The sequence below is a fragment of the Ixodes scapularis genome, unplaced genomic scaffold, assembly GCF_016920785.2.
Source record: "Ixodes scapularis isolate PalLabHiFi unplaced genomic scaffold, ASM1692078v2 PGA_scaffold2__306_contigs__length_199485367, whole genome shotgun sequence".
Taxonomy (NCBI): domain Eukaryota; kingdom Metazoa; phylum Arthropoda; class Arachnida; order Ixodida; family Ixodidae; genus Ixodes; species Ixodes scapularis.
In genome coordinates this window covers 96,223,804-96,293,904 of record NW_024609857.1, presented here as the reverse complement: position 1 = coordinate 96,293,904, position 70,101 = coordinate 96,223,804, and the positions used below count along the sequence as shown (strand labels likewise).

General features: G+C 44.3%; 1 protein-coding gene across 1 annotated transcript; it reads left to right on the top strand.

Moving 5' to 3' along the window:
• Positions 1 to 32,187: 32,187 nt before the first annotated feature.
• On the top strand, positions 32,188 to 37,730 carry LOC115323732. Its single transcript, XM_029984096.4, has 4 exons — positions 32,188 to 32,285; positions 33,873 to 33,964; positions 36,477 to 36,558; positions 37,613 to 37,730. Exons 1-4 carry the CDS (start codon positions 32,240 to 32,242, stop codon positions 37,624 to 37,626), a joined length of 234 nt encoding a protein of 77 aa, XP_029839956.2. The 5' UTR covers positions 32,188 to 32,239; the 3' UTR covers positions 37,627 to 37,730.
• The last annotated feature ends 32,371 nt before the right edge of the window (positions 37,731 to 70,101 follow it).

Sequence of the window (70,101 nt, the reverse complement as noted above, 5' to 3'; positions counted from 1 at the left end):
ACGGCACCTCGTGTGTAGGCGAATAACGCAGATGGCTGCGTGTAAAACGAACACGTTTCGACGTGTCCGCTATGGGACAACGGTTTACACGTCTGGGCGTGTTATTTTTGCTAACAGTGTGAGTGCATGCAAGGCCTACATTCGTTAGGTGGTGGCGATGAATTTATCCGAGAGTTTACTAGCGCGTCTTTGAGGTTACGCGATCGTCTGTGGACTACCCAGGGGCGGATGGACACGCGCGTTTAAGGCGCTCGCTTTGTTCGAAAATGTTATAATGTCGTCTTAAGAAATTATTTACATTAGGATGGTTTATGCTTTAACTTGGATATAGATTTTTGCGTTGTGTGTCGCTTTGCGTGGGGCGCGGGCTGATAAGGTCTGCTCGGTTCAGTTGCTTGGCTTTTCTGATTTCATCGTCAATTATACGGGGTGGATACTTTTGTTTCTCTAGCACTGGCCTTAAATTTTGGCTGCTCGCACCAAAATCTGTCTCTTTGGAACAAATTCGTTTGAAACGATGAGGTTGGCTGTAGGGAATGCTGTTCTTGCTATGGTGTGGGTGGTCGCTTTGATAATGCAGGTACTGCTGTCGATCTATTGGCTTACGGTACAGGCTCGTGGTGAGTTTACCTTCGTCTATTTTAACGTTGACATCTAAGAAGTTTATTTCGGTTTGAGAGTACGAACCTGTAAAGCGCGTCTTTCGTCTATTGTACGCTATCGTCCAGATCACCCCTGCCCGCCCGGACACAAAGTCACCCTGCGCCCCCTCTCAAGAAGCTACAACCGTCATCCCACCGTCCTTGAAAAATGGCTTCGACCGTCAAGCTTCTTCACCCGGATACGAACTGCCCTACGCTTCCCTCTCACGAAAGGTGCAACCGTCACCCCGCCGAAATTTGGACCCGACCGTAGCATTGTATAAACGTTTGCCCATCTGGAACTCTTCTACGCTTCTTTGGAAACTCCAACCGTCATCCCATCGTTTTTGAAACTTGGACTCGACCGTAGCATTGTATAAATACCACCCGCGTTCATCTGTAAAAGTTGTGGAGTGAAAGCTTGCGCTGGGAACCTCCTGGGTTCGATCCCCATGCCCCCGCCCGTTTCGATCTGGATGAGTTTCGTACCGGCACGCGTTCGTGTGATCACTACTGCGTGATGCACGTTAAAAATCCCAGGTTAGCAGTTGTACTGCACGGGCAAAATTTCTCATCTACAGCTAAGAGACCGATTACCCGTTGAGGCGCATCTCCATCAAGGTAGTATAAACATTAAGAGCAAACCAAATTTTTTTTTCTGTAAAAGTTCTTCCTGACGAAGGCCGGACCCCGGCCGAAACGTCGAAGAATAAATCGTCCGTTGCTGTTTTCACCATAGAGTTATTATAATGTACGCTAGAGGTTCAACTGGCGCTAGTGTCTATGCGACTTCCGTAACGTAAGTTGAAGCAGACAGCAACCAGCCTATTTCTCTTCGTCAGAAAATAACACGGAACACTTCGGTTATTTTGGTCGTTCCGAATAGTATGTACCTTGATTAACACTGTAAAAGCGTAATTGCTTTAGTTAGCGCATTTTTCTTCATCAGTGAACGATGTCTAAATTCGCTACATTTCAGTCCCAAACGTGTGTTCCGCAGCAGGTGTGTAAAAACAAGCGACTATTCGAAGCAAAAGTACAATCAAAAGGAATGTAGACGATGTTTATAGCTCGCCAGCATTCCGGGGACGCTTACATATTGCCGCTCGCCAAGTAGGCAGCGCGGCCGTAGTCTAACGGTTATCGCGCTTGCCTCCCACGCGAAGAGCCAGGGTTCGATTCCCGGGAGTTATGCGTCCTTTTGTTTATTCCTGCAATTTAGTTTTCTGGTAAATTCGAGAATCGTGTGCTTGTTCGAGGTTCGAATATTCTACGCGTCGAACGTTCTACGCCGATTATTCCAGAAGCTCACGCATGTACAGTGCTAAACACAGTTGTCTATAACGCGCGAGCGTGCGGCTTTCTCCGGGGAGCGCTAGACTGGTGGCATTCGCGGAAACTAAGCTAGTCACGTGGCGCAACATGGAGCGGCCCGCTCGAGGGGTGTCCTGCCCACTCTATCAGCTTGATAAGCAATAAAAGTAAAGTGCTTTCTGAAATATTTTTGCTTTTTGATGACGACATCGTTGATACGCCTTCATACGCCTTGATACGCTCGAGGACACCCCTCGAGCGGGCCGTTCCATGTTGCGCCACGTGACTAGCTTAGTTCCCGCGAATACCACCAGTCTAGCGCTCCCGAGGGAAAGCCGCACGCTCGCGTGTTATAGAGAAGTGTGATTAGCACCGTACATGAGGAGCCCCCCGTGGCGAGCCGAAGTCAGTCTCGCCCCAGCACTCGATCCTGCGGTTTCGCCGACATCGACGCCCGCGACGCTCCCCTGCTTTCTTCTGTTTCCTTTTTCTTTTATTAATTTGGGCACAAGTTCGCCCCATTAAACGTTTAGTTTACTTCAGTTTCCGTCGCCTCATCACTTGTCATTCGTGACAATATTGATAATAGATGCCAGTCCCGTCACTATATGAAAATTACCCCGTCGCGCATGAGCGGATGAAAACATTCAAGACGTAAATTATAAAAGACTTAGGCTATGGAAGATGTCTCTTGGTGTTGCTTTCTCTGCCGGGCAGCTTTTGTCGGGCACTTGTTCTCAAAGATTTCGATCGTGCTGGTGATATTTTGAACGTAGAAGTTCGCACAGAGCAGAAAGAAAAAAGCGGTACTTACTTATTTAAAATTAGAATATATTACGTGGCCTTCAATTTATTTTGATCGCACATTCGCGGGTAGTTACTGATCCAGTGTTTCTGAGTAGTTCTTACCGTCTCCCTTAATTTCCAGACGTCCTTCATTCGTTTGGCACGTATATCCCTCACCGAGCACACTCCGTATATTTAAACATTTGGCACTCTGGACTGCTTTTCAAGAATTACGTGCACCGGTTTTTTTTTTTTTCGCATGAAAGCATTCCCAAATTTGGAAAGTAAATTTCTGAACATCTGTCAAGCGATCCTATTTTCCAGTTCTCTCTTCACGTGGTCGTGCGATACAGACCCGCATCAAGAGCCTCCATACCGGGGCTTATAAATGTGATGACTGCCTCCGAGCTTACCTGTCATAAAACATCTCGTCCTATTTTTTTTCCTTTTATTTATAATATTTCGTTCGTCTTAAAGTATGTCATACTAATATATAAAAAAGGAAGCGCTTTGAGTGTGCCTGCAAAGTGGTGTCTCAATCTTAGCTTCTTTCACCGCCAGCAATAAACAAAACCCGCTAAATTTAAAACATAAATAAGATAGTTGTGGCATTTTGGTTTCGATATATACGAGTCGTGAAACGAAGACCTTGACATCAGTACCAGATTCAGACCTAGATATGGCTCAGAAGCAAGTATGCACCGACCGGGTGAGAACCAACGGATATCAGGGCTCCTGACGACTTCACAACCGAAGGAAAGCAACTAATTTTCCGGCTCAATGTTTTGCTTTGTGGTTGCCAAAACCGGGATTCCCAGGTTGCATTCCCAGGACGTAACGTCATTCGAAGAGATAACGCGAAAGAAAACCAGTGTCCTGACTGTCCGTTTCCTCCGAGGTCAGGCACGTGCCGGGAGAGGGCTGTGAAGCGATTACAAGCGACGCTGACCACCGCCACAGAAGTCAGACTCCTGCTGCCTTCCAGTTGACCAGGTCCGCCGCTGCCCACTCGCCATGAACGCAAAGGTTGTGATCATTTTCTTCGCGCTTCTGTCCGTCGGTAAGTTCTGCGTGAAAAAGCAGGTCGAAGAATTTTCTGCATACTAAGAAACGGTGCTATTCTATGCCAATCAATTAATTCTAATTGCAATGCATTCGTTTGTGCCTTTTTAAGAAACTACACTCCGTAACCACTGACAGCTTATGAAGCGCAGGGCCTTTATGAATATTCTTGATTCGTCATTTCTTCTTCGACGTTCTTATCAGCTGATGTCGCAATATCATTGGCTGTGGAGTGATACTTACAATATACCGGGGACTCGCTATATACTATAGAGCTGTTTTTGTTTTTTCAGCGCATTGTCACCTACATATCATTTTCTATTTCCTGTTTACTGCAATATTATTTTCCTGCCTAAACGTTATGCAGTTCCTCCAACTAGCTGCATAAACACAGAATAGAGTTTCAGTTCAAAGTTAATGACACATCCAAAAGTCGCTAAAGATGGACCTATCTGAGGGAGGTTTCACGGCGTCAGAAACAAATCGCGACGCTTCAACATTTTAGAGTGTGCGGCTTTAACCGCTAACGATGGAAGAGAATGAAAGCTGATATGGCGATACCGTCAGAACTTGGAAATTAAGAAAATAATATCGGACGGAATTCTCGAGAACGTACAGACGAAAACTACTAACTTTGATGATGACTTTGGCCACGCGTCTACAGTGAGCATACGCACAATGAAAACACATGTTGGCTCACGCTTCCTGAGGCCTGTAACACGTTCTACAAGTATGGTTCGTCTGTACTGTCGCAGAAACTGTTTCGCTGACGTGCGCAGATAAAACGGTGAAGATACAAATAATCGGCCTTTCTTGTATCCATTGATTCCTCCATGCGCTTTTTCAACACAAAATTATGGACTAAAATTTATTCTTGGGTACTTCATACTCTCCAAAAACTTAAAAAATGCAAAGCGTGGCGAGTCCCGAGTATGGTATTATCATTCATCAGTCAATGAGCTTGTTGCATTACCCGTTAATAACAACGAAGAACGAATCACGAAGCAGGAAATATGACGCCACAGCCTGAATTTTTTAACCTGTCAGCGACTATAGCTTCGTAAATCTTCTCTCAATCAACGTGCATTCAATTCGAAAAGTATGCGAATGACTTTCAAGAGCTGAGTGGCTAATTGAGACGTCGTTGATCGCTTCGCCATTTGTCTCTAATTAATCTTACCAAGGTCACTATATTACCTCTTAGGCTGCGCTAGTTAGGAGAATGCAATAGGTGGCTGGTCATCTATAATGTGGTCAGTACAGCGCTGCGTCACAGTTCGGCAGGAGGGCACTCTAAGATTTGAGCTCGAGATCGTGCCCAATGATTGCGGCGGCGCGGGCCGTCTCAAAATTGCTAAAAACCAGCATAAGATGGCGCCACCTGCTTCATTGTACAGTGGACATAGTCGAGCTATAGGCCGTTCGTGATTCTTGAGTTTTTGCATTCGATGCAACGAGTCTTTTCCTTACAGCGCTGGTGGTCGACGCGCAGCGTGGACGCGTTCCTGGATTAGGCGGTCGCCGCTGTGGGGTATGCTTTGCTCGCTAAATATAAAAGCCAAGCTAAAAAAAAAGGTGTTTGTGAGTTAGTTCTTTTGTATAACACGAAACAACGAATCACAGCAAGCAACACCAGGATCCCAGTGATTGACGATGCTCGGAATACAATTAAGCCAGAAAAAATGCTCTTATGCTCAAAGACAATGAGCATACAGTCAGTGCATATTTCAGCTAGTGGAAGTTTGCAATGATGAATTTAACCAAAGAATGGGGCACAAGGAGGAAAAAAAAGTGAGTGGATAAAAAAACAAAAAACGAGAGAGAAAAAGAAACGGGGACAGACAACGTTTATAGACGTCGTCATTCCCTGTTTCTTTTTCTACCTCTGTAAATATATTTTCCTTCGACCCCAGTTTCGGTTTAAATTCCTTCAAGTTAAACAATGAGCAGCCTCGTTGTACTTGCTCATTGTCCTTGTGTACATCGTATTTTTGTTTTAAATCCAGTCGTAATACGATCTTCGCCATTCGCAGAGATCTTTCTATTTTCCGCTGGGATTCGCTTCCTCCGTATTTTGAGTGATATTGAACTCACGGGCGTTTTCCAGCACTGCATGCAGACGTATATATCGTTGGAGCGAGCATGTAAGTACATTTGGCGGCAGTCTCCGCTGGCACAGCCCAGTCTAAAAAAAAAAAAAAAAAAAAAAAGAGTCACATTTCATGGTTTAGTATATGCCCCCTCCCCGCTAAGCTGCAAAAGCAACTGCGACACTAAAATTTGCTACAGTCTATTCAAGTCTCTTTCTTAACGTATATATTAACGTACCCGGGGCTCTTCGCATTGACTTCGAGTCTCTTCGGCCTAAATGCCGCTGAGGCAGCTCATGTTGCGGCACCTTGCACCATAGTTTGCTTGAGTCAGTGTACTCAGACGATACTCCCGTCTTTCATTTTGCCATCACATACGGTCACCGGTAAAATTCGCTGTGTTGACTCTGAAGAGTGGCTTATTTATTGACACTATTTATGCCCTTGTCCAATGAGCTTGTACTACCTGGAGGGGTCATTATGTAAGCCCCGTGGGTTCCACAAACCACTTACCTTTGGATGCCTGCCTCTTCATTGTTCCCGCTAGTGCCACTAAATTAGCCACGCTTCAGAGCAACGACACTTGGTCCTATTGTGGCTTAAAATCAAGGTTGCCAGTTATCTGAAGCTTTATCTGAAATCACAGGAAACGCTTTTCCGTCCTCCACAGATGTTTAAACAGTTGGCGACAAAGCAAAGCAATATTACATAAGCTTTCTAACACCGAATCTAATGCTGAGGAAGTCGCACTTTTGAATTATTACGATCGGCAGTTGCGTCTGCTCTGCACAAGCACCAAAATTGCGGCGCCCACAACAATGCCGGAGAACGGAGTGCCGATACTCTAAGCGCAGCTCATTTAGTGGCTCTAGTTCCCGCGAACCCTCTTTCCCCTGAGTGAGACTGAAACTAAATATAAATATTACAGCATTATTATACCTAAGTTAGTTATAACCAACTACACATAATGAGAGGAGGAACCGGCCTCGTAAGGGAAACGCGAGTTTTGTGTGCGACCGTTCTAACCTTCTCAGAAGAGAGAACGCGCGAGCTTGCGCTGGTTTCTAAAATACGATCCAAAGAAAAGAGGCGGCACGTTGTGTTATTTGTGATTATGCGTCTAATTTATATACGGATATATTTGAAGATCGATGATGGACTTCGATCCTCTCGAGGTAATGTAATGTAATAACATTATACAAATACTAAACATCATGAAGGACTGAACCACTAATTTTTCAATTTTTGGATTGGAATATAACACTAGCCTATTGTACTCATTGTTGATGAAGAGCAGTATGAGTCGACGAGGTAATGATTAGATGATGAGGCTCTATAAGGACGACGACATTAGTGGGTGTCGAACCAGAATGTAAAGGGTCACATTCGTTTTAAGTATCGTGCAACCGAAGACTTTTCGGCAGTATGATACTTTAGACCCATGTTACGGATAAAAAAAAACAGGACGCGGAATGGCCAAAAAAACGCGTTTTTCGTTTAAGGCTCGTCAAATTATGAGGCGCTGGAGAAATGCAGCCTTCTGCGTTAAGTCCTTATTTCGAACTCTTTTTGTTCGCCTTCCGCCCATTGAAAAGCTTGCGGGAAGGGCCTTAGAACGCACCTGGTATCGCTGCGCCGCAGCGTTCTTCCGCATCAAAAAGTTCGTCTGCTTTCCTCGCCGTCACCATGGCAACGAACACCGAATGAATATAAGCACGCACGGTACCGCCGCGTGAAGCCTGCAACAGCTGACGCCATTTTACGAACGCCGTCTGCTAGCCAAAGCCGAACGCGGTGTGTAAGATCAACCACCTCCGCCGGTGCGGCGCTAGCAAAGACGACGAAGCTGAGACACGCCAACGGCGAATGGGCGAGCAACAACACCGCGGGACGACTCCAACGGCGGCATTTATTCGGATCAAAGGCCGGCTTCCCCGGTGCGCCGCTAGCAAAGACGACGAAGCTGAGACACGCCGACGGCGAATGGGCGAGCAACTGCACCGCGGGACGACGGCAACTGTGGCATTTATTGGGATCAAAGGCGCGAAATAAGAAAAGAACAATTTTTATTTGAATCATAACACGCGATATCCAAGTTGGGGACCACATACCTTTGCTGGGTCTTTCCTGCGAACTTTTTACAGAGACACGGGGTGCCGCATTCAAAACACAGCTCCGTTTGCAAAATATGGGGGCCCTGAAAAGGGCCGTTTAGACTGCTACCAGAACCTATAACTGGACGTAACGAGCACTTGACGAGCGGTTGGCGCATAAGTCGTCTTTATGCACGCAGGCGGGCGACGGGCTTAGCGCAGCGGATCACTCAAAGTCACCGGGGCCGTCAGAATCCTCGTCCTCCGCACAATAGGGAAGGTCCCTGTCTGCGTCGGGGCTGTAGATTTTGGCGGCCGCGGCGACGAACGACTGGAATCTATCAGTGTTTCTTCGCGCCTTCTCTCTCCTCCAAAACATTAACTTTGCAAGGTGACCAGTGAAATAGTGGCTCTCGCGCCGTCCAGATGGAAGAGAGTTTTTGACGTGGGCCTAGGTGCCCTCCACCGTATTGGTGTACGCACCAGTGTTCGGGTCGACAAAGCGCAGCTTGTGGTTAACGGTGAGGTGCGTGAAGCGAGCGTCATCTGCAAGCTAGCGATAGGCCGCCCAACAATCAGTGATTATTCTTGTTCCAGGGTTCATCCACTTGGCTATTAGCCCTAGCAGGGTTTTAGCGTCACGGGTTTCCACGGGAACAAGAAAGCAGCACCCGCTGCCACGCTCCACACCGCCGAAAACCCACTGGCCAGGCCTTAAATACCCGCGATGGTACTTTCGCCGCCCGAACATAGTCTCGTCTAGTTCTACAGTCACGCCTTTGCCGCCAATCATTTCTGAATACGTAAAGACGGCATTTACCACAACCTCCCGACAAAGGCTCGTCCAATCAGTTATTGTCTTACTTGCGACATCAGTCTCCCGCTGAATGACGGCGCACGGTAGGTTCTGGCATAAGAGGTAGATGATCTTCATGAAATGGGGAAGCGTCAGGTGCGATCTCTCGAAAAAGCAACCGCTCCGTACCGAGACCTGGCCCCGGCACTGAACCTTGACCGGCTTCCTCTTGGGCACCTCACGAGTCATCCACACACCGAACCTTCACGAATAACCATCTGCAGATCTAGCGCGGACTTGCAGCGTCATCGGAGCTTCGCACTCTAGGCACGCACACGAACCCAGAAGCAGGCCCATGCCCTGAAGCAAATTAATTGCTTCAAGAGGGTCTTTCATGGCGTCATGAAGACGGCACAAGCTAAACGCCATGGCACTGCGACGCTGGCCTCTGGAAGAATAAAGCGCCGAGGGGGCCAAAGGAGCAGAACTGCGCGCTTCTTTACATTTATTATTTTTATTTGATCCGCCATTTTACACCTCGTGACACCATTCTAACAAACTCATTGGTTAATCGGTCGGACCATGTCATCGCGTGACAAAACAAACGCCTATCGTATGACCAGAACGGTTGCCACGGTCGGCATCGTTACGAAGAAGAGAACAGTCGGACCCAACAACAAAATAAAGTCACAAAGTGAACAAAACAAAAAAAAAGAAAAGAAGGGAGCCGTTCTCGGGCGGTGTGTTCTTTGATGAGAAGTGTTGCTCGCAATGGTTACTTGTTTGTTTTCTTTTTTGTTTCTTTACAGTAGAGGGTGCCACGACCCTTATTTGAAGCTGATTTGTTAATTCAATAACAAAGACGCGTTGTTCTTGAAAAGTACAACGCGTTTTGTTTTCTTGAAATTCTCGAAAAGAAAAGTAAGAATGCACAATATATACCTTCGCTGGAAAATATGAGGCACGGTGGAGCAGTGGTGGCAATAAAAGTCTAAAGAAACAAAATAAATGGCCTAACGGTTGTCGGCGGCGTCATGAGGCCTCGCCGAGTTCGCAGTATAACGGGCTTGCAGTACGGTATATATTGTACATTCTTACTTTTCTTTTCCAGAATTCTGACGCTAAGACTTCCTCCCTCTTTCGTTGCAACGCGTCTTTGTTATTGAATTAACAAGTCAGCTTCAAATAAGGGTCGTGGCACCCACTAGGGTAAAGAAACAAAAAAAGAGAACAAACAAGTAACATTGCGAGCAACACCTCTCATCAAAGAACACGCCGCGCGAGAACGGCTCCCTTCCTCTTTTTTTTTTTTTTTTTTTCACTTTGTGACTTTACTTTGATTGTTGAGTCCGACTGTTCTCTTCTTTGTAACGATGCTGACCGTGACAACCGTTCTGGTCATACGATTGGTGTTTGTTTTGTCACGCGATGACATGGTCCGACCGATTAATCAATGAGTTTGTTAGAATGGTGTCATGAGGTATAAAATGGCGGATCAAATAAAAATAATAAATGCAAAGAAGCGCGCAGTTCTGCTCGTTTGGCCCCCTCGGCGCTTTATTCTTCCAGAGGCGAGCGTCGCAGTGCCATGGCGTTTAACTTGTGCCGTCTTCATGACGCCATGAAAGACGGTCTTGAAGCAATTAATTTGCTTCAGGACATGGGCCTGCTTCTGGTGTTGTGTGCGTGCCCAGAGTGGGAAGCTCCGATGACGCTGCAAGTCCGCGCTAGATCTGCGGATGGTTATTCGTGAAGGTTCGGTGTGTGGATGACTCGTGAGGTGCCCAAGAGGAAGCCGGTCAAGGTTCAGTGCCGGGGTGAGGTCTCGGTACGGAGCGGTTCCTTTTTCGAGAGATCGCACCTGACGCTTCCCCATTTCATGAAGATCATCTACCTCTGGTTCCAGAACCTACCGTGCGCCGTCATTCAGCGGGAGACTGATGTCGCAAGTAAGGCAATAACTGATTGGACGAGCCTTTGTCGGGAGGTTGTGCCACCCGACAAAGGGAGGCGCAACCGCCGATCATCTCATTCAGATATGATTGGCGGCGAAGGCGTGATTGTAGAACTAGACGAGAGTATGTTCGGGCGGCGAAAGTACCATCGCGGGTATTTGAGGCCTGGCCAGTGGGTTTTCGGCGGTGTGGAGCGTGGCAGCGGATGCTGCTTTCTTGTTCCCGTGGAGACCAGTGACGCTAAAACCCTGCCAGGGCTAATAGCCAAGTGGGACCACCCTGGAACAAGAATGATCACTGATTGTTGGGCTGGCTATCGCAAGCTTGCAGATGACGCTCGCTTCACGCACCTCACCGATAACCACAAGCTGCACTTTGTCGACCCGAACACTGCTGCGCACACCAATACGGTGGAGGGCACCTAGTCCCACGTCAAAAACTCTCTTCCATCTGGACGGGGCGAGAGCCACCATTTCACTGGTCACCTTGGAAAGTTCATGTTTTGGAGGAGAGAGAAGGTGCGCGGAAACGCTGATAGATTCCAGTCGTTCGTCACCGCGGCCGCCAAAATCTGCAGCCCCGACGCAGACAGGGACCTTCCCTATAGTGCGGAGGACGAGGATTCTGACGGCCCCGGTGACTTCGAGTGATCCGCTGTGCTGAGCCCATCGCCCGCCTGCGTGCGTAAAGACGACCTATGCGCCAACCACTCGTCAAGTGCTCGTTACGTCAGTTATAGGTTCTGGTAGCGGTCTAAACGGCCCTTTTTTGGGCCCCCATATTTTGCAAACGGAGCTGTGTTTTGAATGCGGCACCTCGTGTCTCTGTAAAAAGTTCACAGGAAAGACCCAGCAAAGGTATTGTGGTCCCCAACTTGGATATCGCGTATGATTGAAATAAAAATTGTTCTTTCTTATTTCGCGCCTTCGATCCCAATAAATGCCGCCGTTGCAGTCGTCCCGCGGTGTTGTTGCAGGCCCATTCGCCGTCGGCGTGTCTCAGCTTCGTCGTCTTTGCCAGCGCTGCACCGGCGGAGGTGGTTCATCTTACACACCGCGTTCGGCTTTGGCTAGCAGACGGCGTTCGTAAAATGGCGTCAGCTGTTGCTGGCTTCACGCGGCGGTACCGTTCGTGCTTCTATTCATTCGGCGTTCGTTGCCATCAACGTTACTAAGACACTCAGTTGGGAAACTCCTATAGAGACAGCTTTGAAAAAGTGGCCCCAATCTGTCTCCGAACACCGAGCTAATGACGAACACAACGCCACCATCTCTCCGGCAGCGGCCACTCGAGGAACTGCACGTGACTTCTATTTTGGCTTTAAGAACAGATACAGCGGAAGAGGTTACAGGGGTGCCACCCCCGTCTCCCCAGGGGACGAGCCGCGAATTTCTCCCGAAGTTAAAATGCACCTAGGTCGGGGCGCGCTACCTGAAAGGACCGCTGAGGCATGGTTGTATAAAAACAATACTAATTGTTCCGCAAAACCTTGCAAACTAAAGGTTATAAAAACATCACGCGCCCTTCATTTTGTACTAACTCCAATAAGTTTCATACAAAAAGTCTTTTCCGTTTGTTTTTACGCAAAAACAGGCTTTCAAAAAGCTCAAGGTGACCACAGTACAGACAAACGATAAAGAGTGGCGCTGTTGTCGCATTTAGCTCGGTCTCGGTGGACGCCAGCGGCCCAGGTTTCGACGGCGAGTTTCCCAACTGAGTCTTTTAGTAACGTTGGTTGCCATGGTGACGGCGAGGAAAGTCAACGAGGTAGAGGGGCTTAGAGTGATAAACCGGAAGTTCGGAAGTGGCACCCCCCCAGTTGCCGCCATGTTTAACGCAAATGTGACCACTCGTCACGTGACCTCACAAAAGGCGTGATGTCATCGGTAAGATGGCAGCGCCCAGAGCTAATAAATGCGAGTTTGTTCGGTGCGCGGTAGCCGTGATGTGCAGCTGCTTTCCGACGACTTCGGGCTTTCTTGTGCTGGCTGACGCAAGTGTAATGTGAAAACATGAAGGAATGAGACATTACACCCTTTTCGCGCAAGATCGCTCTTGATCATCTGAATAATAACGCTTGTGAGACAGCATCAGCGGTATCGCCGTACCGGTGCTCGGATTACCGAATGTTTTCGAGGATTGATAGAACTTTGAGTGCTTTTAGCATGCGATTTTCGCATTTTTTTAGCTTTGGTTGAACGTTGGAATGTCTGAGAATCGACGTGAAATATAGGCGTCGGACGTAGGGCCTAGGGGAATTCGTTTCAGCCCTAGGAAACTGCATAATCACAGCCAAGTTTTAGCGAGGAAGCTCCTGCGACCTTTACGTATTGTGCTAATCGATGATTCTACATTCGATCGCTTTTCTTCCTTTTTTTGTCAGTGCGAAGTGCACACTTATTTTCAGCTGCGAGGTAGACGTCTTATTGAGTGTGGGGATGACTAAATCGTTGCGGGCACCTGCTTCAAAGCTATTCAACTTGCTATAAGAACAACTGTTTTGGTGTACGCATAGATTAACTGCACATTTTTCTATTTCGTAGGATTTATTGCAGCAATACTTTTTTTTTAATCACGAGTGCATTGTATTAGTCGGTCAATTATTTACTTGTTCTAATTACCTGGACAAGATAATTCATATTGGTGTTCACTCCTTGCCCGAAGAGCAGTCTTGTTAAAAAATGTTGCCACATCCTTTCGGTCTCTTGAATAGCCTTTTTTCAAAAGTGTAAGTTGCCTATACTTTGTATCACCGTAATTCGGAAAAGGGCAACCGCCACAGCCCCCTTGAGCCTATCAGATAGACGGAGTGAAGGTATGTGACAAATCTGTGCAGACGAGCACTGCGATGATATGTTGTCATGTGCCTCTCTCCAACGTGCATATTGACTCACCGAGACTGTAGCCTTTGCCGTTTGCCAAATTGTGATGGAACAAATTACAGTAGCTACTACTCTAATTACCAAGGCCTTCATACTTTGGGCATTTGTTCGTCAACAATGTTATGTCCGCCGTCACTGTGAACTCGGCTCAGCGCCTATTGGACTCTAGTGCGGCATTAGTGTTCGACGTGAACTTCGCCCATTCGTGTGCTCTACGCCTAAAAAAAATTGTGACAATTGCGTTGCTTGATGGGGTTTTGCAAATGGTCTATTGTGTCATTCGTATCGAAATGTCCTGCTATAGAACAATGTATCAACACATTTAATTAAACTAGATGCTCAGAGGTGTGTTCGTCTTTGTAATTAACAAGTTACAGCAATAATTATTGCTTACGAGTGTAAGATTTATTTTTGGTAGCTGGGTTGGTTTTGTGCTCATTAATGTCAGTGTGCTATGATGTTATTAACATGTGTGTAGTTTTAAGTGTCCTCTCTGCAAAAAGTGAAATTTGAGGGTTTTACGTGCCAAACCTACGACGGGCATCTGGCACGCCCCAGCGGAGGACTGAGGATTAATTTCGACTACCTGGGGATCTTTTGACGTGCAACCGAAAGCTCGGTTACACGGCGCCTTGTCCGCAATAAGCCTCCGTCATATTGCGGGCACCTCGGTCGGGATTCGAACCCGAATCCCGACCGAGGTTCGAACCTACGGATCCGCGACCTGGGGATCCGTAGGCCGGCGCTCTCGCCTCGGAGCCACCAAGGCGGCAAGTATCCTCTCTGCAATGCCTACGAAGGCCCCGGGAGGGAATAAATTAATAAATAACATTTTCACATCACTGGAGTTTGTTTTCGGATGCACCACATGTTCAGAAGAGGTGGAATGAATGCAGCCCCATGCAACAAGTCTGCCAGTCTGGTATGTCCCATTAATTAATACTGAAGGGTCAGAGATGGTGATTGTCCTCAAAAGGTCCAGCGTGTGCAGTAGACACACTTCTTGGTGTCTACACTCTGAAGGCGTAAAGGCAAGCGTAAATATGTTTTTTTGGTTAGTGTATTATATGTGTTTATTTCCACTTGATTACATAATTATGGATTCTTAGCAAATGGTTTCATAATGAGTTCTTTCTGCGACAGTCTCGTGTCAGGCGTTCAGTTGTTGTACCTGTACTCCTTGTTGTCGGATGACGCTCCTGGCACGTCTGTGTTCAGTTTGGTCGAGTGGCAACTTCTACTGACCGATGCCATCTTGTAATCATACGTCATGTGCCGCACCTGACATCTGATGCACTGGAGCTGCAGGGCTGGCCTCTAATCTGCACATTTTCCTGGTAGCTTTCAGCGTCAATGCAGCAAGCTTGGCATGTATTGCTTACATGGCTTTGCCTTTTCCTGTACCATTGACTTGGTGGCTGGCAACAATGTTTGTTTGCTATCCAAGCCATTTCACTTCCATTCCGTAATGATGATTTCTTCTGCATCCCCCGACCACTGCAACTTGTGCAAGTCCCGTGTGGCAAAGTGAAGTCGGGTGATGCTTGGTGCCCACTTTTGAGAACAACCAACCATTCTATTTCTTCAAGTCACTCAGCAGCATTCTCCTTCAAAGTTAGAAATAGTTTGCTTCGTGGCGTGGACACAGATAATTAGTGTCAGCAAATTATTAGGTATTGTCCTTGGACGACAACCGACACCAAATCAACTGTCCTTGCATTGCCGCTCACCTGCTTTGTGGTGCCTATCTCCCATCGAAGTGTAGGGGGTCAGAAGCTTCGGGGTAATGTTGGTACCAGGGACAAAGGCCACCGAAGATAATCCTCAATGCTTCGCGGACGCTCGTCGAGATATGGTCGAGGGTCGTTCAGCTTGAACCCTTGCAGGCCAATTCGTTGGTATGGGTACCTCCAGTAGACATGGTCGGCCTTATGCAATGGTAGCAGAGTGGTTTTCGGTCGACCATTCGCAGCACCTCCGTTTTCCTCGGTGTATTTTGTTCAGCGCGGCCCTACGCTGGTCCTTCCTGATGTCGGGAATGCTTCGGTGTTGGGGTGTCTCGTTGAATTGGTATTGGATAGTAACAGGTAGCCGGTGGCGGTCTTCGCGACTTTGTGGCATAAACCGCCCTCGGTTCGTCAGATGCCGCTTCGCTCGAATAAGTCTCCAGTTGAAATGCCTGTCGAACTTGTTCCGAAACAATCTCGGCAATCGAAATAAAAGCCAGGCAACCGATGTCAGGAAGTAGCTTCCTGATCTCCCCCGTACAACGTTGTGGATGATGTCGCAGATGCCTGGGAGACTGGCGTCGAAGTTGCAACTGGATGACTCAAGTGTCGAGACGCTTTGGATTTGTTGATATTGGCAGGCTCGGGCTTGCAGTGTGCATCCAATGTTGGAAACCTCGGTAATATGAACCCTTCGACCGTTGTCATGAGGTTGCGGACAAGGCTGCCGAAGGTGTTGTGCCTCACATGAGGGACATGAAATTCTTAGCTTCTTGTCTTCTGTAGCATCAGGGTTGGCATGGGTGTTCGATCAGGCTCAAAACATCCTCCTCGAAGGCGATGACGCTCTCGTTGGGGCCCTGCCCTGGAGAGAATCAGGAATTTGGCTCTTTCTCATCAATGTTGGCTGATGAACATGCACTTCAGCTCGATCTTGCAAACTTCCCACGACGTTAAAGAGGATTTGTGGTTCTCAAACCAGTGCCTGGTAGTTTCTTCCACGAGAAGTATAGGTCCTGCAGGAGCTGGTTGTTTGTCTACCCATTATGGTGGGTGACACGGTCATATATTTCAATCCAGCCTTCGACGTCTTCATACACCTTGCGTGAAAGGGCATCGAAGTGCGAGATGCGACGGGCATGGAAACGATGGTGGGAGCAGACCCGGTTTGCTGCTACAGATTTGTCATTGTTGGCTTCGTCAGGTTCGGTTTTTCTGGCAAAAGACTGAATTCCGGTGGTTCTTGCTGGTAGCAGCGACTGGCTCGGATTTCAGGCTCTTGGTGGTGTATTTCCAAGGTTTGTCCTTGTGGTAATCGCTCGCATTTCGGTTTTTCTGAAAGGCTCAGTATAGGACTTGGTTCACGGCTGGCTGGAGGTTTAAGACGCGGGATAGTCCGCCACCGGTGTCTCGTTATCGGGCAACTCGGCTGAGGAGCTGCCAGGGTGCACACAGAGTGAAGGGCTACGGGCAAAGTACCCAGCATCTCCACCAGAACATACGATGACAGCTGTGCATGGCCTGGAACTTTACAGAACAGTAAATATTAAAAGAAGATAGGACTGGAGCAAGCATCCGTGACAATATACAAAAACTGACAGAAGAGACTCTATCCTTACCGCTAAAAAAGCTGCATTGTTTTAGAGGCATTCTGTCCGAACAAATCCTCTCCTTTGGGGTTTGGCGACTGCCGTGGACGAACTGAACTGAAATGGATGTGGGACCACTTTTCTCGTAATGAGCCGCTGCAGACTGTCGTCGCAAAGCGGCGTGAATGGGTGGACTGGGTAGGTAACACGCGCGATGAAATGTCCATACAGCTTGCAATTCGCGTAGCGAGTGTTCATGAAACTTGTGTCGACGAAACGTGCGACAGACCAGCGGAATCAATACCAACTGCAACACCTGTGCTCCGCGAAAGTGCACGTCTGCGCCAGAACAATTTAGGAAGCAGCACAGCATCACCTGAAGCACGGCACAGGAACTACCAACATGAAGGCAGCTCTCCGGTGCGCCGCACAACCAAAGTGAGCCTTCGGTCATTTGAACGAAGCAGCACCACGATTGCAAACTGCCAAGCACGATCGACTCACGCAATTTTCGTCGCTAAACTGTGTATCCAAATATATTGCACACGCTTCACTGCAGACCTGGAAGATTCCGATGGTCAACGAGAGCACAGAAACGTTGCCTTAAAATTTACTTGCGGTATCCGAATCAATCCGAGGTCCGAGCAACGTAGGGCCGATTGTCTCTTTCGTGGCAAAATCCCCGTCGGTCACCAGCGAAATGCACACCGTTCCTCCTTCTGTTCACGTTATACCTACGTCAGACACCACGCTGAACTTTGAAGTCGCTTTCGACCGGCCTCATATGACGGCTTCCGCGTCTGAAATCAACTCGCCGACACGAACGACAACAAACAAAGCATCCGACAAGCTCCGTCCCAGCTGGGACCAGCCGCTGCCTGGGCGCTGCCATCTTTCCCGTGACGTCACGTATTTGGTTTGGTCATGTGACGAGTGGTCACATTTGCGTACAATGGCAGCCGCCTTATGGGGGTCACTTTCGAGTGCAGACCGGAACCCCGGTTTATCGCTCTAAGCCCCTCTACCTCGTTGAGGAAAGCACACGAACTTTATGTTGCGGAAGAACGCTGCGGCGCAGCGATACCAGGTGCGTTCTAAGGCCCTTCCCGCATGCTTTTCAAAGGGCGGAAGGCGAACAAAAAGAGTTCAAAATAAGGACTTAACGCAGAAGTCTGCATTTCTCCAGCGCCTCATAATTTGACGAGCCTTGCACGAAAAGCATGTTTTTAGACCGGAGTTTGGAGATAGTTTTTTTTACAACAACATGGGTCTAAAGTATCAATGTGCCGAATTTTCTTCACCCGCAGCAGAATATGGTAGAATCAAAAGGACGCTGCTTTACAACTGTGCGTACAGCAGGAAAAGTGCACTGTGCAAAAGTGCGGCTTATTAGTTAATATGAAGCACGGATTTCTAGCAGCATCCCCTGATGGACTGCTTGAAACAAATGGCCTCGTTGAGGTAAAGTGTCCCCGTTAAAAAAGATTCTAGAAGCCCACTGAAATCGCAAAAGAGTATGAGGCAAAAAATAAGAAAAAGGAGCCTGGTGTGAAAGGTCTCGGTCACCACCATATATCCTCTACTACCAAACACAATGGCAGTTAAACAATACACAAAGAGCGTTATATTTACACTCAAGGGCATTGATATCCAACAAACATGGAGCATTTTAGTGAAAAACCCGACACTGAGGTGATTACAGACGACGACAAGGAACATGGAGCCGGAACATGGAGCCTTTTCTACTCAAGTTTTACATGTTTTTACAAGTTTTACTCCTTATCTAAGAATCTCTTGATCTTCGTTCGTAGGCCATAGTGTCATGAGATCGAGGGGTGCGGCTCTTCGTCCGCCGAATGTTTTCCCCGTGGAAGGTGATACCGTCGCGTGCTGCCGGAACAAGAACCTGATCACGATTCTTTACTGAACTGCTTCTTCCGTAAGCTTGAACCGCTCATTCACACTGGAAGCGGATCCGCGTTCGCAAAGCGGTTGCGAACGTGGTTGTATAAAGATCCAGTACAATTGCACGTGCACTTGATGTCATCGAGTGCGCGTGCAATTGCACTGGATCTTGATAGAAACGCGTTCGCAACCGCTTTGCGAACGCGGATCCGCTTCCAGTGTGAATGAGCGGTAAAGCGTGTTTCACATGCAGCGATTTTGGCCCTAACGCCACGTCCACACTAGCGAGAAAACGCGCGTGGCACGCCGATCGCGGCAAGTAACAAAATGTCGCCGAAGCACAGTCAGCGCCACGTGCGCGTGCAGAGACACGCCCTTTATCTTCCCGCTTAACCGATTTATCGGCGCGCCGGGCGCGTTTTCTCGCTAGTGTGGGTGGCCCTTAAAGCGGCGCGATTTCTGCCGTCGCGGCGCTCGTGCCGCAGAATTGCTGGTGCTGGCCAGAGCACCGCGACGGCAGAAATCGCGCCGCTCTAGGGCCAAAACCGCTGCATGTGAACTAGGCTTGAGAGGGCTTTCTTCGTTTCGCACACCATCTGTTCTGCTTGCCCATTAGATGCAGGATGGTATGGTCCAGTAATGTAATACCTAATGCCTTTTTTTTCGGTTTTTTTTTTTTTTTCAGAACTTGTTTATTGCGGTTGAGACAAGATTCGGCGCGTTATCAGAGGAAAGCACTTTCGGTAGGGCAAAAGTAGCGAAAAGGGAGCGTAGAACGTCAACGACACGTTTGGACGTCGTGGCATGCATCGTGAAAACTTCCAACCACTTAGTGTATGCATCGACCATGACTCCGCAGGTGCGGATACGTTTCGCCACACACGGACTGAATAGTGGGTTGTTCTTAGTTAGTGTTTATGATGGTGCTGGAATCGAGGAAGGCTTCGAGTGTTTCCGAAAAGTTAGCTCAGATGCTAACACTTTTCCCGAAAGTGGTAAGTGTTCGAAACGTCGACGACGTACGTGCTGTGCTTGACACTGGACGCTTACCATTCGCTGAGAAGAAACTAGCTTGTTCGTCGGTCACGAGTCGTCCGATATCAGGTCATCACCGCAACTCCATCTCCCGACAAAACTGGTCTTCATTGTCCGCATGTCCATAGTTTGCAATTATGTGAACATATAAATTCCCGAACGCTCATCACTTGCCGTCGCTAAACGCCGCTCATTCATAGCGTCTTTATCGCAAATAAACGTCTTCCTATTTATTCTGATATTTTTCATCATATTCCTTCTAAGCTGTACTTACACCATTATGTCTGTCGGTACTTCCGAAAATATTGTAACGGCGTTTTTCTTCTTTTTTTTTGGGAGCCTCTATAATGTAACAACCTTTACAATATCTTCTGGATCTCGTGAAACACAATATTTTGTGTCGTCACCTTTCAGTCGTCATTATACATGGTCAGGTAAGTACCGTAAACGCGAAGCAGTTTATTAGACGTCCGATTCCACTGCTGTCATAGAAGATTGAGTCTAGTGAGCGTGCAGTCCTGCAGAAACATTTTTCATCGACAGAATATTGACACGTCAATCAACAATAGACCGATCCCACCAAGCGTTCCACGCATGCGTGACGCCGCCATAACTTTAGTTCGTATGAGGCAGACGCCAGTTCACTAGATAGCTCATGCCGCCTCGTGCTCTGCTCGCACAGACCTCCAGCAGGGTTGTCGCACGTGCAGAAAGACTACAGCTCCCACGATGCATGTCGGCAGCGGTGGCGTACTCAAACTAGCTGCGGGATCGGTCTATTGATTCCTCCTTGGAAAGAGTTATTGGAAAAGCCCGTGGCAACCGCCGAACCGCATGTCCCTACATCAGAAAGCAATTATTGCCCAGTCTGACATTCTGGCATACATGAGCTTGGTGGACCACGCTAATGAGCGAGCTGAGCAGAGCTGGCAGCGGCGCGAGCAGGGCCACGATGGGAACGTGATAGCGCTCGAGCCATCGCACCGTGAACCAATATTTCGGCCTCCCTACGGGTGCGTGTCGCCATCTATTGGTTGAACGCCTTGTTCAAGATGGCTCCCGTGGGACCGCAGCCTTATGGAGACCGAGCTTCCAAAAAATAGAAAATTTATTTTTAAGTCTTTGGACAGCACGCATGTGTCAAGCATGAAACTTTCCCCAAAAAGAATTACCTCAACAATTACATTGGGAGATTGGTGAGTAAGAATCGATTCCGAAATGAGCTTCTAAAATGTTGGTTCGTCTTCCGAAGTAGAAGCAGCAACTAGGAGCATTTCGCGATGCTCTCGCCACCTAAATATAGTTCATTTGTTTTTTCGGGGAAAGGGTGTTTTATTTTTACGTGCATGTTCTGCCAACGTAGTGTGTACGATGCTGGCTTCATCATGAACATTCGTCATATTTTTTTTTACTACCAATTACACTCTGTACACGCGCCTATTCTGAATTACCTTGAAAGTGGTCAGTTTACCGGGGGCAACTTGGTTTGTGTTTCCTGGCCTCATCGTCAATATCGTACAAAAATTCCTTGAAAAGAGATGTGTGCTTCTGGAACAACTCAGCATCTCGAGTGACCTGAATTGCTGTTCCGTGACTTCAGAATTGCGCACGACAGTATTCTGTCAGACAGCTTAAGAAACGCCGGGTGTAGTTTATTATGTTCATGCTTCTTTCTTCGTGAATTGTTTTTTAAGCGTTTTTATAAACTAAAGCTGCAATTTCATTGGTTCCGGAGCGATAGGGACTCGTCACGTCCTACGTTTCTTAAGCCGTCATTGACTACATGTGTCCTGAATGCTTGATTTGCATCAAGCACAATCGATCGGAAACTCCCTCGCGAAGATTTAGGGAACAACGTCACGAAATTCAATTCACAACATTGTTTTTTTGTTTTTTTTCTCCTAAACTTGTTTGGTCAGGAATTTTTTTTTTTTTTTTGTCTTGGACCGTTTTGTTTGAATCCCATTTTCGGGATTCAAATTAGGCATTGCTGAACGCTCATTTTCCACCAAAAGGTAGCGCTAGAGGTCACAACCAGATGCCAAAGTTTCAGCCCGATCTGATACCTTATTCAAAATGTATAAGTGATTTTCTGAAAATTTCAATGGGAAAATGGCGGCCGACGGAGTTTTCGAATAGATGGGGCTCTATGGCACCACAAACCGAAAACAGGCAAAAATGGGCTTCATTTTCCGATTGAAATTTTCAGAAAATCACTTATAACCTTTGAATAAGGTGTAGTTTCGGGCTGAAATTTTAGCATCTTGTTGTGACCTCTAGCGCTACCTTTAGGCGGAGAATGAGCGTTCGGAGATCCCTAATTTATTTCTGCAATAAACAATGTCCCGTAAATTGTTTTTGCGACACTCTGTATATAGGTCACATGCGTATAAAAGTGCCTGGTGCGGTAATTGTAAATAAACATCATCAAATTGCGTCATTTCGTTCCAGAATGTCGAGTGCCCACCGAGACACCGTTGTGTCCCAGTGCGAATCACGTGCGTCAGAGCTCCTTGTCCCCGGATGTAAGTTCAACGCTTTACAATGCATTGGTGGAACTGGAATGGGAACCTGTTATGTTTTCGAGAAAAAAAAACGGCAAAAAACGACGTTTTCTGGTTTTTCTTTTTGTTTATATATCTGCAAATTTACTTAAATTTAGTAAATATTTTTATTTTTTTATTTTTAACTACTTTAACTTCCGACTTAAAGGATTGGGGAAGTGCCCCAGAGATCGCTAAAACAATGAATTTAAACAAAGGTGACTCATGCGAAACGACACGTAGTTTGATTTGGATATTTTCCCTTGCTTGCTTTATTTTATTGACGAAGTATCCAGCAAATTGCGGAAACGTAACGTTAACGTAACTACACGTTCCAGCCTTAGAAAGGTAACGGGGACACGTTTCTTTAGAACAGTCTGAACTTGTTACGGGAACTCGTTCCAAGATGTGGAAGCAACGAGGAACGTGCTTTCCTTCCTGCTTTGAACGGACGCGCGTACAACACTGGTTGAAGACAACGAAGAAATAGGTCCCAGTACTATACAAGGCCAGCTAAACTTAGGAAAATAGAATGTATAGAGAAAAAGAGACAGGCATGCCGCTGGGCTACCAACTGTGGTTTAATACCACAGTTGGTAGTCCAGCGGCATGCCTTTCTCTTTTTCTCTATATATTCTATTTGCCAAAGTTCAGCTGGCCTTTTATAGTATTATGCACCAACAAACTCAACTACAGCCTGTTATTAAGTCCCAGTAGTTGAAAACAGGCTAATGTGGAAACATCATGAAAATGGGTAATGGCCAGTTAGCCTAACAAAACAGCAAAGGATTTTACGAAAGCGGTTCCGAAATGAATCGTCAGATATATTAGAGACGCTACAGAAAACTGAATCGTCCTGCGATACGGTTCATTAGCTACATACGGAAACAAAATGCCAATCGCTGCAATCTACGGAGAGCGAATGACGAGCCGTAAAATATGTTTAGGCCTGAAAAAACAAAGATAGAGTTTGCGTTGTCATCATCAGCATGACGTCTTACGTTCTTACGTCATATTCAGTATTACATCGCAGACCGCACATTTTAGGTCTCGACGAATTTCCCCCTCGTTGTTCGTCAAGCTTCCCACCGTATATTGAAGCGAATGACTGTTTCAAGTTCTTTCCGTCACAATTTTATTTGAATATACTGAATGAATACTAGAAGATATAAAAATTCCGTGTTCTTTTTATTTTCAGGTGTCCGTTTCTGAGCAGCCGAGAAGATGGCTTCGGCGGGGCCAACCGCTGACGTCGTGAGGAGGCCGCTCCGTTAAATTATTCGGACTAATAAATTAATTATCAACTTGTTTGTGAAATTGATTGAGATGCTTAATGTTTGAGTTGATGCTGACATTGCTCTTATCGGTTTCCATCGACTTCTCTCCGGTGAGCCTTCACTCTTCCAGAAATCTCCTTTATGCTTCAGTTGCAACTGTGTCTGCGGTTGGTGTGTCAAAGTGTGCCAGAGTCCAGCTAAAGATTTTTTTTTTTTTCATTTAGATTAGCGGCCCTTTTTGCATAATTAAAATGAGAGAGAGCGACGAAAACATGAACAAATATGATTTCGAATGGAGTAGTACTATACTTCGTTTCCGCTTCCGTCCGAGCGCAGCCAAAGGCTGATGGACGGTTCGCAACTTCGAGAAGAGCATTCTTACGCAGCACAAAGTAGTCCGCAAAAGTAATATTTTTAAAATAACTGTTTTGTGCGTAAATATTGCACAATATTTCGGATGTGTACTGTTGATAATGATTTGCAACTAAAGAAATTAATTATCTGAAGTTTATATTTTTGTTATTAAATGTAAATGCATGTGGTTTGGTGAAAACACGTACATCTGCTGGCAACACGGTTGCAGCTATCGGTTTTTTTGTGATTTCGTTCCCGTAATGACCAAATCATGTGCTTCGCTGCTTTCCTCACCCAGTCGCTTCAAAACGTCCTTTCGCAAAGGCACGCTTGGGTGTCAGACTCGAGGGGTCGTGATGAGTGTCTACTTTGAAATTCGGCAGAAGACTCCGGTAGTGTCGTACCGCGAACGCGTTGTAAACAAGAAAATCGTCCGGGCCACTACAATTCACTGATACGCGACGAAATCAGGGCTCCCCTTTACCTGCCGATCACATTGAGTGCCAAGAAGCTGGTGGAAAGGACTGCGCTGACTGCGCCTCGAGCCCTGGTATATCCAGACAATACAAAAAAATAAAAAAAATAAAAAAAAAACATTGACGGCCGGGTTATCGGGCAGCTCGCAATGTGTACTTATATCTCGAAACTATGCCGAAATGCGGAGCTGGTGGAAAGCTCGGACACAGACGCCAGCGGCCAGCCTACGTACGACATCCCCCGTGACTAAATTTAAGAACGTGAAAGGGCACTTTTTAAGCCTGTAGGAGGCGATAACGTTGATACACCCGTAGCAGACGAAGTACTCGGCGAGTGCGGGCGGCGCGGACGACCAGCGGCGCAGCGGAGTGATACAAAAGTGCAGGCGAGATCGCGGAACCTATTGCCAGCGTGTGATTGGCTCCGGCCACACGTAGCTTCGGCTGCGCTCGGACGGAAGCTGAAACGAAGTACACACACAATCAAAATACGGGGGGGGAACAAGTACATTATCTTCTTTACCAACCCCAAACAAATTGAATTTAACGCTTTCTCGTTCTCCCGCCTTGATCCTGCTGTCCTGTTTCCAGGCAACGGCAGAACTTACACAGAGTATAGCGCTTCCCGATGTGAGAACCAGATTTCCTTTCTCCGGACAAGTGGTGAGCGAGAATACCAGAATATATATATACCGTAAACGACTTATTTTTCGCGAGCTCAATATTTTGTGATTTTGGTCAAAGCTAAAGTTTTGGAATAATTGGTGGGTTCTAAATTTCGCGACGCGGTGGGATCTGAATATAGATTCCAATGTGCTAACATTTTACCGGAATTGTTTGCGGGACCTATTTTTCGCGAATCGAAGGCCATTCGCGAAGTTCGCAAAAATTAGGTCCTCGCAAAAATTAAGTCCGTTACAGTAGATATCTTTCTCAGATTGTTTAGCACGGTATACCGCAAAATCTAAATACCTCAAGAGAGGAGCAGGAGAAAGAGAAATGGAGGGGACGAGGAGGAGCAGAGGCTGAGGGGAGGAGCACGGGAGGAGGAGAGGATACAGATGACGAGGAAGGGCATACCCTCCCCTCCGCACCCTTTCCTCCTGCTCAAGAGCTGCGCTCTAATTCGGCGGTACAGAAAGTTGTAAACGTCTTTCATTTTTATATGAAGGTATTTTTATCGTGTGGGCAATGCACAAGAAAAGTTAGAAGAAAACTAATATTGGTCTTCCTTTAGAAAATTGACCTCAAATAACTCAAAGGTTTAAAATCTTTTTGAAGTTCGTTGTTGTTAAACTGTACTGTTGTTAAATGGCCGTAATATTAAAAATAAATCTGACGATTTTTTTTTCAGTAGAAACAATAAGGTCAAGCATAATCATGGGCGATGAGTCATCACTTGATGATTCTGTGCTGAAGAGTGAGGTATTTCCAGAAGGTTTTATTATCTATCGTAAAGATCGCTACGCGCTTTGCGGTGGTGTTTTCTTATTGGTAGACGCAGGATGTCCCAGCAGTGGGCTCCTTGTCCCAGAAAATATTATCGAGTCTGTTTGGTGCCGCGTTCAGTTGTCTAATGGCGAATTCCACTGGTCGTTTTGGAGCGCGCCGGATCGACTTTTCTGGAGCGAGCCCATTTCACAGGGTGATCTTAAAGGGACCATGAAATGACCTTTTTACTTTTTCCAGATAACTTTTACATTAAACCGTCAATGTTCACTGAATGCCGAACAGGCATCCGTTTTTGTCTCGGTTTATTAACTTCTACACAAAAAATTAACGAAATATCGACTTTTTCATTCTCTCCAACTGACCGCAAAAGAAGCCGTGACGTAGGCCGTTTCCGGAACCGGAAGTTCTCTCGGCAGTAGGAGAATGGGAGTGTTAGCGGCAACGAGATGGGGTGCGCCGGTAGGTTTTACTGCGCTGATGTCACCGACGTATTTCCTGAATCGGCGCCTCTCATCGCCGCATCGCAGCTGAGCGAAATTCAATGAGATATGTTGCGCTACAGCGACAGTATGGGACTAGTCCCATACGCCGGTATGCCTGTTGGGAAGTGCAGCGAGTCTTCCGGTGAAGACTCCAGAAGTCAACCACCCCGTCATTGTTGGCAGAAGGGCCGGCCCGTGTCAGTCGTTTGCAAAGCGACGTAGATGGCGTTTTTCGCGGCCTCGGAGATGCAGGAGCGAGCCGACGTTAAAAAAGATACGTTTGAACTACGAGTGTCAGCAAGAGCCACGTAAATACCTGTTTACACTCGGAGCGGACGCGCGCGCTTGATGGAAGTCTTGTATTCGCGCTGTTTGTAAGCGCTTCGGGACCGTTCTTTTACGATTGCAACTCGATACTGACGCGACACTCGGCAAAGAAAGGTTGGACCGGGGTTGTACGTATACCTCCCACGAACTGTTATAGCTCGACAGTGACGTGCAGTCTGTCAGAATAAAAATGGCATACCAATAACAAAGTGTACATACCGTGTTACGAAGGTAATCCATACGGCGTTTATTTCAGCTCTATATCACACAAAACAAGAAGATAGAATCGACGAGAGTCCCTTTTCGACGAGTGTTCGTCAACACTGCCTCGGAAAACAAGGGGAAGAGATTGACCTCACCTCTTAATCTAGAGTTGAGGTCAGTGATCAAACTATAATACGGGAAGGGTCCACAAGGGTCGCGCGGGCATATTCCATTTAGCACGCCAGCCGATCGTAGGCAGACGGTCTTGCGACGAAGCAACGCAGCGCCGAGTCGGAATGCCTGCTAGGCCTATGCGCTTCGTCGGAGTCGGGGGATCCAGCGTTCTTGTTCGTCGTGGTCTGTTTTAAGTACTGTTTTCTTGCTGCATGAAGTCGGCACGCGCGGGAAGAACACGTAGAAAAATAAACGTTCAGTCAGTCAGAGTTTTGAGAGGAAGGAAAACAAAGAAAATAAACGTTCGTCGCTGGCCGCCACCCAAGTAACTGTCGGCCCTGCCCTACTGCGCACGCGCAGTAGTTGCTTCGTTTACCACACGATAGATGGCGCCTGGCTCTCAGCATTATCAAATTTGGCAATTTTCGCCACACATCTCTAATTATGCTACAAAATGTGGATCTGAATATTATTTAACAAAACTTTTAGGAAACATTTGCCAGCTATTTATTGTTTACGATCGCGGTGCTGGTGAGGTAGGCTCTTACCCAATAGGCGACCTGGATTTGGCTGACGTGCTCCATTTCCGCGGATGCATCGTTGTGAACAGGCGAAGGAAGGAAGGCGCAAAAGAGTCCAGTTTTCTTTTAAAATTTCTATAGCAAATAATTTTTTTTTGGCTCCCTATTTTTGTGTTTTTGTGTTTCTTTTCACACCTTTTACGACGTGCGGTGGATGAAACTCGATTTTAAAATCATTTCATGGTCCCTTTAATCGAGACGGACGTGTTCCACTGGTTGTTTTGGATTAGCTCCCGCTCCCGCTCCAGATCTCGATCTGGATCCGAGAAAAGTCGCTCCGCCGATTTCGGCGGATTCAACCGGAAGCCAGCCGGGCTAGCACTCGGCGCACACACGTGACTTCCTTTCTCAGGGGGCATCTCGCCTGATCTTGCCCATTTTGCCTCAGAAGAATTCGTAATGGCCGCTTGCTTACTCCTTGGCTCGACAGCCGGTTCGTTTTCCAGGAAGGAGAAGAGAAGGTTTTGCCACGCTACGGGCATTCCCGCCATCTTTGCTAGAAGCTCCTTAGCCATTCCTGCCGCTCTTGCGTCGAACACGTGTTAGCGCCGCCATTGCGAAAGCGTATTCGAAACGATCGCGGCGGCCGCAGAAAGGGGATTCCCGGGCAGTTGAATGACGGGAAGGCATCCGCCGATCCCGGAGCAGTGGTCATGTTCCATGGGGATCCGTAGACGGCGCGACCCCGTTCGGATCGTGTGCTGCATTCCGGATATGGTCAGCTGATTCCGGCGCGCTTCAAAATGCCCAGTGGTATTCGCCATAAGGGAGGCACTCTTGTCCTCGGCACCCACTACCGCTCCCCTCTGTGGACAATATTGATAGGCTTAGTCAGATACTCTCTTCCATTCCTGATAACATTGTTATCATCGGGAGATACCTTTCCTTCCACTAATCAGTCCACTTTGTATAAATCATTTAATGACGGGATAATTTCGTTTTCTTTGGATCAGTGTGTTCTTTCACCAACAAGAAGCAATCCAATTTTAGATTTCTTATTAATTATTAATTCCAACGTCATTTCGAACGTCACCCTAATTGCAGGTATGAGCGAGCACAGTGCTGTGGTTTGTGAGTTGTTATTGAGTAAGGTGCAAAAGCTGTAAATACCCCCCACGATAAGTGTTTTTATGTGGACAAGGTGACTGTGATAGTATTTCCTGGGAACTTTTACGGTACTTTCCTTGCGTTTTAGCCTTGAGCGGGGAAAATTATGTTGAGCACTTGTGGAAAGTTTTCAATCGTGAACTATTCTACTCTCCGAAATTCGCATACAATCAGGAATTATCAAAGTGAATAAGTGACGGAAACCATTGATTATTTGCCGTATACGAAAACAAATAAAACGTAAATGCAGAGCTTATAAGATGTATCGAAGCAAAAACTTGAAGATTTTCAAGTTTTTCAAGACATACTAAAAAATGATCCTCGACAATTCTGGAAAATTGTGAAAACCTGCAAAAAAAAAATAAAGATGATACTTCTATTCCTGCTTTGCTGGGAAATGGCAATTTAATAAATGAAGACATTGAAAAGGCCACATTTTTAATGCTTATTTTAAATTCATTTACACGCCTTTTGTTTTTAATTGTATCGTTCCTGTGTCTGATCAGACGATATATACGATTATGGCGGATGTAATAATTAAATTAAATAGGATTGTGGCTTTAATAAAAGGCATAGACACGTCAAAGCCTTGTGGGCCAGATGGACTTTCGCGATAATTATTCACAATTGTAGAAAACAAATTGCTGAGTATTTACATGTTATTTTTGACAAGTCGCTAAAAGCTGATTTATTTTCGTGCGACTAATTTTTTTAGTCTGGTTCAAAAAACCTGGTAGCAAATTATAGCCCAATGTCACTCACGTCTATTGCTTATAAGCTTTTTGAAGATGTATTATATACCTCGATATATAGTTTCTAGGATTCTGGTTGTTTCTTTTCTCCAGCCCAGCACGGGTTTTGTCGCGGTTACTCGTGTGTCACACAAGTGATGGAATTCACCCATTTTGTTTTGTATGCTATTGAAAACAAACTATGTGTAGATTGTACGGACCCGGACTTTGATAGGTCAACATGCGTTGACTTTTTGTGCTTGGTTCCGGCGCCTGTAACCTGTACAGATAAAAAATTAATAAAATATATTATTAATATTTCTTAGACTTTTGTAAAGCATTCGATATTACGCCACATCATTTATTATTAGAAAACCTTATATTCCCAGGTATCAACCACAAAATTATCAACTGGGTTACTGACTAGTCGTCCGTTCGTGAACTAAGTGTTGCACTCAAAGGCCAGAAATGTTCGTCCATTGTATTAACCTCACGGGTAGCACAAAGGAGTGTATTGGGGTCCTTGTTATTTCTTATAGTATCTATCTATCTATATATATATTATATATATATATATATATATATATATATATATATATATATATATATATTAATGACATTTGTGAAGGTGAACAATCTCATGTTAAATTATTTGCGGACGATTGTGTAGTTTACAGAATAGTTGAACATGACGCGGATGCTTTTGTACTTCAGGACAATTTGGAAGTACTGAAAGGTTTGTGATACCGCTGGGAAATGAGCTTAAATTTAAAAAAAAAATATTCCATATATATGTTTTTCACCTGGTATAGCTTGCCCAACTGCATATGAACTGAAAAATGTAATACTTGCACGTGTACGCAGCTATAGGTATCTGGGGGTTTATCTTTCGTCCACGTTGAAATGGAATCATCACATTGATTAGACTCTTGCCAAGGCTAGTAAAATGTTGTACTTCGTCTGTCGAAATTATAGGAATACATCACGTAGCATGAAACCGATGTTACATATTTTTTTTATCAGGTCGAATCTAGAATATACATGTGTCGTGTAGGACCCGTCGCAGAGTTACCTAGTACAAAAGTTAGAGAAGACTCAGAATGAGGCATTAAGGTTTGTGACTGGAGATTACTACAGCCCATACACAAGTTGTACAGAAATTAAGAATAGTTTAGGTTGGGTCACGCTTAAACATCGAAGAAGGTGTTTAAGGTTACTTTTTTTTTTTTTACACACAGTATTATGAACGGACAGGCATTGAACGAAGCTTGTATATATCGGAGCCACATCATGTATCAGAAAATTTGAATCCCTCAAAAAAAGAAAAAAAAAATGGCAGAGTTTCGTCATCGAACTGACCGTTTTTCTTCATAATTTTTTGTTAATACTATTTATGAGCTGAATTCACTCTCAGAAGAGCTAATCTCGGTTTCTGATGTCGTTCTGCTTTATAGGAGATTAGACACTTGTATTGAAATATAGGAATGTATTTTCCTTTTTCTTTTGCGCATGTATATGAATTTTGAATTTGTGCACTGTGTGTACGCAATCTATGCACCCCCTGCATAATAAATAAGGAAGTATGGAAATGTATTCACCATTGTTCTTTTTGCGTGTGCGCATGATTTTTTTTTAATGTTTATTGTATGTACGCAGCCCATGTCCAAATACCTGCATAATGCCTAGCTGCGCAGCAGGTATTTATATAAATAAATAAATAGGGCCTTATTTAACTGGCTGTTTCAATAATATAATACAAAACGTTAACCAATATCTGTATACGGAGAACGTTATCGCTGTACGAAATCTCTTAAAAATAAAAATATACTTTTTTTTTATGAAACTCGATATAAAAAATTTCAAAATTTTAGATTTTTAGAACTTTTGGAAGAAGTTATAATAACTTCATAGAAGTCACCTGCACGAATATTATATTTCCGGATATCTTATGTTTAAAGCTGCACGCTAATGATCGTTTTGTGCCATAGTTCTTACCGGTTCAGTTTCCACGACAATCTTTAAGGCAACATTGCTCGGGGCAGCAAGTTGGCGATTTTATAAAAAGATAACCATAAAAGAAAAGAAAAACTTTTTCGTTTTTAAAAGAAAAAAAGTTTATTTTATCTTTGATCAAACTACGAACTAATTACTATTTTTAAATAGTTTCCAGTTTGTAAACAACGGCAAAACGTGCTTGCATTGCACCAAGTGGAACTTCAGATAGTTTTTTTCTATAAAACTTCTTGAGTTCTTTTTGTTTTAAAGCACAAATTCGTTCATTCTAGGACTTGAGCTATGACCTATTATTTCGTCTATATTACCAATTGTGCCCCTTCTCGGACAAGTTTGGTCGAATTCAGATGAAACCACCCAAGGAAATTCAACCCAACCCCGAGTAACACCGCCCTAACGTACGTGGGACCGCCTCGCACGGTTTGTTTACGTATCTTTGATATACTGCCAGGATGTCCAGGATGTTCGCAGACCCTGCAACCACACAGATTGCCTTCAGACTTTCCTGTAAGCCTTCAGTTTCCCGGAGGTCGGGCACGTGCGACGAGAGCAACGAGAGATTACGGAACTCGACGACCCCCTCAGAAGTGCATCAGTGTGGCGCTGGAAACGAGTCGATCAGGACGATCACTTCCCGCTCAGCATGAACGCCAAGGTCCTGGTTTTTGTTTTTGCCCTGCTGTCAGTCGGTGAGTTTTCGGGTTTGCTATATTAAACTAGACTGGAGATACACTTGGAGATATCGAGCCTCGTTTCACCCATTCGTAGTGATAACCTTTCCCATTGATCGAATCCCGTAACTAATATTGGCAAGCAATAGGCAATGAACGCGACATAATAATGAACAAAGTTAGGGGGTGAAGGTGACGGCTGGTGGAGGCCTCTACAGGATGTTGGTAATACAGTGTATTCTTGTTTTTAACAATTATAAGCTCAGAAAGTATAGTATATGCGATACAGGTTACATAAAAAAATAAGTTTCTTTTGAGCTTCATTAAAAATTTGGTTCGGGCTAGTTTGTTCTTGATGTCCGTGTTGCATATGTGCCTTCGTTTTGCTCCCGTCTAGTTCGCGCTTTCTTATCATTTTTAACCTTCTCATTTTTTTTTTAAATAACGCTTTGACACAATGTCTTTCCCCTTTTATTTTGGGATATTGAGTAGCCGTGTGGGGCCATAATTTTCTACATTCGGGCAAAGCAGGTAAAAGAGCAAATCGCTCCAAGCTATAGGGCGAATAACGAAGCCGAAAATATATTTTGACACCTCAACACAGACCGCGCTATGACACTCAACATGTTGCTTCATCTGTTCACGTCGTGCTCGGTGCCACCGAGCCTTTTGCATTTTCGGGTCAAAACATATTTTCAGCGTCGTCATTGGCTAAGTTCCCTCAGTAAGTTACCGCAAACAGCCCTCCCAATCTTTTTTTTTTTTTTGGAGGGGGGGGGGGGGGGGAGTTAAATTGTGAGTCCTAATATATTTCATATAATTAATCAACTTCTAACCATCCAATATGGTCTCTGCTTTTACCTCTCTTGGTTAGAGAGCCTGGATTTAAGAGAGGGCGCAACTCAAACTTATGGAGGGTGTGTGCTACTTAACGGCGGATGCCTACAGCGCAGAATGGCAGCAAGTGCGCATGCCTTTGGTTGTTGCTTGGTGAGGAGCAAAGTAAGCGGGGATGCAGAGACGTTTGTAGGCAATCCACGTTCTCGACACCAGCTCGCAGCTCGCATTGCAGACGCGGTCCATAAACCACGTGACCCCAGACGAGCAGTTGGAACCACTCCGTATAATCTAGGCAGACTACTCCTAATTTTAGCGAAAATTACGACGTTAATGTGGGGGTAAAAATTATGTATTCCCCGGTTCGAGCTTCTTTTAAACGCTAATGGCCCGATTTTCTTTTTTTTTTTTTTTTTGGCATATCGTAAATAAACCAGGAACTCAACGATCATTATAGTTTCATGTTTTCTTTTTTTTTCTTTTTTCAAGATCAGTTATTAAATCTTGGATGTCGTTATTCCATTATGCTTTATTTGAAGAAATGTGAGCTTACAGGCGTCTTATTATCGCTCTTTGGCCAATGAGATCCCGATATTCATCAAGAACAACATCGAATGACCAATCACGAAGCAAGAAGTGTGAATATATATCCCTGTGAACTTCTTTATCCTTTTTTTGCTTCTTCCTTCATTTAACGCGAGAGTGCAACCAACGTTTCTGACGGTCAGATCGCTGGAGGGTGGGCAACACGAGCGTTGTGCATTTCAGCGCTGATGGCCGAGGCTCAGCGTTTCCCCGGAGGAGGAGGAGGATTTCCAGGGCGCTTCCCAGGAGGAGGGGGAGGAGGAGCCCGATGCGGAGTGAGATTTAAACAAATATAGGTCTCGGTCATTGAGAACTGTGCAGGGCTGGAGAGAGCCTAGCCAAAACGCAAACGGCATTCTGCGCCCTGTATGATCACACAAAAAAAATTTCGTCAAAAGTTCTTAGTCGGGTTCAGCTTTTTCAGCAGAAGCGGTTCAAGTCAAAATCTACAAAATTAATACGCACAAAAAAACTCTGATATTACTAAACCTGGGACGGAGAAGAAAAATAAAGACACCTAGAAAGAAGGCCAGCTTGCGCGCTCACTTTTTGTAAAAAAAAAAAAAAAGAAATAATAAATAACATAGATTGTGAGGTGACGTCAATTACTCTATTTATTTAGTTGTTTATTTACACATGCTGCCAGTTGTCATTTCGTTGCCAAGGCAGAAGGAGGCCTACACAAGTAGACATTGAAAAAATATATGGAGATTAACATAAGCAACGTTAACTATACTGTTAAAAAAGAATTTCAAAGGTGGTACTGAGGCGCTGTCAAAAATTCTTGAATGGACGAGGAACTCGTGACTTTAGTGGGAAGTATGTTTCATTCTTTAAGTGTACACTTGAAAAAAAATTATAACACTCGATACGGCAGTAGGGTACGACAATACTGTTTACATGTTTGTGACGCGTGTAACGTGAGATATTAAAATGCATCGATCGTCTACGAGGCTGAGTGAAGGGTAGAGGTAAAATATTTCAAGCAGCAAACGATGGAAGCCATTACTTTCTGCGGGCGGACACAAAAATAAAGAGTGGTTTGCTTTCCTAACTTTATTGTCGTTTTTTTTTTTCTTTATTAAAACTTTTCTCATTCTATGTTAGGCTGCGATCCACATTTTGTAGCAATACATTGTAGGTACATAAAACCTGAGATCATTCTCCTCAAAATATATTTAAAAAACTTCTAAAACAGGATTTAAATACCAGTCTGATGTGCACACCGGAAAACAAAGTATTGGCTTTTGTTCGTTTTCCTGGTGAACATATGTCGAGTCCACGGTTGTGGGGACGTGTATCAAGAATGACCAGTCCAGTCGGAGTTCTCAGGAAGACTGATTTATGTCACGAGACATTCGATACATTCCAATTATATACTAGAAGACGAGGAAGAAAAAGTATGATGAGAGCATCAAGAGATTGGACGACACAGAGAAGAAAAATAAGTGAAAATGAAATATGATGAAGCACTAAAACACGATTCAATCTTATATATTTCAGCAGCCTTTGCCGACGCAGGTCATATGTTCACACAAGTATAAAAATATATACGAAAAATACCTTCAGTGCACGACCATAACCAAATCAACGCAACTGTTAATCAACTTCTCCCTGCGCAACGTCGTGGTTTGAATTATAGAAATACTCATTAGCCCGCATTGGTTGGCATGTTTTCTTTGAACTCGTGCGTCTTCAATATCTATGGTTCGAAATCGTCTAGCTTTTATACCAGTAAATACGCTTAAGTGTTACGGTGATGAATATAACGGACCCTCTATGCGTTTATTATTGGTAGGCTCCGATCGTGCGAGTGCAAGGCTGTGCCATAAACTTGAAATGTGAAAACCCTTTTTCGAATAACAGTGCTAATAAACCTTGTTCGCAATTTCGTTTCTCGCACAAGCTCTTCCACGAATTGCACGTCGTAAAAAGGGATTAATCCTTAATTATTCTCCCTCAGTATAACGTCTTGAAATGGTGCCACAATTTACTGGCACAAATCGAAACGACCCACCTCACTTCTCGCGTACTCCCTCACGATAATATTTTCTGGGCGGGTATCGTTCGTTCACATTCCCAAAATGCGGTCATCGTTGATGAGCACGCGCGCAAATCAATGCCAATAAATAATAAGCAGTTTGTCATGAGGAGTGCATGAGCTGAATTTCTGGACCCCTAAGAAATCTGGTGCATCTACGTTTTCCGCATGCATTGGGGAGAGCCAATCACCCCGATTGACGGAGGGGGCTCGACCCATGAGAGGTCTCAAAATCTGTCTAGACCTTGAAACACACACACACTTCGCTGTAACACTGAGCGTGACGTAAACACGTAAAACATCACGCTAATGTGTCACGGCGCAGCCCATTTCTTTGGTCCTAAGCGTGTGTCCAGCTTTATCGTTCGCCGAGCCCCCTACGTAAATTGTAGTGATTTGTCTCCAAAGTGCTTTGCAGGGTAGTATAGATGCGCCAGATTTCCTAGAGTGTATAACGTGTACAATATAATCCCCACCCGCTTAAAAAAAAATGCATGAAGTATAGCTTATTAAGTTTAGGCTTCACGTTTTATGATTTGTTCTTCGGTGTTCGAATTGGGTAATAAAATACCGCAACGTACGTCATTGACTACGGAGTGTTAATAGAATTTTTGAGACTCGGCACGCCCTGGATATCCTAATTTGACAGTGACTATAATTATTAGCAATAACTTAATTCCACTTGTTCTTTTTTTAGAGTAGCGTCAAGACTGTAAAGCATAGAACTGTTTTTTTCCCCTTTTTAGAGGCGTGTATGTCCGAGGGGAACCATATGCCGCTCCCAGGTTGTTCAATGCTTCCGAGCGCCTTGCCCACCAATCCGAACATGTGAGTTTCATTTCTTTGTTTGCCTTTCACCGTTCAACCTGTTCTTTTTTTTTTTTTTTTTCGATCATAACTCTGCTTTTGAAAACAATCCTAGAGATGACAACTATAAATAGTTTATCAATGCTATATCATGAATATTCATTTTATCCAACTTTTGCTTCGGAGTGAGACAATTAGAAAGGTACTAGTTAGCGTCAACACTATTCGGAGCACTGCAGTACTACAATAAAAAAATCTGATATATCGCGCAATTGTGAAATGACAAGAATAGTCTGCATGCAAATGTAGGTTAGGTGTTAATGAAGATAATGGCCAGCTCAAGTGTGATACAAGAGCAAACCTGAGTCCAGAAAAAGCTGCACAAATCTCGAGTCAGCCACAAACGGCCAGGAATATTTTTTTTCACCTACCATTAGAGTTTAGATCGCTACAACTGTCATTGGCGTTGTTTATTTTTTCAACAATGCATTTATTGTAGGCATGGCGAGTGGTATTGTTTTAGTTTTTTCTTTTGTGTTTTACTGTATATTTTATGTGAACTTGTAGATGCTGTGTGAAGTAGTATTGTATATATATTTTAGAACTTGTACTTTACACCTGCCAAGGTGAAGATATCTCATGTACAAAATAAATTGTGAATACAATAACATATCTAACATTCAGGCTACAGGATTCTTCTTATGTATGCCCACTTTTTCGCTATGTTCTAGCCTGTCTCAATTCTTTATCTCCTTGTATTAAGGTGTTGAATATTAACGAAATTTTACCGGAGTTACAATCTTCTTGCAAGAACTACCAGCAAAAAAGTTACCTGAAAAATTTAGGTCGACGTCTCTCTAAGACTTAGCTTCTTGACGTTCAACCAAGCCTTACCGAAATGGCGACCACGATTCCGAGGTTAATAGAAGACTCATTTTTGAGTTATTCTACTGGCATCGGTCGCAATCACGTCACGTTCGAACTTGCAACAATCATGCCAAGAACAAAATCATGAAAGTATTTCAGCGAAGAAATTTAGAATGTGAAAAGCACTGATCTTGTCTTCTTCTTCTAGGTGTTCGGTTTTAAGGCCCAAGAATATCAAGGATCAAATCAGCCCTACCAGCCGTAACAAGTCTACTTGCGAAGTAAACGTCGGCAATCAAATAAAGTGTTTTCATGCATCTCTGCACTATTTGAGTCGTTATCTTTCGCTAGTACATCCATATACAAGTACTCCGGTCTGCGCCGCGACTCACGATAGAATTAAGACTCAAATACACTGACAGTCAGTCCTTTCGCCCCCCTTCTCCCGAACTTATGATCCAACGAGCTCACCACGGTAAATTTTGGCGTCTTGTGCTGTTACAGTCTTAGAAAGACGGCGTGTGTCTACTTTTTCGAAAACACATGCGAGCACCAACCGCTGTAACCTATGGAATTCGGCGAATTACAAGACACAATTTATGTTTAAAGATACGCCTTTTGATATATTTTGTTACGTTTTATATAAAGTTATTTGTTAGTCAATAGTTTGTGAACCTGTTTACTTGACGTGTTTTGTAGCACTTTTTGCATATAAAAATATTACTACGTACGTACATGCTTCGGTGTGAAATGGACGGCTATGAAACCTTAGCAGTGTCCACACTTCGAGCTTCTCAATTTTATATATATGCGGGAGAAAATCACCCACGGTTTCAACATGTAGCTGAATGCTCCTCCCAAAAGCATTACGTTCGCAGGTAGACATATTTTTACATAAATATAAAAAAGCATGGCCTGGATTGCCATTTGGAGAAACCGACGTGTAAACGCCCATTTTAGACCTAAAGTATACTCGGCGCCGTACGGCACTGAACATTGTAAAACGTCGCTATCAGTGCCACAGTCCAGACATTTTTATATCTAATCACATTTTCAGATCGTCGTTCGCTGGACTTCATCCGAAGGTTGTAGCGATAGGCCTTTTCGCAAAACCCATGGACACCTTGAGGCGAGGGGAAGTGTGAGGTTGTCCTGATGTACGCTCGTGCCGACTCGAACGCTTCGTATATATCCTGGAAGTGGCACGAATAATTATTTCTTATCATTAAGAGATGAAACCTCACAAAAAAAATTAATAAAGCGAACACGAAAAAAGGTCATCACAAACACTGATTTGCTTTCCTTCTACCGTCCCTGCGTTCTGAAGTTGAAAAAGGCTAAACTAACATCAACTTTGACTTCGATTCCTGGATAACCTCACGTGCGTACATGGGAACATTACAATACGTCAAGCAGGCGTTGGGGGACGCCACATATTTCCGCAAAGGTCTAATAGCTTTGCGGGAAAGTTGTGGGATCCCTTTTCGACGTGGTGTAGGAACCCTTTCCGGCGTTCCTCATCACCTGCCGTTCTTCCACCGCGGCTGCACCCGTGCACACCGCCTGACGTCACCTGACTTAGCTCACGAGACCAGGCTGACTCCTCTCCAAGAGTCGGCCAAAGAGAAGGGTCACGGGTCCAAGGGAGACGTTGGCGAAAAGGGGAGCGAAGTGGCAACAAGAACGGGCTGCCGGCGCCAGCTCTCTTGACTCGGCTCCGAGGCGTGGTTGCTGGCAGCGCTCTACGGAGATGTCGGCACTGGGCCGCCTCCGTGGGTTCCACCTTCCGCCGCCCTTGATCATGACCGCCGTGGCAAGCCTTTCGGACACGAGGACGAGGAAGAAGGAACCACTTGCGACACCAAACCACCACTGTACTAACGCCACCCGAGACCCCCGCGGGGCCATGACGTGAACGAATAAACGGTTTATGAGAGCTTCCAGTGATTCTATTCGGTGCAATCGCTTGGGAACGTGGAACACTCCACTAAGTGGACGTGAAGAATTTTTTTTTATTATTATTGTAGATGTGTTTATAAGAAAAACAAGCCTCCAAGTGAGTTCCATCAAAGTATCGCAGTGCGTTTTTCCCGCTAAATGTAGCGGAAAAACTGAATTTTTTCATGGGTGACGTGACACGAAGTCATGTGACGTCATTTTCCCCGCTAAATTTAGTGGAGAAACTGAATTGGTGTTGATGTCATTTGGCGGTAATTTTAAGCTAAATTTAGCGAGGAAACTGTGTGGTAGAGGGGAGTTTATGGAGGAGAAGGAGGGGAGGGTACGGGGGAGGAGACGTGTATATATTGCGTGGATGACCTTAAAAGAAGAAAACGAAGAGGGGAGGATGCAGGGAGGAAGAGGAGGGGAGAAAAGAGGAGAAGGGGGAGGATGGAAGGGTTAAATATTTTGATAAAATGCTTGGGTTCTCCGTACTCTCTCCTTTCTCCTTTTCGTACCCCCTTTCTCCGTCTCCATACACTTCCCTCCTCCTTCGTACACTCCCCTCCACCTCCTTGTACCCTCCCCTCCTTCTCCTGCTTTCCCTCCCGTTACGGTATATCGAAAAATCAAAATACCTCGATAGCTGGGCTCTGATTTCGAATCACAGTTTAGTAAACGTCTTTCAATTTTTTCTTCAGCTATTTTGTTGGGACAAGCCAGTGCTCTATATAAGTGGGTCATGGAGATGAACAAAGAGCGTTGATAACGGCAATAGACTTAGGCAGGTGCAAAGAACGAGAAAGTAGAACTTGAACTGTTAGGCCGAAACATGAGCAGCGTGTGCAACACGGTTGCCAATCAGGAGATCGAAAATTATAAACACGGTGTTATTCTCATGAAGGGTGCGGCACACCTTGTGATTCTGTTTCATCCATGCGGCGCTTTGAGCCCGCGAAGTGGGTTAAAAAGAACATGAAACTAAACATCTGGTAAGCATTGCTGGTGCATCTTAGAAATATGGCGGAGAAATGAACATATTTGAAATAACTTGAATTATTTATCGTAGAACTACGCAAAACTTTGGATCATAACAGATTTGGGGTTACAAGAGAATACTTTTGGGAGATCAAAAACGACTCTGAATAATATTCAACTTCTAAAACCTCCCTTGAGACTGCGGAAGAAATGATATCACTGTGAAAAATTAGGATAAACAAGCTCACCAAAACATTAAATTATGGATAATAAATACTGAAACAGGACAGTAATGCTCACAAAACAAACCTGTTGCCACTCAAAAAAAAAAAAAAAAAAATCTTGAACATTGGCTAAGAGCTGGTGAGGCGCCAAGGGAGGAAGGGAGGAGGGGGTTATATTACCGCAGGTTGAAAAAGATCGACCAGCGTAAACTTGAAAACAGGGGTTTAATCGGCGAACTTGTGCCAGAAACAAAAGAAAAGAATGTGCGTCAAAAAAGCACCATCGAGCATTGAGGTGTGCGCGTGACTGGTGGCTAGCGCGAGAGTGAGTCGGCAAGGTTATGCTGGGATTCTTATTGGCTACACTGGATACCTCAAAGATTCGGCCTAGAATGTTCGAGCGTCGGACTTTCGGGGTAAGAGTAAACGGGAATCTTCTAGACGTATGGAGTAAAGTGATGTTTCCACGATGAGTTTCCTGTCGGCCATACACGCAGCAATATCACGGAGACATTTATTTCGAGTTTGGACTTAGGTTATTCAGTGCTGATACTAAATAATTATTCTTCAAGAAACATTTCCAAGTCGCTAAACGTTTCTTTCAATATACTATCAGGTAACAGAGTAAGCATAAAATGCTCAAATTGTAACTAAACTATACCGCTTCGTTACATACCTATTCAGGCTAAGCAACACAGGAGATACCAGGCTCGCTCGATTTGCCTACACTTCTTGCGCCCGCTGCACTTGGTGTGCAACGCCTTTTTTTATTTAGTTGTTGTAGCCTATCTTAAACCACGTACCGGAAGTATATTGTTCCGCCGTTCTTTAAACGCGCTTCTTTTTTTAGGCACTGGTGTATGCTAATGAAGGTAAATCGAACGAGCTCACTGCTATTTCCAGATATCCTTCCAAAAGAAGATTAGTAAATTTGCCCGGAAATACTTTCAACCTCGAAATTTTATATCCACCTATCTTATTCCGTTAATCTTATATTGACACGAAAGCTCTGCGAATTTCGAGTATTCAGCTTCACATCCCCACTCTATGCTATAACCGCCGTTCAAGAGGACCAGCAAGAATGAACTGCAGTTTGCGCTGTCACCCTGTTCATCTCTAAGCTGACACAGGGGCGCATTTAGGGGTCAGGCTCGGGGAATTGCGGGAGGGGAGGGGTGTTCTAGACAGAAAGTTCTGACGTCGGGGCCGAAGCATTGGCTTGATCAATTTTGTTCACCTCCTTGCTACTTCAGAGAAACTAACCATTTCTTCCTAAAAAGAGCTGGTGTATGTCTATCTTTTCGGTTAAAGTCGCCCTTATGGCGAGTTTACACTTCCGAATTCACGGGCGAATCCGCGCATGCGAAAAGTGGATATTGGAGACGGTTCACGAAATCGACTCGTCGCTGGCGGAAAATCTGGATCAGTTCGGGACCTATACACAGATTTTCCGCCAGCGACGAGTCGATTTCCCCAGCCGGCCCCAAAATCCCCTTTACGTCTGCATCTGCCCGCGAAATCCGCAGGTGTTAACGTGCCATCAGAATGCTTAAAGGGCAGCTCCGGTCAAAGACGAAACGAAATTAAATGACTGGTATCGCTTTAGTAGCATGAAATATGAAACTAGAAATATTAAGTTAAATTAAAGCCGCGCACTCCACTAAAACCGATTTTAAAGCTGCGACCAGCCGCTCTGTAGCGGGCGGCAAGTGGATTAGATTTTAGGCAGGGAACACTGGCGGCAACACCCTTGTGACGTCACGTTGCTGTGGAACTGCGATTGATTGGTTTTCCCGCGTCCCGCTACACCCTTTGACGTCATGTCGCATCCGTACGGCTGGTGACCAGTGTTGCCATCTCTCTAACAGATAGTTTCGGTTTTGCGGCAGACGCTCGAAACCAAACTTTGAGCTGTGATATTTATAGAACGCACAATATATATATATATACATATATATATATATATATATATATATATATATATATATATATATATATATATATATATATATATATATATATATATATATATATATATATATATATATATATATATATATATATATATATATATATATATATATATATATATATATATATATAGTTATTCAGGGACCGTGCTTTAGCTGATAACAGTCGTAATCCCAAATTCAAAATTATTGACCGTAGTTGCCCTTTAAAAGGATTGCCCCCCTTCCCCTCCGTTAATTCTGCCCATGAGCTGGCCGTGCTGTGGGAGCTACACGCTCGCCTGACCAACAACCGCTTCCTTCTCATCGCCTGCCTCCGTTCCTTGCGCGTGGGTATCGGAAGTGACGTGTACACGTGACGAAAGCTAGACTTATATGGCTGGTCCAATAAGCACGTAGCTTCCATCGCACTGTCAGCCTAAACCTTTGAATGGCGGGTTTTTTCTCCGCATGTCGAACACAAATTTTGGTCTTATACAGGCAGACTGTGCATGCCTTGTAAAGTATATTAATCGAAAACACACTGATCTATGGGCTCAATGTTAATTAAGGCCTGTATGCCTCCACCCTAGGATGTTTTTGTCCAATCGTGCTTTTGGTGCACGGTACAATGCAGAGTGGCACCCCGTCCTCGCACCCTGGATTCACTCTTTTCGAGTGGCTTTAACGACATATTTTTCACTCTGAACTGAGACTTTATTTTTGAGTTTATTAGTAACTTAGTTTATTACTAATTTTTAGATCTCAGTGTGCTCCATCATGCGCGAGGTTGAGCTACATCCATTCCCTTCCTGAAACAAAAAAAGGAAATTGAGACGTAAGTTCCCTCAACAAAAACGTTCCACATGCCGCCGAAAGACATTATTACAAGACAAAGCATTGCTCTAAACGTAAAAATAAATCGATAGACCAGTTGGAAAAGGTAGGAAGGAAGTCAAAATTAAAACCTGCATGGAAGCGCGCCCGAGTATACTCACACGTGGCACTCAAAAAGTGACCCAGACGGTGGTCCAAGAGGTGCATCAAATTTGAGCATATGTAGCCAGGGAGGATAAAGTCACTCCCTTGGGATTACGTGAGCGGCATTCTTACAAATAACTTAATCGAAGGATTGCCCAATCTATTCCAACTTCGTGTTGGTCACACACCTGAAGGAACGTAATTAGCCTCGGTTAAATTGCGACAAAGTTCATCGTGCTCCATTTCCTGCCCTATACGCAACTAGCCAGTTGCTCCAACCTAAGTAGCATAAAAGGAAGGCGCCGAAAGAGCCGCTGCAAGCACTTACGACACAAGAAGAGACCAAAAGAGCGAACCAAAAAGTAATTTGGGAAACTTGGCTCGGTTATTGCCACCGATTTCTCTCCTGTCAAGAACCTCCGGAGTTCAAGGATGACTCCGCCCTTCGTAGATAGGGAGGGCACCTTCCTGGCCGCTTGCGTATCCCGGAGGCAACACGTGTCTATAAGCACCGCCACCAATCTCGGCGTCGCCACCGTAGGGGAAGGAAGCACCGCTAGAAGACCGTCGACTTGTTCCATCGCTGACAGCCAACATGACCTCCGGTAGTTTGGTCGCCTCGCTCACATTCGTGCTCTTGGGTAAGTGAAGCGCCGCGTGTTGAACTGTATGCATTACCTAACATTCACCTTATCATCTCTCGAGCTGTGTGCTGAGCAAATAGTTTGTCAAAGAGCTTTCCTTCCGTTTTCGTTTGGGCACTCGCTCAAAGAATGGATTTTCTAAATACATTCTACCAAGCCTGCGGTTCCCACGACCTTGCAGATAACTTGTTGATAGAGTACAGCAAGCGCTTACAAGAAAGCTAAGGTACAAATGACTTGCTAAAAATATAAAAAATATGGTGTGTCGCCTTGGCGTAAAACAGAATTATTTTTAACGGAAATCCATGTTCACATTTTTATCGTGCACTCCGCTATCTGTTTATTAATTTATATAATATACCCTCAATACCAAAAAAAAACAAAAAAACTACAGGGCAGGTGAGGATTTAGGATTACAAACTCAATTAAAAGTGGTTACATAGGATAATAACATAAATAATAGTTCACTAGTGCAGCCTTAAAGAAGGGGGAAGACGATTTCAATCCCACGTGTTTCTGGGAATAAAATAACGCAAATGAAAAAAAAGCAGCCAATGTATTTTTTTATTTATTTTTATGTTAATAAAGAAAAGAAAGGTGATAAATGAACTGTCAGAATGTAATATTACATTTGGGGTTTGTGTTTCTTTTTTTTTTTATGAAGAGCAAGAAAAGTTTTAGATGTACGCACTCCTTTTCAACGTCATTATTACAGATTTAGAGATGGCCCCACATGTAATGGAAAGAGTCACTGCAATCTTCTTACGTTATAGGAAGGAGTTTTTAAAATGCTGCTATGGGCATTGTAACCGATAGCAGGCCGTGGCTAACACTAGTTTAAGTGTGTTATTTTAAAAAAGCCAAGTCACACGCCCTCGTTTCTAGTTTCTTCTATCTATACTCCTTCGATCTATCGTTCTTCGATCTATCGCAAATGAATACGTGCTTACATATTCATTTGGGAAAAAAGGAACATTATGCAGCGTGTGTATATTTGAAATACTTAAACCGTTATGCAATAAGGTATGTCCTGTAAAAGCCTCTTCCCAGATAATACCTTTCGAGAAAAACCAATAGCAACTACTTCGCAAGTCTGTTTTCTTTTTTTTCTTTTTTTAACTATGTATGCTTTTTTTTGTTTTCATAAACAGATGGAAACGAAAATTTGAATAGAGCTGTAGTTACAGACAACTTAAGAAACACAGGGTGTCGCGAGTCCTGAGTATCTTATTTTCGTTCTTCAGCCAATGAAATATCGGCTTTCGCCGACAAGAACGCCGAACAAACAAATCACGGAGCAGGAATCGCGAACATGGTTAGCCGCACCCTGCGCTTCATCAGCTCTCAGTAGTGACTATGTACCGTATTTCCCAGACTATAGTCCGCACCCGGTGCATAGTCCGCAAGGGCAAATTTGGGTTCACAAATAAAGTATTTGCTTAGATAGTCCGCATCCGATACATAATCATCACTTGTCACAGTGAACGATCTAGAAAAAAAAGAAATCATCGGATAGTCCGCACCAGTTCCTAGTCCGCATCGGGTGAATTTTTAACTTTTAAACATGTATAGACCGTAGACTATAAAAACACAATATTTCTAAAGAAAGGAAGTTTTTTTTTTTTTTTTTCTGGTAAACAAGGGAAAGGGGGGGGGGGGGGGGCTTGTGACGTAGGCGCAGACCGCATGGCGCGTATTTCTACACGCGAAAACGCGACGCGCTATGAACGCTCGCGCGGAAGCTGACGCGGGGGCACCCGCATGCAGACAAAGCGCTTTATTAGCGTTGCCAGATAACAGAATTCTCAACACGCGATATCAATGTACGCAAATACTAGGAAATGAGAATTAAATTTACAAAGAAGTAAATAAAACGGGTTTGTGTGTCAAAAGAAACACCTTTTCATTTTTTATGTGGAAAATAAAAATGCGTTTGAACACTTTGAAATGTGCTGAATACGAAACAGCGTACTGTGCAGGATCACGTGATAGTTCGACCGACCCTCATCGGGCGAGAGCCGCTTCGACGCCTCGGCGCGCGCGTCTTGTTCTGGGTCGGCTAAAACCAACGCTCCCGCGAAAACGCGCGCCCGCGCGCAGGAAATGACGTCAGTTTGACGCCGACGCGCCTGAATCGCGAGCAAAAATGCGACATGCGGTCTGCGCTTTACGTGTTCTCGCTTTCCTTACTCGCCTTCAATAAGGAGGAAGTTAGGGTGGTCTCGTTTCCCCTGTTCAGAAGGGCGCGTTGCGTTTTAGCAGATAAACCGATATTCCTCTATCTATCCTTTATGCACTTTGATGCAAGAAATGAAGCAAGCGGATGCACCCGAATCCGGATTTGCACAACTGGTTGCTTAGATTTCTACGAATGTCGTACGCAGAAACTGGGGAAGTCCCCTCAATTTTGTTTCGCAGGCTTTAATTTGCGCCTTGGAAACAGTTTCTCAACTTGCTTCGGTATTTACGTCAAAGAGGACGCAAATAACCTCTACTTTATGGCTTACATGGCAAAATGTTCAATAGATTGTCAGTTTCAAATGCGCACCATCACATACAAACAGTATAAATCACGATAGAGGGCTGCATTAAACTTTCTGAATATACCCCCGAAATTAGTTTCAGGACGCCTGCGTGTTGTCATTTCCCACTCGGGCGAACGAGGGAGTCTCAGGCACATTTCAGTATGAGCAAGCATTACAGCGCTGTCAGTTTCTTTAGCGTGGCGTTCGTGAAAACAGCAAAAAAATGGTACGTTTAACCTACAAGTGCGACTAATTACTACCCTCTCCCCTTTTCCGTCGTCGCTTTCTCAAAATAGTTTTCCTGGATCTTAGTGGAGCTAAATTTCGACTCCTCAAACGTCGCTAAATTTGTTCTGAATATATTACGAAAAGAAATTATAATGAACAATCATAAAATGGATACCTCATAAATAATTAATAAAAATAAAATTATTCCTGCTGTCGAAAATATTAGGTTTAAAGACAGAATGAACAATGTCCACCTCATATTGTGCTCTACAGCAGTGGTTCTTAACCACTAATGTTTCGCGGACCCCTTGTGGATCGCCAGAGATGGTGGAGGACCCCGTTTGGGGTGAGAGAGAAAAGCTATGGGTTAAATATAATAATGATTTAATAAATTAATATAACTAAGGGCTAGTGTAAAGTAGACTTCTCTTATTGACATACACACATGAGAAAACTCACCCGAAAACTGAAACATTTGACCTCAACCTGGAAAAGAAGACAACTTTCATTGCCGGGCTTGACTGGTCAGCCAGGGCTTCGCGGACCCTCAAGGGTTAGCGGACTCCCATTTGAGAAACACTGCTCTACAGTATCATTTGAATATACAATAAACAGCACATGCAGTGTAAACTCAGGTGATTGATATAGCCGTAAATTATTGCTCTACTGAAAAGCTGTACCGTGCAGGGGCGCGAAACACAGTCCCTCCCCCCCCCCCCCCCCCCCCTTTATTTTTTTTTTTTTTTAAAGCAACAAGAACAAATAAATATTATAAACATTTTGCTTACTCGGGTGACTTCGACGTTTGTGTTCCCGTTACGCTCTTCCTTTAACCGTTATGTGTATCGCTCGAGGAAACATTAGTTCGAATGCGGCATTCACGCTTTCCTTCGCCTGCATACTCATGGAACATTACTGTATGCGGAGGGCAAGTTCGTCTGCTTCTGTTGCAGGGGTTCTCAGGACGTTAGAACGCCGAGCTCTGATTGGCTCTGACTGAAGGATAGTGGGCAGACTTCGAAGCAAGCTGCCTTCAGGTCTACACCTTATCCTTACCATCGAGCCAACCAGAGCTCGGCGTTCCGACGTCAGCACAACTCCCGCCAAAGAAGCAGACGAACTTGCGGTCCGCCTAGGGCAACATATTTTACCAAACGAAACTAGTATCCGCCTAGGCTGGTTGTACGTCAATCTCTGTTTTGATCGAACAAAAAGAACAAAAAGTTATGTAAGTTTGACCGTCGATCCTTCGTTCACGAACTTAGAAATTCACTGAACTGACGCGCCTTATTGCACCCACGTGCCTCACTCGAACTCGGACTCGTGTGTTTTCAGGTCACGGCCGAAGGTGAGGGTGAGTGAGTCGAAGGAGCACACTCATTAGTGAATCTGTGTCGCTTATAGTTATGCGGAAATGTGTATTGAAAAAAGTGAGCAACCCTGAGTTGAGTCAACACCTTCTAGAAACTAAAGCCAGCGTCCTCTCCGTTACGTCACCTTAGCTAGGCCAGTGCCCAGAAAAATTATAGTTGCCTGGGCGCTGGGTTTTGCTGTGCTGACACGCTGGCGGGGCGGCATGTAGCTTCGAGTGGAAATACTTTAAAAATGTTACTTAGCTGTGCATGACGACGATATAATTAATAGAGTTGCAGATTTAATGATTAGATGTCGATATAGCAACTCCGACTTCTAGGCTTTGTCTTAAATTTCGACGACCGAAAACACTCGTGGTAAATATTAGCAACTACAAATTCTTTTCACAATTAAACTAGTTGACCATTCTTTACGAAACCGAAGCAGTGTTCTGCATTCACAAGATTTTATTTTAACGCATCTTTTGGTGTTTATATGCTAACCACGCAGCTACAAAATATGGGAAATAGTAGATTGAGGAGGCGCTAGGAAAATAGTAATCTTCCTAGAGCCTCCCAGGTGGTTGCCTGAAAAATAAAATAAAAGTTACAGCATGCTCTCGACCTCCCACCACGGGTTGGACGGGCACTTTCGTATTTAAAAAAAGAATGTACGAAAATAAGTGACTTTTCCCTACTTAAGGGCTCATCTGTTTTGTTCAAAAAAGCGAGTTTTAAGTGAATGAAACGAGCAAATGAGTACACGAAATGTTATCGATCGCCTACATGTCAGAAGCCCGTCATGTTATAAATGAACGTGATAAAGTGTATACATAGTCCGAATTATGAGGCAATTACTTAGCGGCTGCGTACACGGATGTCTAAGTTTCTTCAGAGTATTTTCAAACAACGATAACCTCTTCCGGACACAAACAGCTATGTTTTTTTTTTGTTTTTTTTTTTTCTGCTGAAGCACACTTCACATTATGGACTAAGGCATCATTTTTTTCTACTTGCATGCATTCTTGACTAGAATCTAACTCGACAATGTGAGGATGAGTTTAAGCACTGCTTGAGATGTGTCGTGTCTTGTACAAATTTCCAACTCTTCGAAATCGGGCAGCGTAGCTAGTGCCAGGTCTCTGACAACTTTTTGTTGGTCACGTAACCGCAAGAGCTGAGCGATGTGCTGGGGCGACATAAGTTTGTTCACAACAACTTCGGAGTGCATCGCCACACTGGCGACCAGTGGTGCTGGAAGGTGCACCCCCCTTTATCTAAAGCATCTGTCAGTTGATAAACCACTGCATTGTGAGGAAGTGTCTACTCCAAAACCAAATTTTGTCTGCAGTATTCAAACTTTGTTGAGCGTTTTCACAGCCGAATTGGCGCTGTATCAAGCTGAGAAGGTCAGAACAGGAGCCTTGAAGGACAGAGCTGAAAAAATCACAGTCGATGCCGTCGACATGTATTATCTCGATTTCGTTACTATTTGCTTTCTAAATTCACCAATAAAATATTCTGTACATAAAATGCAACTAGAGCAAAGACCGAAAAACAAAAATAATTGCCTTAAATCGTGTCGCACCTGAACTACAAGGGGGGACGAGTGCCAAGAAGTGATACTGGCGACACGGATTTGTTTTATTACTTATTACACAAGGTTCTAGAATACAAAGCGAAGTACTTTGAGCAAGTATACCTCATTTGCTAAAACCAACAAAATATTACAAAATACTTCAGAAATGTTCTAAAACGACCTTTTATGCCTCCTTAAATATACAGAAAAAAAAGTGGAGATGTTTACTATCGTGCCATTCTTCCGGGCACAATGATAATACGGAAGTGCAAGGATAGAACGAAAAGTTGCCAAACCAACATACCTTCGAAGAACACGTAACTTGAACATCTTTCTCCGTAATTGCCCTAATCCATTGGATACGCCGTTGCTCATGGGTCGCGGAGGCGAAGCTGTGTACCTTCGGATCACCGGCGTAACTTCCCCGACACCCCGGCACCCAACAATAAGGCCTTGATACCTGCATTCGTACACACGAAAACGCTAAAGACTATGGTACCCGACAGATGCAGTGAAAACAGAGGCATTTTGTCTTAGCATTTCGAACGGCTTTCTACGTCGCCCGATAGGGAACCTAAAGTCTGGCTTTTCTTCCCTTGCGAGTCGCCTACCATCTGATAAGGTTGTGTCGTCACGTCGCGTAATCTTTTTTTTTTTTTTAATATTTAGTTTACAACTTATAACACACTTCCACTTCTTCGCTCAGACCAAACCTACAAAAATAACGTTTCGGGGCCATTTGGAATGTTTTGTCAGCTTCGTCGCAGGTGCAGCGCGCAGTCTTTAGTTTCTAGAAGGTGTTGGCTTAGCCGCCTGTGTGGCCCAATTTTTTCCTCTTATCGTTCCAGCAATTCTCGCCAACGGTCAGTTCAACGGTGGTGGCAGTCTTCAAGGACCCCCCGGCCGGTCTCCAGGGGGAGGGGGAGGCCAGTTTGCCGGTCGACGACCTCAGAATGGTCTTCCGGTAGCGTATCCAGGAGGGGCCTATCCCGTCAGCAACCCTGGAGGATCGCGTGGTGACTTTCGCGAAGGACTATCCACAGGAGCACGACTCAGGACGTGTAAGGTAAAACTTCACCTTATGCTCTCCTACGGCTGATGCAATGTTCAGGATGATGGGAGGACACGTGCGTTTCTAGTACAAGTCTCGTATTATGCAGACGGAATGCAGCGCTGCAAAAGAAGTTTTGTGAATACTCTTTTTTTTTTGGGGGGGGGGGGAGGGGGGGGGTGTAGGGTGGGAGATGGGGGAGGGGGGTTACTGGCCAGAATAAGGGGTGGCACCTGGCAACGCCCCAACGAAGAACTTGGGATCCCATCCGGCTACCTGGGAATCGATAATTCTCCGTCAGACTGGGGCAGACTTGTAGGTAGTTCAACTACCCTATTCTAGTTACTCTAGTTTAACGACTTTTGTGAGTAGTTTAGCAACTTTCAATTACATTTATATTTTGGCAATTGGGAGTTTACTTTTATTACCATCGACTAGTAACTTCCCCTCAAATTACAAATTACATTCGAAGTTTAGTGGAGCCGCCTCGGTGGCTCCGAGGCGAGAGCGCCGGCCTACGGATCCCCTGGTGGCGGGTTCGAATCCCGACCGAGGTGCCCGCAATATGATGGAGGCTTATTGCGGAGAAGGCGCCGTGTAACCGAGCTTTCGGTTGCACATTAAAAGATCCCCAGGTGGTCGAAATTAATCCTCAGTCGTCCGCTGGGGCGCGCCAGATGCCCGTCGTAGGTTTGGCACGTAAAACCTCCAAATCTGAAAGTTTAGTGGTAGGTTTGCTTATCAGCAAATGTTCCAGCACAAAAAGTTACGATGTTGGAAGATCAGCTGATATGGGAAGCATGTGGCGTAGACAGGGGGAAAGAGGAGTTTGAATGCTTCGAAACCCTCTAAAATTTTCACGAGCCCCCTTTACAACAACTCTGCTACGAGGTGCGGGGAGCGGAGAGACACGTCACAAGTGAGGCCGAGGAACTGCGGGATTGACGCCGAAGACTGGCGTTATTTTGTGGCCCGAAGCTCAAGGAGACCTGACCCATTTGAAGGAAGGGCTGGCCCCTCTTTCCTCCAACGTAGCTGAACGAGCGGAACAAGCGAGGGTGTGTTGGGAAGCATCAGCATAAATACGTTAACTGTGCCATGGGTGTGACCTAGAAATCCCGCTGATGTGAGCTGAGGCACACATCGGACAAACCGGACGATACATCAATCAAAAAGCGAGACAGCACAAACTATTTTTGCGATCTACGCTAGGAATTCACCCTTGCACTCTGCGGTTCGCCAAAGTACTCTATTTTTCAGCATATTCAAATCATAGGCAAACGCATCAATAAATATTCCAGAGCATTAAATATTCCAGAGAAACATATGTTCTATTGCCTACGAAACACATAAACTAGGCACCGAGTTCTGTGTCAGTCAGACGTCAATTTATCTACAAGAGGTTATTTTATTGACAAGTAATCATGATTACTTGGTTCTTTTTTTTTTTTTTACTCATGTGAGTTCGGATTCTCGGTTTGGCCGTGACTGTTGTCCTGGATTTTCCTCCAATTAAAAGATTGGGCGTTATCGGTTAGCGCTTGTCCTGTCTACCTTTCGATAACTCAAATAGGCATATAATGTATGCTCAAAATCACCGGCGGAGTATTGAGTATCGTCATCAGAGCTATTGGAGCGATCTACTGAAGCTTACTATTAACTGATATTATCGTAAAAATGAAACAAATGGAGAACTGACGCGTATGACACATATCTGTTGGTGTCCTTTCAGGAGCACACCTGTCCCTTTGGAACCCGATGTGTGGCCGCAGTGATTCCATGTGTGAGATCACCGTGCTACCCTATTATAACCTGTGAGTATTCATAAGTACTTCGTTATCAAGCATGATTGCGAAAATAAATTATGTTCGGTATATTATTTTCAGCGTACTATAGTATTGAAAAGGGAGGACTTCCTTCTAAAGTTTGAAAAAGTCTTAAAGCATGGAGTGCATTCTAACGGAACACCACCACAAAAATGTGTCTGTCCGTACATTTTCCCGTTAAGTTTAGCAGGGAAATTTACGTCACGTGCTTTTATAATATTTCGTGACAGCACAACAACAACGTAACGTCACGTCACGTGACCACACCTCTTAACAGGTGATATAGGTCAGGTGATGAAGTGTCTGGTGGCGTGAATTCCCCCTCTAAATTTAGCGAGGAAATTGTCATCACTTGATCGGACGTGGCGCGACATGAAGTCACGGTGTCAAGTTGTGGTGTCATGGGATACGTTGACGTCACGTTACGTCAATTTTCTTGCTGAATATAACGTGTAATTTAATAAAAAGTATATTCCTCGCTTCTCGAATCGGCTGTTTAACGTCTTCTAAACATATCTAGAGGATCGCTTTATTTCGAATTTAGACTATCAAACAAACGTGCCTTCACTTTCACATTTTAGCCTTAGTGGCGTAAATATTGGTTACGGAAATACTACTGTTTACATTTTTTTTAATTGTTTTGTTTTATTCATTGTTTTCGGCAGAATATATTTTCTTTTATAAAATAGTGATTTGCCAAACTGCATCAATATTTCCAGCTGCAATGATATTTGTTTCTAGCGGCGTCACCAAGCGTAATTCTGAATGCATAAAAATTGCTATTACGTAGTCTTTGTTCGCGCATTTGATATACCTCTCGTCATTTATTGAATGTTTTCCATCACTTTTCTTGCAGGTGTTTCCTAGCCCTCATACTGAAGACGAACGTTCAAGGCCTGCTTTATTGCTCTTTAAACATGCCAATGTTCATGTCACTGTGAGAGATTATCGGCATTTTGTTTGTTCAAGTGAGTATAGGGTCGAAAAGATGTATTCAAAATAAATCAAGCGTATAAATGCAACAGTACTACTTGGCCAAAATGATCACAAGTTACTTTTGATTTTTGATAATGAAGTAGTGAAAAAGTATACCTAACGGGACAACTGAGCTAACCTACTCCAGAACTTAATATCATCAAACCAATTTTCTTCTGTCTAAAAAAAAATGTTTTTTGTTTTTAAAGCTTTAGGCACTTTTTCTAAGCTCCTACCTCCATGGCATTTTCAATATATAAACACACTCTAGAAGGTAGATATAATTACATGCACAATGCTAGGTATAATATTCCTAACGAGTGTGTTGGTACGATGTACTAGATAACAGAAAGTATAAAACAGAGAGAGGACGATGTACTCGTCTGTGTTTCGTCCTCTCTCTGTTTTATACTTTCTGTTATCTAGTACAATGCTAGGACGTTCACAAATTCCCTGTATTTTGTAGTAAAAAAAATGTATTTGAAAGAACGGCGTTCTTTTACCATTTCTGACGAGCCCTACAAAAGCCACTATTTTTTGTGAAGAAGGTATAGTTAGTCTGTAAAAATATTGTCTACGTACAAAATTTCTCGAGACTTTAGAACTTTCGAGTGATAGCCTAACATAACTACATACATCTGACAGCCTACGTCTTTTAAGAGGCATGTATGCGCCTTAAAGGAACACTGCAATGCATTTTTCTTTCTAAAAAGACACGTATATTAAAAAAAAAATATTACCACAAAAATAAACTTTAAAGAGCAATATTTATGCCTATAGACGCAATTTAGGTGCGGAGTGTGAAGTTCGCAGCCCGCTAAGACCCGCCCCGTGCTTACAATGTGCTTACATCTCATTTGCTGGAAATATTATTGACGTGTGAAAGGTTTGTTGTAAATTTGTATCTGCGCACCGCAATAGTATTTCAATCGGATTTTTTTTAAGTTTGAGAAACAAATAATCTAGATAGAGTCAGTATTGTCGTCTCAAATATCCCGAGATTCCCTTTCCGCTTCGGTTTCAAACAATAACAAACATGGCTGCTGGCGTCTGTGGAGTGCTTAACGGGTGTAGCTCGTTGACATCATCATGCAGTTTCTATGAGTGCGGGTCACTTTGAGTTCAATGAGGGGTTCAGAGGAAGATCTCATCAACGGATATAGTTTGAAGCAAACAACTGTCGCAAGTACGCGCCTTCGGAAGCGCTCCCTGGGTGCTTGTTTTCGTAGCAAGATAGTCCTAAGCCTAGCGTCGCACATTCAGTATTCTAATTTACCTGGCTTGATTTCTTTGCGCGTGTTGATGTTGAATAACGATGTTGGTTTCCGTAAAAGCAGAACCGCTGCATTTGTAAATTGTGCAACCGTCGCGATTTCGACCATGATTTCAATACCGCGAAGATATCTACACGGGTAAGAATGCATATGCGCGCTTGCGCACGCACACACACACTGAAAACATGGGAACCGCAGCGCGGACGAGAAGCGTGGAGATTATGAGCCAGTTGGCTGGAGGAAATCGAGCTTTCGGCTCTCATCAAGTTTTTCCTAGTATGATCTTGTAATTTCGCTTCAAAATGCAAGTAGCTCTCAAGTTTTGCAGTACACTTGGCCTGCCAAAGCGAATAATTTTAGGTCACGTTTTAATTGCGTGTCATGACGCTCTCTCACCTTGCCCGCCAATGCCATGCAAAAAAATAAATAAATATAATAAACAAATTATAAGCTTGAGAGCTGAAACGACAGCATATTTTTTGTTGCCTTTTTTTCCCTTTCGGTCGGTTTTTACCGCACATCGACAGACGATGACAGCCGCTCGTATTGGACTGTCGCACACCCAATATGGAACGCTATAGAACGCCGCTTTCGTGGTCGAGTGTTGCGAGCGTTGTGAAAGTTTTTAGATGGGAGGCGGAATAGCAGACGGACGAAGGCGAAAACGGACGTCGACCGTCAGCGTTACTGTCCACCTCCTTCGTGCATGGCAGATGACGATAGACGGTGGTGAAATAGCCGACGATGCCAAAGGCTGTCGCGCGTCAGCTCGCACAATTAGCAGGCGTTGTTAGACGCCCGACTAGACGCGCCGGATGTCGGGAAAGGGAGACACCAGGCTCGTTAGCGTGTTCGGCCGAGCAGCCAAGCCAATCTAGTAGTAGAGGGCGGGGCAACTGATTTGTTGGCGGGGCTTAAAGCGGGACGTGACCTACACCTAAATTGCGTTGAACGGCGTAAATATTCTGCAAACAAATTTTTTTTCGCGATACTTTTTTATGTTTTGTTTCCTTGCATTGCCACTTTAAATGCACATGAAATTGTTTTTTTAACAGTATGATTGGGACACGGATGTAAAAAAACTAGATGGTCGCGAAAAAAAATTTAGTGTAGTATACTGACGGCGCGAGTAGCTGTTTAGTCGGTAGTCACCTCTTTTCCACTTGTGTTCTCTGTCTGCATTTCGGGCGCGTGGAGGAGAGGTGGACCAGCTTGGCCATTACCTTGAGGTGGAGAGAATGTATGACCATCTCTTGAAGTGGAGAGAGTGTATGACTATTCCGTGACGTCGTGGACTTTGCGCGCAGAATTTAAATTAAATCTCGCGTCGTCTATATTGCTGTCAATTTTTTTTGTGTAAAATTAGTTTTACGCCACGCGTGTCACAACCAAACTGTTAAAACAATATTTTTATTTGTTTTTGGTGGTTCTTTAAGGCACTACGTGCCACGAAAAGTTTATATTTATTTTGTTTTAATAATTTTAATATAATAAAAAATACTTGAGACGTGAAAATTAACCGTTCAGCAGACTACAACTTTCCTCTTCTTTCGACAAATAAGGGATGCATCAACTTAACCGAACGGAAACGGTAAGGGTTGGAGGAAGGAGTCCTAAAATGCCTTCCCCTTACCCGGACTAAAATGAAACTTGGGGAGGATAAAGGCCGGTTCTCACAAGCAGTGAAAAGCTGATGCAGCGCTGCTCACGAATCGTTAGATAATTATCGTCAGCCATGAGCAACAGTTTTGACGGTGCGGTACAAAGCTGGTGAACGCTCCCGTCAGCACGAACTCAGAGCGAGGTCAGTGCTATGCTCGTAGCGCTTTGCTGCATGTGTGAACAGGTCTTAAGAAAAAAAATCCTAAACACAACCTTGAGATCAAACTTGCAGAAACCTTCTTAATTTCCGGTCAAATTCCAAGGAAGGATTGTTCAAGGGATTTGCATGCTTATGTATCCAAATTGGTGCTTTGACTAAACGTTTAGGATCGTCCTTACCGAATAACACCACGGAGGTTAAACTCTACAACAGAAAGATTGTCACATTCAGACAACTGCTTTGACACTTCCTAGTATACTAACCATTGATCTTTATACAGAGTTAATGTCAAGCCAAACTATCGTTCAAGCAACGTTTAGTTTATCCAATGTGCAAATGTCACATAAACTACAATCCAACGGGATCTTGTATACCACAGCCGATGCGCAATCCATGTGCTTTTGCACTTCTTAACGCAACCAATACTAGGTACTACAAAAGGGGCCAATTCATCTAAAATCTAGGGCCGGACAATTGATCGATTAACCTACCGATTAGAAAATAATGCATTAATCGCGATTAATTTTTCTAACCGATTAATCGATACAATTTTGACGAACAAAAATGAAGTAAACATTAAACGCTTTCACCGCGCAGACGAGGAACAGTACACCTGTAAGTAGGGCAAACTTTGGGTAAACGTTTAGCCTGAAGTAAACTTTAGGGGCGAGATTTCTAACTATACACAAAGTGCAGAAGTTTACACTTGACCTGGCCACTTCAATGCCGTGCGAGTGACCGTTTAGTTCAGCGAAGACTATTATCAACAATCAAAGGAGGTCAATGTTTCTGGGGGATATCAACGAACCTTTTTGTCTCATGCAGCTGAACTTATTCTGTGAGTGTGAGTGTCTTTAAACTGCTCTCAACTACACATCGAGGTTGATTCACAGTCAAAATTCTATATTGCTTGCTTATCACATACTTAACAAAAGCAAAAGCAGAAAAAGAAAAACAGGAAAAAAAAACAGATGTAACTGACTTTTAAAAAAGTAATATGCATGGAAATAAACGACTAAAGGGTGCCGATTAACCGGGATAAAAAATGTAACCATCACACAGCCTCACGAAAATCTGTTCTAAACTCAATGTTCCCTTACAAAAAACTGTGATGTTTTTCTATTGAAAGGCTGTTAAAAACGTCATCAGAGGATATGAAATGTCAATAGCTTTTCATCCGACTTTCTCTGGCCCTTCTTTTGACTTTATTTTGTATATTGGCCCACTTTGTAATAAGGAAGTCAACAGACTTTCTGTCGCCTCCACGATGCTTCTTCTGCACTTTTTCAATTGAAAAGCTAAAGCAGTTTAAGAAGAAAAAAAATTCTTTACAGCGTAGCTATTCATTCAACAAAGTTTTCAAGGCTTCCCTTACGAAAATGGCATATCTGGACTTATATAGAAAAAATATGGTTATATAAAAATTGGGCATATCTGGCCATATCAAGCACATCAGTTTATATAAGGCTTATCTAGCCAGATATGCCCAATTTTTTTATATATCCATATCTCGGTCTGCCAATTTGGGGTATGTCTGCTTCCGACATCAGGCCAGTTATGTCCCAATCAAATAAGCCAACCTTTATATAAAGGGTGCTTTTTTCTTCATTCTTGCAGATTTGTTTCTAAAAAAAGCCATGAAAGCTACACTTATGCGGTTGGAGCGAGCGAGTTGTGCGCCCGGGGGACATTATGTGGGTGGCTAATCTTTGCGATAAGTCGGCTAATTAATTGAAATTCACTACTTAACATTTTGATTAGTGAAAATAGACATATGGTTCCAATTAGAAACTTTCTGAGCGTCGCTGAAAACCCATTAATCAGTCATTTTAAGAAAGACTTTCAGCGCTTGAGAAGAAGCTGTCCAGCTCAAAAGTGACCCAAAACGATGCGAGTTTGAAGTAGTATTGTAAACTTGAGGAAGAAAACGAGAAAGGACGGACAAACACAAGTTTTCCTCAAGTTTACTATCCATACCAACCCGCTCGTTCTGTCCCTATGAAGTAGTATGTTTTACGCCGTATAACCCACATTATAATTTTAAATGAAAAAATAAGCGCGACTATATTTTTGTGCACGATTTCCACAAATAAATAGATAAATAAATATGCATATATTTTTTACCAATAAATTTAAAATTATGTGTACACTGTTAGGTTCGCGTTTTGAAATTTCAAATTATTTCACGAAAGAGTTACACATAAAAGACACCACAGGCAGCACATCTTCCGAGTTTCAACACACGATGAATTGCAGACGCTCGCAAACGGAAGGTTGCGATGCTGCGCGAACGGTTTTTGAAAGATGCTGCGTAGGGTACTCCGGGCGCAACGGCTTCGCAGCCGTTCGAAGGGAAAAGGATTCGGGACGACGAAGTAGCATCTTGCATCTTCAGTAAGCTAACGCTTCGTGTTTCCCCGCTCAATTTAGCGGAGAAGCATGAACAAAATTAGTCTCACTGTTAGATTTAGTGGGAAAATTGACGTCACCTGACATAAGTACCAATTCAATTTCTCACTAAATTGAGCGGGGCGGTTACACCGATGGCGACGCCGACTCCGCTTAACTCGGAAACGGGCGTCAAAGAGTTGCGATCTTCAATCCGTTCTTTGATTAACTCGCTTTCCAATCTTATGCCCTCCGTCATATTGTCACACGTCAAACATACAACCAAATTTCATTTGTCTTTCAATCTTCGAAATGCACAATTGATTAATTGGTCAAAATACCTGGAATAACTTCACTTTAAGGATGTTAACAATAGTTAACCAATTACATGAAACTCCTGCAATACAGATCAATCAACTAGTGTCTTGGTGAGTTCATATGAATTATTGCTTGCACGACCGAAACGGGCCCATATATCATTACAAGGGGTATATTTGCACGCGTATATGGCGATATATGGCCGTATTTACGCACTTGTATGGCCACATCTGGCAGTATTTGCCGAGTTATATGGCAATGGACCTTATTCAGATTTGCGCGCCATCTATTGGACGTGGCGCCAACCTTCCTTCCGACGCCATCTTTGAGGCGACTGGCAAAGCGCTGTGGCCGTTTGCGGCGCGTGAAAGCGACGCGCAGCGACCGCACGACTGCTCTGTTCCGCTATTGTATTCAACGAGGATATAAAATGAAAGACAACCGATGCAAAGATTCAAATCGTATTGTTTTATTTTCAAGTTATAGCCAACGCTTTAATAGCCGTAGCGCTTTTTTGCACTATTCATGCTCCTAAAAAGAGCGGCGCGTTAGTGTTGCGTGCTTGTACAAGGCTCTTAAACCTTTTTTTTTAATATATGACACTTTCCACAATGGCATGAAGGGCTCATGATATTTGCATGTAACAAAAGCGAGCATCTATTATTTCATGTGATTTTTGGGGAGCTCGATGTTTCCTAGCATCGTAGCTTCGCTCGCGCAGAGGAATGGCGTGGTCCAGTCAAAATCACTCAGATACACTAGTTTGAGTTTCTTTTTTTTTTCTCGTTTAAGTAACTTTTTTACATCCGATTGAAAGCTAATGCAAACTGCAGAAGAGCTAGGCAACGCAACAACTTCGTTTAACACATGAATGATAAAGACAACGGTGCCAAAAAGCAAAGGTGAACGCCCGCTTACTTTACGCTGTATCATTATTATCACGCGACTCTCACATTTCGAAAAACATTTTCCAGATGTAGACAAAAGCATAGAAGCGGGCTCTTCTTGACTGCTAACCTGGACCAGTTGGCGAGTTTAACAGTCGCGCTTGCTCGCTTCCCAACAGATCGGGCTCGCGCTGCAGGATGAGCTTTTTTTATTTGGAGCCAATACTGCAAGCAGCCACTTTTATGAGCACTGGTCATATTCTATTGCGAGTAAGCATGAAATTTAACTCTATGGGGCCGCTCTACCAGGAGGAGCACATTAAAATGTCACTGACATTTATTAATGCATTTTCTTTCAAAGGGTCATGGAGTATATATGAGCAAGTACTGAACTATTTGTTAGTATTATCATTTAGATTATAAGAGGAAAATGTTCCATTTTTCCGTAAAATCGCATTTTTTTGTTTTTTTCTTTTTTTATCTACGTTATATTACGTTATACTTTATATTCCGCAAAAAATCACAAAATAATAGATGCTCGCTGCTGTTACATGCAAATATCTTGAGCCCTTCATGCCATTGTGGAAAGTGTCATATATTAAAAAGAGGTTTAAGAGCCTTGTAAAAGCACGCAACACTAACGCGCGGGTGCTCTTTTTAGGAGCATGAATAGTGCAAAAAAGCGCTACGGCTATTAAAACGTTGGCTATAATACCTTTAACTTGAAAAGAAAACAATACGATTCGAATTTTTACATTGCGGCGACACGCCGGTCATTTCCTTTTACGCTTTTGTGCCTCGCATACGCTTGGGTGAGCATGCTATTGCAGATCTTCGGCGTAGTTTTTTTTTATTTTTTACCTGCAATAAAAAATACTACTATAGTAAATTCGTGCTGTATCACACGCACTCTTTATAATGATGTTTTGAGCTACCATTCAATGATGTCCCCAAGAAACTAAATAAAAATCAATGTAATAAACTTATTTTCATGTATTTTTTTTTGTGTGGAATAATATCTTTAATATTCCTAACGTTAAGACAACGGGAACCAAGATTTAACGTTCAACGCCGCAATTATAGAACTCTGCAATTCGGGTCTGCACACGCTGGGTCAATGCGCACTGGGTGAAGAACTGCTCGTATCATTTAGACCCGCAGCCGCAAATGCCAAATAAAACCAAACTTTCACACAGTAGCTGACGGCTCTGCTAAATATATCATATAAATCGTCTTTGTGCGAATAGGCATAATCGGCTGATCAGGCAACTGAACGCACGATCCTAAAACAAGTGCGTGAGTCGGCCTGCTCCGTTGCTGGAATGAAGCTCATTTTTATAAAAAAAGTGATGCTTAGTGAAACCGCTGAAAACAAACTTGAGCTTAATATTCGCAAGTTATTCTCAAACAACTAACACCATCAATATAAAAAAAAGAACGCAGGAACATGCACGAACGCAACGCGGGGAGAGGGGTTCGTACTGCGGCGGGCGGCGGGGAGGCGAAGCCTCAAAGATGGCACCGAACCTCTGATAGTACCCGTGGCCGCCGAGAGATGGCGCTAATAATGAATAAGGTCTATATCTGGTCGTATTTGCTGCAATATATAGCGGTATATTGCCCTATTTGACTCCTTATTATATCATATATGGCCGTATATAAAATATATCACGGCCATATCTCACATTTCGAACGAGAATTATAATGGCTTTCCACTTTCCTCCAAATTGACTAGAGCAAAATAACGTGATACAAACCACACGCGAATATCTTTTTTGTACATAAATGGTGTCCCAGTGGTATTCGGAGGTACTACTACATACATATCACAACTACACATTAGAAACAAACACAAACACCATGAAGCACTAAAAACCCGAATCATAGTCTCGCTGAGTGCTCCAGAGCTTTATATAGCCTACATATTGCAGGTAATCGTTTGGCGGGTGACCACCTCAGCACTTATTAAGGTTCGAAGTATTCGATCTTTTCTTCGGGAGTCTGTCAAAGGGAAAACAGTGTTTCGAAGTTCGTGGACGATATTCCTTACTAAAACGCATTGGTACAACTAATAATACTTCGGCGCAGTCGCTAAAATAACATCCACAAAGACGGCTCCTAGTAGAAATACTATCGCTTTTCTGCATAGTACCATAGAGGACGATGCGAGTCAAGACAGTTTCTCAACTTTCAAGTTGTTATTTTGCTTTCCTTTACGAGCTGACTATTTAATATGGACATCAAAGGCACTATAGCCCCTTACAAATTGAGAACTGCAGGGCGTGTCTTCCGAACGCCTGGTATTCAGCACGCGCCCCATGCCCTCCGTCCTGCTTCGACTGCACGCGCGCGCTCAAGAAACAGAAACGCCGAAGCGTTGTCAAGGATAGCAGCCTCGCGCTGAAGGCGGGACAACTGAAGCTGCTCCCCGTTCTCACGTTGCCAGAGACATTGAAAAACTTAGCGACTTTTGACATCTAGTCGAGCCGTACAATTTTCAATAACAGGTCTAAAGAAAGTCTGTAGCTTTTTATTGACGCTTGCTGGAGAGAGTCGACTGAACATTTTCAACGCGAAGTAAACAGAATGTCCACAGTAATTTTGATGACACTGTCAACAAAAAAATCAGCAAAAAAAAATCAACACAAAGTTAATAAAAGTCAGCAGCTTTTCGTTTGACTCAGGCTGAAGAAAATCATGAGAAAAGTTTCAACACAAAGTCAACAAACGTTCTGTTGACCATGTCAGCCGAAAGTCAAAGTCAAAAGAAAGTACCGTATTTTCCGGACTATAGTCCGCACCCGGTGTATAGTCCGCAGGGGGAAATTTGGGGTCAAAAATAAAAGATTTTGCTTAAATAGCCCGCACCCGGTGCATAGCCCGCACCCGGTGCATAGTCCGCACCAGGTGCATAGTCGACACGAAAATCTTCTCATAGACGGCACACGTTTACAAATGTCTGCGTTTTAGCTCACAATAAAGCCTATAATGTGCATAAATCAGCATTAACATACACTTTCGTGCACAAAATTCGTCACGTCTTGTCATAATAAACGACCTTGAAAAACATAATTCCTGTATAGTCCGCACGCGTAGATAGTCCGCACAGCCAGAAATTTCAACTTTTAAGCATGTATAGTCCGCGGACTATAGCCCGGAAAATACGGTAATCAGAGTCAGCAAGACGCCAACACGTTTTCAATAAAAAGGTGAAAATAATTTTTATACGGGTTCGCACAGAACTTGTGTCCACAACTGTAAGATTGTGCAAGAGATCCCACCAAAAACGGGCATTGTTACACATTCACAAGATTTTGACCATTCTCTATCATTTCTTTACCCGAAACCCAGACAAAGCCCACTGCCAAAATACGTATTCCTGTAAAAGCCCGCAAAACGAAACCAAAAAAAAAAAAAAAAAAAAAGATGCTGTATAGCGGATGCTGGACTTCTGGACTGTTAAATTAAACATGTTCTCATTATACCCGCCATTACATTTCTTGAGCGTAAGCTATTAAAATGGAGGGATGATTCCGCGGCAGTCTTTCCACGGCTCCAGCCTACAATTGAAGGCGTTGTGAAGAAGCAAAATTTGAAGACAACGATTCTCTGGACTTAGAATAGAAAACAAACTCGGGAACTCATTCATATGGTGATTTTTTTAAGGCCTGCGCCAAATGCGCATCCACTGAACAACCTAATATATTAAAATATAAATCGCAAGCAGAACGCAGCGAGGGACCAATCTCGAACCATTTCATAAGGCTGAAAATCTAGAGACCTCAAGTAGGACTCCAAAAGAACTGGCGCTATACCGCCGAGCCAATACGTCCGTACTGTGTAATGAATTACGGCTGCTGTAGTTCACCACCGTAACCGTTAATCTACATCTCGAGTATCGAAAGAAAGTCAGCAACTGAAATGCTGGCTTGGGATTGAAACTGGACGAGGTTTCAATCACAAGCGAGCACCACACTGCGCCGGTTCCGCAACTCTCGTGTCCGTGAAGCAGGTGACCGCCAGCAGTGCGTCGCAAGCGCAGAGTGGAAAGGTCGACGCCACTGGAGCTATCTGACGGCTCAGTTTGGGTTTGAAGCCGTATAAATGGATGACATTTCTCGCTCCGTCGCGCCCACTACAAATTTTGTAATAAACATTTTACGTCTCGGTTAGACTGTAATAAGGTCGAACGTGAACTCTCCAACAACCTTATGCTCCACCCAAGAAACACTGTTTAAAAAGTTAATTAAAGCTTTCGAGTTCTTTCGCTAGCTAGTTAACCAATTTCGTTGATTTTCTAGTGATCTATACGGCATCTAACCTAACGCCAGGGGGAAAAAAGTACCCTTACGCAGGTTTCCTTTTTTTAAAGTTCTAGCCCAACTTAAAAACACGCCCGGCATAGCTACGGCGAATAGACCGATCTCACCAGGTAGTTTGAGCACGCCACCGCTGCCGCCATGCATCGTGGGAGCTGTAGTCTTTCTGCACGCGCGACAACCCCGCTGGAGCTCTGCGCGAGCAGAGCACGAGGCGGCGTGAGCTGTCTCGTGAACTGACGCCTGCTTCCTATGAACTACAGTTATGGCGGCGTCACGCATGCGTGGAACGCTTGGTGAGATCGGTCTATTGCGTCAGGGGTTGCGGTAGAATTGAAACTCCGTGTTATATATGAGTCGGACGCCAGGATGGAAATTGAACCTATGTTTATTGACGCATTGTCCTTTTATCATATGACAAACACGGGATACGCGGCACTTCGGCTTGCGTGGTTGATAAGCGATAGGAATGGAAAATGCAGCGTCAGTATACAAGACTCCTTTCTCCTAAGGTTAGTTACACAAACAAAAACGGTACTTGGCTACTCAATGCTCATTAATGCCATAACGTCTAGCTGGTCGTCAATCGCGTGTTGATCTTCGCGGTTTGACTGGATCTTGGTCGGCGTGGTCCGAACTTGGCCGTGGAGTTGCTTGTGGGCTAGTCTGCAGCTGCTGTGCGCTTGGCGTAGGAAGAAGCCTGACGTGGTTATCTATACTTGTGACTGGGTCTGTTTCGGGCCTGGTTCAGGCGCTCTTCAGCTGGTTCCGGTGTCTGTGATGACGCTCGCCATTGTCCAGCTGGACAGTCTACAACACCGGGCCTCTGAGTGCCATCACTCTGGCTGCCTTTCACCTTGGACCTGGAGAGAAGCTTTTAGCGCAGACAGCGTCGGCGACACGGTACCTTTTTGTCTTCGGTCGGTGCAGCTCAGGCGCATGCTGACGACTAAAGTAACAGCGCACAACTAGAGAAACACTCGCAAACTGAGACACACCAAAAAAATATACACTCACTCGGCGCTGACTCACAACTCTTGTATTTGTATTTTCTTCTTCTTCTATGGCCAGAAAGACCCACCTCCTCTTTTTCTATGCCCTAGGAAAGAAATGACGACCTCAAATGCAGATTACAAAAATAAAAACCCAATAAAATTTACTGATTATTTAAAAATAAATATAAAAAATTAAAAAGTAAAGAATGATAAAGAATTCTCACTGCTGGTGCCTAGGAGAACTTTTGGTTAAATACTCCAGCTCCCTTAGTGAGAGAGTTAAAGAAGGCCTGCTGACACACTTGTCAATGTGTCCTTCGATGCTTGCTGCCTCGATAATCTCCCCGGTTAGCTGATTGAGGCTCGTTCCCAGCTCAGTGCAGTTGCTCAAACGAGCCGAACACCCACAGTCCCTACAGTGCACTCCCAAATGTCCAGAGATGGCGTTGACGACGTTGTTGGCATGCTCCCGAAGGCGAGTGTACATAGGACAGACTGGTAGGTGTTCACACACCTACCAGTCTGTCCTATGTACACTCGCCCAGAGCAAAGTGGGAAGGAATAAATTTCTCCTTCTACACGGGGAACAAAGTTGGTTCGGTGCTTTTTGGTGCAACTTACAGTGGTATTTGAAGTCGAAATCACCTTTTTACACAGGCTGTAGAGCTTTTTGGGGGCCGAACATATTACATCTACATTAATTCTATTCGCTGTCCTCTTAAGGCTATGAGAGAACTTATGCATGTATGGAATTACCACCGGTCTTCTTGGCTTGTCCCTGGGATTTCAATTCACGCTATCACCTTACTTGATCTTTTTAAGGAGCCTTTCAACAACCGACGTCAATAAGGAATCAGGTTATTTTGAGGACTTTAACCTTGCGACTTGCCCATTGAAGCTCTTTTCAATTGTGTGTGTGCACGATTTGGTGATTGAATTCTTTAGACACATCCTTACGCCGCCTCCCTTCACTAGTTTGGACTCAGCTGAGGGGAATGGAAGGAGTGGTTTATTCCCTCTAGGCTCATATGACCAGCATACATGCCGATCTAACACTTCTAGTGTAAGGTCGAGGGATCTTAATGATCCGGCAACCGGGAGTTCATAAGTAATTCCCAATGGTTCGATAAAAATATTTAAAACTGGCAGCAACTTCGGTCACTAAGGCAATTAAAGCTGTTGTGGGTTGTGTCTAGGAATATTAAGAAATCACCCACATACCTAAACACCTTCACTACATTTGGCGTATCTAACCTGTCTTGTAGAATTCTGTCATAGTGCGCTAAATAGAGGTCACTGAGGACCGGGGCAATGCTAGATCCGATGCAAATCCCTCTCTTTTGAAGATATGTATGTCCCTCCCAGGTAGTGAAGGTGGACTTGAGATAAATGGTGACCGAATTCAAAAACTGGCTTTGGGAAAGACCCGACGCTGTCTGGAAGGAAACGGCACCAAAGGCATCGATCTGCTCTTCAGTACAGCCTAAGAGGTTTTCCTGGGGCAAGGCATAATAAAGATCCTTGATGTCTATAGAGAACACATTGAGATCCCGACCTTGAGGCTCCTCTATGAAGCTTAAGACTTCGTACGAGCTCCGGATCAGGTCAGGGTCGTAAAATAGTCAACAAATTTAGTCTGTCCTGTAGAAAAAATGTTACCGACTTTTGCCATGTTCCCAACTCCGATACAATGACTCTAAGAGGGCAATCAGGTTTATGAGTTTTTCCACTAAAGAATATTTATAGGGATAAGTGTTTGCTGCGATCTATAGCCGAGCAAAGCTTTTTTAACTCAAGCGACTGGCAAAATTGTCTTGCGTCCCGTTTAACCATACTCAAGGAGATATTCGTGTGGTCATTGAAAACGGATTCAATGGCAGATAAAGCCTTTTTTCAAATGTATCTCTCGGCTTGATGATGAAGCCACCTTCACTGTCGGCTGACATAAGTGATAGAGAATTTTCTTTTAAATAGGTCTCTACTTTCCTGGTAGGGAGAGGCGCAACAGGGGTTGGCACTGAAGCAGGATGTCCACTCCTTCTGCAGTGCAACGATCGATATCAGTTTCTGGGGCGCGTCTTGAAACTTGCCTTACTAGTGATCGCCGTTCCGGTGCCGACATTCGTGGCTTGACCGCAAACTTGGGGCCGAGACTGAGGACATGCTGTAATGTGTCTGGCGCATGGATGTCGCCAATCACATGGACTGGGTTGTTCGAAGGCTTATCTTTCTTCGGTGTGTAAAGTCTGAGATGCCTTGAAGTAAGTCTCCAGAGATATTCTGTCGTCTCATCGGACAAGGCCTCTGTACTCACGCCATCTTCTTCTTCCAACGGGGTGAGGTACGTTTCTGCAGAGCTGTACGTAAAAGCAGTTCTTGTAGTGCCTTGTCTGCCTTTGCCATTCAGCTTGAAGGATTTTACAAATCCTTTTTCCGTGGCCTACAGAAGGGACAAAGCCTACAAAGAGCGACTTGACTTCAGGGGCCAGCATTATTGCTCGAATGCAGTACCCATAGGATCGTGCTTGGCAGATGCAGATAGCCAACCAAGTGACCAGCTGGATAGGGGCCACCGGATGCAGCTTGAACGGGCCCGATGTATTAGAGATATAAGCTGATAAGACTGCTGACTGGGCGAGTTGGTAGTTTACGTCGAATAACGTAACAGCGCACAACTAGAGAAACACTCGCAAACTCAAACACACCAAAAAAATATACACTCACGCGGCGCTGACTCATAACTCCTGTATTTGTATTGTCCTTCTTCTACTATGCAAAAAGACCCACCTCCTCTTTTTCTATGCCCTAGGAAAAAGATGACGAGGGAAGAGAAAAGAGATAATGACAGTCCGAATAAAGTCTGTTCAAAGCTCTCCTCAGCCTTCGCCCCATAATCAATTCTGCCGGTGATTTCCCTGTTACAGAATGTGGCGTCGTGTGCTGTTTAAACAGGAGCCGCGAAATCTTGCACTACGTTGAGCCTTCCTGAGGCTTCATAAATGCTTATTTAACCTTTCTTACCATCCGCTCCGCCCTGCCATTACTGGCAGGATGGTAAGATTCAGTGAAAGCAGAACGCACACCGTTGCACTTAAACAAAAAAAGTCTAATTCTGCGCTTGTGAAGGCTGTGCCGCTATGCGAAACGATTACGTCTGGTGCGAGATGAGTGGAAAACTTTCTTAAGCTTGTGATTATGGCGGTAGCCTTCGTGGATGACATGAATTCAACCTCTGTCCAGTTTCTGTACGTGTCTAAAACGATTAGGAATACTTCTCCCCTGACTGGACCAGCGAATTCAATGTGTATTCTGCTCCACAGTTGATCTGGCTTGATTAAAAAATAAACTGGAACCCAGGGGCCGCTTTGCTGGTTACTTTTACATGACTGACAGTAACGCACAAACTCTTCAATCTCGTGGTTCATCTTTGGCCACCACATGAGCCCTCTAGCTGAGGCTTTCGTGGCACTCAGTCCAGGATGATTTGCATGCAGAAGTTGTAGTATTCTTTTCTTGCGGGTTTGGGAATGACAACGTGATTCCCCCACAGTATGCAGTTTCGATGCCGTGACAACTCGGACTTCCTCACCTTGTAAGGCTCGAACGTGCTGTCCAGTTGCGTCGACGGCCAGCTACTAAGGATCCAGTCCTTCACTTTGGACAAGACGTTGTCCTTCTCGAACATCGCAGCGATGTCCGTTGCTTGCAGTGGTGCAAACTCGACCGCTTCCAACAGGAGCACGTCCACAGGTGGCTGTGGCCCGTCCTCGTCTCCTGAAGCTGGCAGACGACCGAGTGCATCGGCAATGGCGTTGTCTTAGCCTCGCCTGTACTGGATGCGGTAGTCATAAGCAGCCAATAACAAAAACCCAGGAAGCATTCTGAGCGACAGAACTTTAGGCACTCGCTTGTCAATGTTAAACAGACCCAGAGCGGCTTGCGGTCAGTTATCACCGTGACCTCTCGCCCAGCGAGGTACTGGTGGAACGTTTTTACGCCAAAGACCACCGCAAAACACTTTTTGTCAATTTGGGCATAGTTACGTTCACTTGCGCTGAGAGTACCTGAAGCATACGCCGTGGGCTGCTCCTTTCCGTCAACTGCATTATGGGCCAGGACTGCCCTTACCCCTACAGGAGATGCGTCACAGGACAAAATCAAAGGACGCTTGAGGTCATAAGGAACAAGTACAGCGTCGGAGCTAAGCGGCTTTTTCAGCCCCTCAAACGCACGCTGGTGCTCACCTGCCCATTTCCATTCCTGGTCGTGGTCCAGCAGTCGATACAGTGGTTTCGCCGCTTCAGTCTTGCCCTTGAGGAAACCGCTGTAAAATTTCAATAATCCTAAAAAGCCTTGTAGCTTTTTCTTTTTTTGTGGGTGAAGGTGCTTGCTGGATGGCGTCCGTCTTGCTTCGGATCGGATGTATTTTTGCGGAATCAGT

What these genes read in the sequence shown, in the direction of transcription:
- LOC115323732 (XM_029984096.4), top strand. Translation starts at nt 32,240, where the DNA reads ATGAACGCCAAGGTCCTGGTTTTTGTTTTTGCCCTGCTGTCAGTCG. An exon ending in TTTTGCCCTGCTGTCAGTCG is followed by an intron (nt 32,286 to 33,872) that starts GTGAGTTTTCGG and finishes TGTGCATTTCAG; the next exon opens with CGCTGATGGCCGAGGCTCAG. An exon ending in GAGGAGGAGCCCGATGCGGA is followed by an intron (nt 33,965 to 36,476) that starts GTGAGATTTAAA and finishes TCCCCTTTTTAG; the next exon opens with AGGCGTGTATGTCCGAGGGG.